General features: G+C 42.4%; 1 protein-coding gene across 3 annotated transcripts; it reads left to right on the plus strand.

Annotated features, from left to right (window-relative positions):
• The first annotated feature begins 14,467 nt into the window (after positions 1 to 14,467).
• Positions 14,468 to 29,091, plus strand: LOC111969760 (RNA-binding protein 5). 3 transcript variants are annotated; one of them, XM_023996006.2, is made up of 25 exons: positions 14,468 to 14,558; positions 14,792 to 14,825; positions 18,671 to 18,842; positions 18,961 to 19,116; positions 19,288 to 19,357; positions 19,785 to 19,858; positions 20,700 to 20,783; positions 21,102 to 21,162; positions 21,667 to 21,732; positions 21,843 to 22,003; positions 22,220 to 22,317; positions 23,433 to 23,520; positions 23,613 to 23,684; positions 23,784 to 23,847; positions 23,947 to 24,029; positions 24,145 to 24,265; positions 24,403 to 24,494; positions 24,616 to 24,795; positions 24,980 to 25,120; positions 25,421 to 25,498; positions 25,621 to 25,815; positions 25,967 to 26,041; positions 26,159 to 26,262; positions 26,494 to 26,623; positions 28,448 to 29,091. In XM_023996006.2, exons 2-25 carry the CDS (start codon positions 14,809 to 14,811, stop codon positions 28,571 to 28,573), a joined length of 2,508 nt encoding a protein of 835 aa, XP_023851774.1. In that variant the 5' UTR covers positions 14,468 to 14,558; positions 14,792 to 14,808; the 3' UTR covers positions 28,574 to 29,091. The 3 variants fall into 3 exon arrangements, with proteins under 3 accessions (XP_023851774.1, XP_023851775.1, XP_070301629.1); XM_023996007.2 differs by having other exon boundaries at positions 25,424 to 25,498; XM_070445528.1 differs by lacking the exons at positions 14,468 to 14,558; positions 14,792 to 14,825; positions 18,671 to 18,842; positions 18,961 to 19,116; positions 19,288 to 19,357 and having other exon boundaries at positions 19,677 to 19,858.
• The last annotated feature ends 23,850 nt before the right edge of the window (positions 29,092 to 52,941 follow it).

Below are 52,941 nucleotides of genomic sequence, written 5' to 3' on the forward strand. Positions count from 1 at the left end.
GGAGGAGCAGGGATCCTGGGCCAGGGAGAAAAGGGAGTGGAGGACATCATGGACATGGGAGGAGATTATGGCAGGGGACAAGACCCTGCCATGGAAGCAGGCGGAGGCAGCGAAGGAGGATCACCGACGACTCTGGGGTTCGCAACCACGACGGAAGCCCGAGAGGCAGCCCCAAAAACATTTGGGGGGGCACACGGAGTGGTCGGCGGAGCCGAGGGGTGAACCAGAGTCGGTCAGGAAGTCGAGTGAGGAACTCGACGAAAGATTCCGGAGAGAGGTATTGGCGTTGAGAGCGCTGCAGAGCAGGCATGCTGAGGAGCGTGACACCAGTCCGGTGTCATATGCACCAGTTTCATGCATCTCGCCTCCAGTGCGCCTCCCCAGTCCGGTACGTCCTGTGTCTCCTCCATGCACCTGCCCTGAGGTGTGTGTCACCGTTCCGGTACAATGTGTGCCGGTTCTACGCACCGTGTCTCCAGTGCGCCTTCACAGCCCAGTGCATCCTGTGCCAGCGCCCCGCACTTGCCGGGCTAAAGTGAGCATCCAGCCAGGACGGGTTGTGCCAGCTTACGCTCCAGACCTCCAGTGCGCTCCACGGCCAGTATATCCTGTGCCAGCTCCATGCACCCGGCCTCCAGTGCGTGTTTCGCCTGGTACGTCCTGTGCCTGCTCCACGCACGAAGCTCCAGTGATGATCCATGGCACGAAGCCTCCAGTGATGATCCATGGCCCGGAGCCTCCAGTGATGATCCATGGCCCGGAGCCTCCAGTGATGATCCATGACCCGGCTCCTGTGATGATCCAGTGGCCGCGGAGCTCCCAGTGATACACACAATAATATGGCGCGGGAAAAATACCGGTACCAAGAAAATAAACGGGCATAATCACAAAACCCGGCAACAATATACAGCCGTCAGATACAGCCGGGCGCGCGAAAAAGAGATGGCCGCCTCGCTTCGCGTTCCTTGGAAAATATGCAGTATTTTGTTTTTTTACGTGTTATTTCTTACATCGGTACCCAGTAATCTTAGGTTTCATTCATACAGTCGGGAGGAACTACTGAATATACGATTAACGTCACTCATCATCGTTCCTACCAGGAATATGACTTGTCCGAACGGATCCAGTGTTTTGCCTTCCACCCATACAATGGATTCTGATCCCCAGCGCGGCGACCCTGTGCGCGCGCCGAAAAAGGGGAAAACGAGGCGGTCGGTGGTCAGGCTTCGGAGACGGGCACACTCGCGCTCCACTCCCTAGCATACTACTCGCCAATGTCCAGTCTCTTGACAATAAGTTTGATGAAATCCGAGCACGGGTAGCATTCCAGAGAGACATCAGGGATTGCAACGTGCTCTGCTTCACGGAAATCGGCGCTAACTCAAGGGACGCTAACGGAGTCGGTGCAGCCAGCTGGTCTTCATGCATCGCGCCGACAGAAACAAACATCTTTCCGGTAGAAGAGGGGCGGGGGGTATGCCTTATGATTAACGAGAGTGGTGTGATCATCATACACACACCAGAACTCAAATCATTCTGTTCACCTGATCTAGAACTCCTCACAATCAATGTCGCACGCATTTCTACCAAGGGAATTCTTCTTAAATCATAATCACAGCCGTATATACCTTCCCAAAGCAGACACATCGATGGCCCTGAACGAACTTTATTCTGACTCTTTGTAAACTGGAAACCACACGCACACCGAGGCTGCATTCATCGTAGCTGGGGATTTTAACAAGGCTAATCTAAAAACAAAACTCCCTAAATTCTATCAGCATATCGATTGTGCTACCAGGGCTGGAAAAACCCTAGACCATTGTTATACTAATTTCCGCGAGCTTATAAGGCCCTCCCCCGCCCCCCTTTCGGAAAAGCTGACCACGACTCCATTTTGTTGATTCCAGCCTACAAACAGAAACTCAAACAACAAGCTCCCGCGCTCAGGTCTGTTCAACGCTGGTCCGACCAATCTGAATCCAGGCTTCAAGACTGCTTCGATCACGCGGATTGGAATATGTTCCGCATCGCGTCCAACAACAATATTGACGAATATGCTGATTCGGTGAGCGCAGTTCATTAGGAAGTGCATTGACGATGTCGTACCCACAGCAACGATAAAAACACTTCCCAACAAGAAACCGTGGGATTGACGGCAGCATTCGCGTGAAACTGAAAGCGCGAACACTGCTTTTAACCAGGGCAAGGTGACCGGAAGCATGACCGAATACAAGTGTAGCTATTCTCTCCGCAAGGCAATCAAACAGGCTAAGTCTCAGTACAGAGACAAAATCGAGTCGCAATTCAACAGCTCAGACACAAGAGGTATGTGGCAGGGTCTACAGTCAATCAGCGACTACAAAAAGAAAACCAGCCCCGTCGCGGACCAGGATGTTTGCTCCCAGACAGGCTAAACAACTTTTTTGCCCGCTTTGAGGACAATACAGTGCCACTGACACGGCCCCTACCAAAACCTGCGGTCTCTCTTCACTGCAGCCGAGGTGAGTAAAACATTTAAACGTGTTAACCCTCGCAAGGCTGCAGGCCCAGACGGCATTCCCAGCCGGTCCTCAGAGCATGCGCGACCAGCTGGCTGGTGTGTTTTACGGACATATTCAATCAATCCTTATCCCAGTCTGCTGTTCCCACATGCTTCAAGAGGCCACCATTGTTCCTGTTCCCAAGAAAGCTAAGGTAACTGAGCTAAACGACTCCGCCCGTAGCACTCACTTCCGTCATCTGAAGTGCTTTGAGGACTAGTCAAGGCCATATCACTCACCACCGAGACACCTAGACCCACTCCAATTTGCTTCGACCCATAGGTCCACAGACGACGCATCGCAACCACACTGCACACTGCCCTAACCCATCTGGACAAGAGGATACCCATGTGAGAATGCTGTTCTCGATTACAGCTCAGCATTTACACCATAAGTACCCTCCAAACTCGTCATCAAGCTCGAGACCCTGGGTCTCGACCCCGCCCTGTGCAACTGGGTCCTGGACTTCCTGACGGCGCCCCCAGGTGGTGAGGGTAGGTAACAACTCTCCACCCGCTGATCCTCAACACTGGGGCCCACAAGGGTGCGTTCTGAGCCCTCTCCTGTACTCCCTGTTCACCCACGACTGCGTGGCCATGCACGCCTCCAACTCAATCATCAAGTTTGCGGATGACACTACAGTGGTAGGCTTGATTACCAACAACGACGAGACGGCCTACAGGGAGGAGGTGAGGGCCTCGAGTGTGGTGTCAGGAAAATAACCTCACACTCACGTCAACAAAACAAAGGAGATGATTGTGGACTTCAGGAAACAGCAGAGGGAGCACCCCCTATCCACATCGACGGGTCATTAGTGGAGAAGGTGGAAGTTTTAAGTTCCTCGGTGTACCATCACACGGACAAACTGAATTGGTCCACCCACACAGACAGCGTTGTGAAGAAGGCGCAGCAGCGCCTCTTCAACCTCAGGAGGCTGAAGAAATTCGGCTTGTCACCAAAAGCACTCACAAACTTCTACAGATGCACAATCGAGAGCATCCTGTCGGGCTGTATCACCTGGTACGGCAACTGCTCCGCCCACAACCGTAAGGCTCTCCAGAGGGTAGTGAGGTCTGCAGAACGCATCACCAGGGCAAACTACCTGCCCTCCAGGACCACCTAACACCACCGATGTCACAGGAAGGCATAAAGATCATCAAGGACAACAACCACCCAAGCCACTGCCTGTTCACCCGCTATCATCCAGAAGGCGAGGTCAGTACAGGTGCATCAAAGCAGGGACCGAGAGCTGAAAAACAGCTTCTATCTCAAGGCCATCAGACTGTTAAACAGCCACAACTAACATTTAGCGGCCGCTGCCAACATACTGACTCAACTCCAGCCACTTTAAAAATGGGAATTGATGGAAATTATGTAAAAATGTACCACTAGCCACTTTAAAAATGCCACTTAATACAATGTTTACATACCCTACATTACCATCTCATATGTATATACTGTACTCTATATCATCTACTGCATTTGCATCTTTATGTATACATGTACCACTAGCCACTTTAAATATGCCACTTTATGTTTACATACCATCAGTACTCATCTCATATGTATATACTCGATCTACTCTATACCATCTACTGCATCTGCCATGCGTTCTGTACCCACCAGACCATTCATTATAATCTTTATGTACATATTCTTTATCCCTTTACACTTGTGTGTGTGTGTAAGGTAGTAGTTGTGGAATTGTTAGGTTAGATTACTGTTGGTTATTACTGCATTGTCGGAACTAGAAGCACAAGCATTTCGCTACACTCGCATTAACATCTGCTAACCATGTGTATGTGACTAATAAAATTTGATTTGATTTGATTTGAACACGCACACAAACATGGGGGAAACCAGAGGGTTAAAATAATGAACATGTAATGAGGGAATTGAAAGCAGGTGTGTAGAAAACAAAGACAAAACAAATGGAAAATGAAAAGTGGATTGGTGATGGCTAGAAGGCCGGTGATGTCGACCGCTGAACGCCGCTCGAACAAGGAGAGGGACCGACTCCGGCGGAAGTCGTGAGACTTACACTCTGATCTGTCCCCTATATACATTAACTTGTAATGGCACAACTACCACATATCAGTTACATTGGTACAGCATTCTCAGTAATGGGTGCAACAAGTATAGCCACTTACAAGGCACACATCGAAACATGTTAATGAGCCAGCGATTCTTTCCCCTCAAACTCAATTTTTCCACAATGCACCTGAATTTACAGAATGCCGCAGTAAATAAACAGCAAAACAGTACTTTAACATTAAATTGTATTTTAATTTTCAAAGAAAATTATAACAGTGAATACGTAATTATAATTTACAGCATACCAATTAATATTTGGCGTTTTATATCACTAGCACTTGTAGAGGCCTTAACAAAGTCTTCTAAACTGGCAGTGACTGCAGGGAGAAACAGATCAAAAGGACATTGCTAAACACTGAACCATTAAAAGTTTAAGAGCTGCTGCTACTCTGATCTGTCCCCTATATACATGTAACTGTTAGGGAACTACTACAATATATCAGTTAAATTCATACAGCATTCTTACTAACGGGTGCAACAAATATAGCCTCTTACAACGCATTCTTCAATTTGTTAATAAGCCACAACAATACCAAGCACCCAGAAAAATTACAGTATGGTACTGTATTCTGTGGGGTGGTATTGAATTACAGTAAATTACTGGCAGCATAATAGACAGAAAATTACTGCAGATTTACAGGAAAAGGTTTTTAGATCTAAAAATATAGTATGGTACTGTATTCTGGTACTGAATTACAGTACATTACAGGCAGCACAATAGACAGTAAATGACTGTAGATTTACAGGACAAATATATAAAAGAATACGGTATGGTACTCTATTATGTGGGGTACAGCATTCTCCCTAATGGGCGCAACAAATAGAGCCTCTTACAAAGCACGCCTTGAAATATGCTAATGCTGTACTGTAATATAGAGTTACAGTAGCTAACTAAAGGTTTTGCTGTAAGTGTACAGCAATGTGTTGCAGTGAGCAGAAAAATAACTATTATATTAAGGAATTGTTTATTGGTTTGCTTTTCTTTTCTTTTCATGTAACTCTACAGTAATGAGGTCATTTAGGAGTAATTAAGCTTGCCAGTTGACAGGTTGAATATTAATATACAATCAAAGATCCATTTTAGCAACAGAGCAAAGTTTTATAGTACAATCAAAAGAGTTTTAATATTAGTTATAAATTATATACAGGCACACTGAATTTTTGGTGCATACATGTCCCTCGACAAAGAAATATTATATTTTTTATTGCCTTGTTTTCAGTCACCAAACAATTCACTACAAGTGGCTTGTTTTATGTTCTGAGCCCAGTTTGAGTCTTTCCTGAGGAGTTATTCAGCTGTGACTGAATAATGGACTTCTCATTGAAGAAAGAAGTCATTGAAATTAACAGAAAGATCATACTCCCGCTACCGCTCTAACACAATCTCTAACATGCAGTTATCTTCTTATGAGCTGGACTCAACTATTATAGGTGCATGTATTATAGGGGCATGCCGCCACCTACTGTATTGACTGTGTATCAGTCTACTATTCTGTAGTATGAATTCATTACACTTTGTGAAAAATTGTCTTACCAACTAACACTGCAGCCATTAAAACCTCACCACTATTCTGGCCCTATCTGATCCTACTCCAGGCCAGCAGCCTGGGAGGACAAGACACTATTGTTCAAAACATATTGTAACTCTTCTGCAGTAAAATCTTGTACACCCAAGTACTTTCTTCGCAGCTGCCTCCACATCTATCCTTTGTCATTTACGTTCTATTTCTGCAGTACAATTGACAACCAATGGCCATGACCGCCAAAAAAACAACCTAACTGAAGTTCATGTTATTCCTATCACTCTCGATTGGCCTCGGCCTACTCACAGGGATACTCTTAAAGAACCCTCACCCTGGACCCATCTTCCTCCACTACTCTCATCACTGCCTCAGCATACGATACCTTCTGCATTACTCTGATCCTGGCAACCTGCATTTCTCTCACCGGAAACCAGCACCATGGATACCCCTACAGTTTACAAAAACGACTTTTCCCACTAATACTACACATTCCTTTGTCTCATGTCCTCCTGCACACTTCTCACATCTCGGAATCTCCCTCCTACACAATGCTGCCACATGACTATAAGCTTGACACCTAAAACACCGTAATGGATTCGGGACAAAAGCTATCACGGGATAACTGACAMATCCTAACTTCACTTCATCTGGTAAAGACTCTGCATCAAATATCAATAGTAGAGACAGTGCCTTCTCTGTTTCACCACGCTCTCCACCAGGTCTACGTCGCAACAAACGGCGGCCGTCACAGACACCGGGAATCTTCAACTATAGTTGATCCTCCTCAACATTTAACACCACTTCAGTTCACTCCTTTCAACGGCGCCCTGCTCCGGAGAGGAAAGCAAGTCACAGTTCTTCTCCTCAGTCACATTGTGTGGAACACATGCTCCCTATGGACGGCAGAAAAAAATTAAACGATGCGGTTTCACGTCGAGTCACTTTCACTGACTCAACATTCCACAACCTCTTCTCCACCCAACCTGACAGCACATTTGGATCTGCCAGAAGGCAAGGATCCATTCTCTCCAAAAATCTCACTCCAGAATCATCTTTGTCATCATCAGTACGAGGCTCAAACTCGGCGGTCTGCACCGTACCTGCCCCCACAGTAAATTCATCCTCACTCTCGTCACGTTCAGTTTCCTCTGTATTCATTCAAAACATGTTCCTCTTTTTTTCCCTGTCTGCCATCTTCTCCTTCATCAGATCTTCCAGAACGCTTGTGCATTCCCGCATTCCATATTTACTTATAATATGTTCCACTTTTCTCCTTTTTTCCCCCTTTCCACCATCTTACCCCCRCCTCATGTTCAAACCGGCAGCCGTACTGTCTGTGGTGATAGAGGCTCCACTTCTACGTCCTGATCACCACACATGGTTCAGCTCATTCTCAAACTCCAGTTTAGCCACCAGATCCTCCAGAGGCTGGATATCTGAAGTCCCTTTTCAGGGGACACAATGCAAGCTTTGAGTGGATGACTGGTTTCCTTTATATGTAATAGCTTTGTGTCTCTAAACTAGTACAAGTACTGACCTTAAACATACATTTTGTTTAATGTGGCGAAATGAAAAATAACCACCAGTGTGTGATCCTCACAAATGGTAATACTGATCTTTAGGGAATGGAACTTTGGATTTGCTTGACAGTGCAAATTCCTTTTTATGCCTTTTTACTCCTCTTGCCTTTTGAATGACAACGTTTCAAATTAACTCAACATAACATTGTTATAGGTTAGTAATTAAGTTTCCTTAATCTCTATACCTGAAATATTGTTCCTCAAATTGCAGCTTTGTTTGTGGGTGACTGAGTGAGTCCTTGCTGGACTGATCAAGAGAAGAGGGTGTAGAAATAACTAGTGCTGTAATATCCTCCAAGGCTTCAGTTAGACCTTGTCTCCTACAAGCCTGAAACAGTGTAGACGAGAACATTGTACGATTATTTAAAGATATACTCTTTGAAGAGGTAGGGTTCTTTTCGGAAGATGCAGGGACTCTGCTGTCCTAACTTCAGGGGGAAGCTGGTTCCACCACTGGGGTGCCAGGACAGAAAAGACCTTTGACTGGGCTGAGCGGGTGCTGCCCTCCTATAGGGGTGGGAGGGCCAAGAGACCAGAGGTGGCAGAACTGAGTACTCGGGTTGGGGTGTACAATTTGAGTGTAGCCTGAAGGTAGGGAGGGGCCGTTCCTCTTGCTGCTCCGTAGCCAAGTAGCATGGTCTTGTAGTCGATGCGAACTTCGACTGGAAGTCAGTGGAGTGTGCGGAGGAGCATGGTGACATGGAAAAACTTTGGATTAGGACCTTGCGCCTCTTCCTGTGTGAGGTAGGGCCRTACTCTACGGATGTTGTAGAGCATGAACCTGCAGGAGCGAGTCACTGCTTTGATGTTTGCAGAGAACGACAGGGTGTTGTCCAGCATCCCACCAAGGTTCTTTGCACTCTGGAAGGGGGAAACCGTGGAGTTGTCAACCGTGATGGAGAGGTCTTGGAGCGGGCAGGCCTTCCCTGGGTGGATAACCAGGGCCGTCTTCTCGAGGTTGAGCTTGAGGTGGTGGGCCGACAACCAAGCTGAGATATCGGCCAGGCACGCAGAGATGCAAGTCACCACCTGGGTGTCAGAAGAGGGGGAAGGAGAAAAGTAGTTGTGTGTCATCTGTATACAGTTGAAGTCGGAAGTTTACATACACTTAGGTTGGAACCATTAAAACTCGTTTTTAAACCATTCCACAAATTTCTTGTTAACAAACTATAGTTTTGGCAAGTCGGTTAGGACATCTACTTTGTGCATGGCACAAGTAGTTTTCCCAACAATTGTTTACAGACAGATTATTTCACTATCACAATTCCAGTGGGTCAGAAGTTTACATACACAAAGTTGTCTGTGCCTTTAAACAGCTTGGAAAATTCCAGAAAATGATGTAATGGCTTTAGAAGATTCTGTTAGGCTAATTGACATCATTTGAGTCAATTGGAGGTGTACCTGTGGATGTATTTCAAGGCCTACCTTCAAACTCAGTGCCTCTTTGCTTGACATCATTGGAAAATCAAAAGAAATCAGCCAAGACCTCAGAAAAATAATTGTAGACCTCCACAAGTCTGGTTCATCCTTGGGAGCAATTTCCAAACGCCTGAATGTACCACGTTCATCTGTACAAACAATAGTACGCAAGTATAAACACCATGGGACCACGCAGCCGTCATACCGCTCAGGAAGGAGACACGTTCTGTTTCCTAGAGATGAACGTACTTTGGTGCGAAAAGCGCRAATCAATCCCAGAACAACAGCAAAGGACCTTGTGAAGATGCAGGAGGAAACAGGTACAAAAGTATCTATATGTATGTAAACATTATTAAAGTGACCAGTGTTCAAGGACTATGTACTACGTGGCAGGGACTCCAGACAGACATGGATTATGAAGGTCAAGCCAGCGACGTCGACTAGAGCTCAGCCTTCAACACCATAGTGCCCTACAAGGTCATCACTAAGCTCAGGGGCCTGGGTCCGAATCAGTGAGTGATGRTCAGTGATGTGCACGCCGAGGAACTTTAAGCTAATGACCCTCTCCACTGCGGTCCTGTCAATGTGAATGCTGTCTCCTGTAGTCCACAATCAGCTCCTTCATTTTRTTGATGTTGAGRGAGAGGTTATTTTCCTCGCATCACTCTGCAGTGCACTCACCTCCTCCCTGTATTCTGTCTCATCGTCGTTGAGACAGCCTACCACTTGTGTCGACAGCAAACTTGATGATCGAGTTGGAGACGTGCGGTTACGCAGTCATGGGTGAACAAGGAGTACAGGAGGGGGCAGGAGCAGCATGGTGGAGATGTTGTTTCCTACCTTCACCACTTGGGATCGGCCGGTCAGGATTGTCCAGGACCCAGTTGCACAAGGGGGGTTCAGACCCAGGGCCCTGAGCTTAGTGATGACCTTGTAGGGCACTATGGTGTTGAAGGCTGAGCTCTAGTCGACGTCGCTGGCTTGACCTTCATAATCCATGTTTGTCTGGAGTCCCTGCCACATATGTACATCTTGTGTSTGAGCCATTGAAATGTGACTCCACTTTGTCCCTGTAGTGTCATTTTTCCTCTTTGATTGCCTTATGAAGGTTGCAGTGGGTCTGTTTGTACATGTCCATGTTCCCAGTCACCTTGCCATGGTTAAATGCGGTGGTTTGCCCTTTCAGTTTTGCACAAATGCTGCCATCTATTCACATTTTTTGTTTGGTTAAGTTATAATCTTCAGTGGGAACAACATCCTCTATGCATTTCCTGATGAGCCCGTCACCGAGTCAGTGTATACAGTCGTGGCCAAAAGTTTTGAGAATGAAACAAATATTAATTTTCACAAAGTCTGCTGCCTCAGTGTCTTTAGATATTTTTGTCAGATGTTGCTATGGAATACTTACAAGCATTTCATAAGTGTCAAAGGCTTTTATTGACAATTACATGAAGTTGATGCAAAGAGTCAATATTTGCAGTGTTGACCCTTCTTTTTCAAGACCTCTGCAATCCGCCCTGGCATGCTGGCAATTAACTTCTAGGCCACATCCTGACTGATGGCAGGCCATTCTTGCATAATCAATGCTTGGAGTTTGTCAGAATTTGTGGGTTTTTGTTTGTCCACCCGCCTCTTGAGGACTGACCACAAGTTCTCAATGGGATTAAGGTCTGGGGAGTTTCCTGGCCATGGACCCAAAATATCGATGTTTTGTTCCCCGAGCCACTTAGTTATCACTTTTGCCTTATGGCAAGGTGCTCCATCATGCTGGAAAAKGCATTGTTCATCACCAAACTGTTCCTGGATGTTTGGGAGAAGTTGCTCTCGGAGGATGTGTTGGTACCATTCTTTATTCATGGCTGTGTTCTTAGGCAAAATTGTGAGTGAGCCCACTCCCTTGGCTGAGAAGCAATCCCACACATGAATGGTCTCAGGATGCTTTACTGTTGGCATGACACAGGACTAATGGTAGTGCTCACCTTGTCTTCTCCGGACAAGCTTTTTTCCAGATGCCCCAAACAATCGGAAAGGGGAATCATCAGAGAAAATGACTTTACCCCAGTCCTCAGCAGTCCAATCCCTTCACCTTTTGCAGAATATCAGTCTGTCCCTGATGTTTTTCCTGGAGACAAGTGGCTTCTTTGTTGCCCTTCTTGACACCAGGCAATCCTCCAAAAGTCTTTGCCTCACTGTGCGTGCAGATGCACTCACACCTGCCTGCTGCCATTCCTGAGCAAGCTCTCTACTGGTGGTGCCCCGATCCCGCAGCTGAATCAACTTTAGGAGACGGTCCTGGCGCTTGCTGGACTTTCTTGGGCGCCCTGAAGCCTTCTTCACAACAATTGAACCGCTCTCCTTGACGTTCTTGATGATCCAATAAATGGTTGATTTAGGTGCAATCTTACTGGCAGCAATATCCTTGCCTGTGAAGCCCTTTTTGTGCAAAGCAATGATGACGGCACGTGTTTCCTTGCAGGTAACCGTGGTAGACAGAGGAAGAACAATGATTTCAAGCACCACCCTCCTTTTGAAGCTTCCAGTCTGTTATTCGAACTCAATCAGCATGACAGAGTGATCTCCAGCCTTGTCCTCGTCAACAATCACACCTGTGTTAACGAGAGAATCACTGACATGATGTCAGCTGGTCCTTTTGTGTCAGGGCTGAAATGCAGTGGAAATGTTTATTGGGGATTCAGCATCATTTGCATGGCAAAGAGGGACTTTGCAATTAATTGCAATTCATCTGATCACTCTTCATAACATTCTGGAGTATATGCAAATTGCCATTATACAAACTGAGGCAGCAGACTTTGTGAAAAAATAATATTTGTGTCATTCTCAAAACTTTTGGCCACGACTGTACATCAATACTATTCTCAGAGCGTTTCCCAGAACGTTTCCCAGTCTGTGTGATCAAAACAATCTTGAAGCATAGATTCTGTATGGTCAGACCAACACTGAACAGTACGTACCACGGGAGCTTCCTGTTTAAGTTTCTGCMTATAGTCGGGTAGGAGCAGAATGGAGGCATGGTCTGATTTGCCGAAGGGAGGGCGGGGGAGGGCCTAGAAGGCCAGCTCCCCGGAGTCACCTCTTCACTGTTGGCGTTGAAACTGGTGTTTTGCAGATACTATTTAATGAAGCTGCCAGTTGAGGACTTGTGAGGCGTCTGTTTCTCAAACTAGACACTCTGATGTACTTGTCCTCTTGCTCAGTTGTGCACAGGGGCCTCCCACTCCTCTTTCTATTCAGGTTAGAGCCAGTTTGCGCTGTTCTGTGAAGGGAGTAGTACACAGCGTTGTATGAGATCTTCAGTTTCTCGCATGGAATAGCCTTCATTTCTCAGAACAAGAATAGACTGACGAGTTTCAGAAAAAATGTATTTTTTTCTGGCCATTTTGAGCCTGTAATCGAACCCACAAATGCTGATGCTCCAGATACTCAACTAATCTAAAGAAAGCCAGTTTTATTGCTTCTTTAATCAGAACAGTTTTCAGCTGTGCTAACATAATTGCAAAAGGGTTTTCTAATGATCAATTAGYCTTTTAAAATGATAAACTTGGATTAGCTAACACAACGTGCCATTGGAACACAGGAGTGATGGTTGCTGATAATGGGCCTCATATATATAAAGTATACGACAAAACACACATCACGACGAGACAACACTACATAAAGCGAGACCTAGGCCACAAGGCAGCAACACATGACAACACAGCATGGTAGCAACACAACATGACAACAACATGGTAGCAACATATGGCAGCAGCACAACATGGTACAAACATTATTGGGCACAGACAACAGCACAAMGGGCAAGAAGGTAGAGACAACAATACATCACGCAAAGCAGCCACAACTGTCAGTAAGAGTGTCCATGATTGAGTCTTTGAATAAAGAGATGGAGATAAAACTGTCCAGTTTGAGTGTTTGTTGCAGCTCGTTCCAGTCGCTATCTGTAGCGAACTGAAAAGACGAGYGACCCAGGGATGTGTGCTCTTTAGGGACCTTTAACAGAATGTGACTGGCAGAACGGGTGTTATATGTGGAGGATGAAGGCTGCAGTAGATATCTCAGATAGGGAGTGAGTCCTAAGGCCTAAGAGGGTTTTATAAATAAGCATCAACCAGTGGGTCTTGTGATGGGTATACAGAGATGACCAGTTTACAGAGGAGTATAGAGTGCAGTGATGTGGCCTATAAGGAGCATTGGTGGCAAATCTGATGGCCGAATGGTAAAGAACATCTAGCCGCTAGAGAGCACCCTTACCTGCCGATCTATAAAGTACATCTCCGTAAACTAGCATGGGTAGGATGGTCATCTGAATTAGGGTTAGTTTGGCAGCTGGGTGAAAGAGGAGCGATTACGATAGAGCCAACCACGTCTAGATTTATGGATGACCCGCAGCCTGTTCAGAATGTCGCTCAACAGTTGAGGGATACTGATACATTGCTTGTAAATTACGTGGATTTTGTGGCGTTTATTGCGCTGCCCAAACAAACAAGAAGTTGAAGAGGGGACATCATTGTAGGTGCGGCTGAAAGGTTTTTGGGTCTGCAGGAATTAACAGCCAAAGCATTGCAGTGAAAACTGAATGAAGATGTTTCCCCCACATAAAAAACATCCCACTGTCAGTGTATATTTTTATTTATTTGTTCAACTTTGTTTGATTATCATTTACTACCCATACAGTAGGTGGCTTATTGCACATAAAATGTGTGTGAACGCCATTAAACTATAGAAGAAGAGAACATTGTCAAAGTATTTTTATTTTTTATAATCCAAGATAAACCACAACCTGTCATTTACAATGGGCGCAAATGAATCATACTGTGCAAAACAATCAAGGAGGTGGGCAGAGCCAAGCATCTTATTGGCGCGATCTATCATATATTTGCATATTTCCATCAGGGAACGTCTATTTTGAAGTGCGCGTGTGCAGTAACTCAACTTGCCCTTGCACTCCTAAACGACGCCATTTTTTTACAACTTCGGCAAAGGGTAAAGTCCACAAAACTTTTTCCACTTGTTCATAACATATTTTAGTTTTGGGAAGAGAAACTCTATTGAGCTCAAATGTGTCATCGATGAGAAAATGTGCAGAATTTTGSCCAAAATCCATCTCGATCCATCTTCTCCCACTGGGCTTCCTCTCATTCCCATATGTGGTTGTGAGTGGAAATTCCAACCGGATGCTTCAGATTTATACATCCGGTGAAACATCTGGCTCATTGTGTGGTGATTTTGTTTTCCACGTCCCCGCCGCTAAGCATCTTGGGAAGAAGAAGGTGCTGAAGACCAACAACCATTTTTCCTGTGAAATGTGCAAGTACTTGAATTGTTTGCAAAACCTATTTAGCAAACAGATCATCATCGGGAATCTCCTACAGCTTTTTTAAGTTGTGAGTTAATATGCTTCTGTACAGTTGTTACGTTACTGTTTGTTCTTGAGCTAGCTAGCTGGTTCGTTTTAAGGCGTAACGTTAGCTATAACGTAACTTTAGAAATGATAGAGTACTGTCTTATGAGTCACCATATAGCTTCTGCTTCTAGCAGACAAGCCAAATAGCTAGTTAAGTTAGCTGACGATCGTAATAATGTTGTTTTCTCCCCCCCCACTTCCAATCTTTGATAGTCGTGACAACCATTGAAATGGGAGCTGATAAGCGGTGAGTAACAAATTAACATAACAATATAACGTTATTGAACTGCACTGAGGTCGGAACACAATCGTTACATTAAAGGAAAAATCCACCCAAAACCACTCATTCCTATTTACRGTGATACATAACACTGAATATTTTTTGTTAAATGTTTCGTTTTGTCGTTTATAATAAGGTTGGTAACATGTGGTTGGGAGCTTTGGGACATTAATTGAAAGGTCGCTGGTTCGAATCCCTGGGCTAACTAGGTGAAAAGTCTAATACCCTTGAGTAAGGTACTTAACTCTAATTACTCCTGTAAGTCACTCTGGATAAGAACATCTTCTAAAAAAAAAAAAATGTAAATTGTTGTAGAAATGTTACAGCCCAAGTCAACTACAAAACCCGCAATGCTCTGTGGGCCGGTTAGTTAGSTACCTAGGGAGGTAGCTATGCACAGTAGTACCAAAGTCAATATCAGCATTTGAAATAACTAAAATAGCCTAAACAAACCGCAAGATCAATTTAGGYGTCTACAGTCTCACCATGTTCAACCTGSAGATTGATGTGCCTGAGTGGAGTCTGACATTCGCAAAGGCACCATGCAATGCACCCTGGACTGACGAGGCAGACAAATAGGAGAAATCTGTTAGACCCTCTTAAATTACACATTTCTGGAGGTAATATCGTAAAAATAGAATCAATGGTTTATTCGAGAGAAGACAACCTCCCGCGTTGACGTCGGCCACTATTGAAACCTGCCATGTATGTTAGATGTCGTATTCCTATTCGTATTCCTATTAACGTCCAGTGTCGTGATAGCGGCTTTATCGCAATGCTACGTCATACCGACAAAAATTCTGCCTGCTTAAACGGCAATAGCTCAGATGCCCAGGGAATCAATAGAACATCGMTCAGATGCACAAAAACAATAACATTCAAAACAGCTGTGTCTTTAAGACGATGTGGAGCCGGCACAAGAGATGGGTCACAAAACATACATCAATGGGATATGCCACTTTACTCAATTGTGCTTTTATCCACACTGCGCCGTTGAGAAGATTGAAATRTTGCTTGTTTTCCCAGAAAACACTCCTTTTTATGCTCTTTCAACCTACCAGTAGCCACTGCAGCCATTATGGGAAGGCATGTCGCGTTTCAAAATTTCAAAATGTCTGCAGTTAGTGCTAGTTAGCATGGGGATGAAAAAGACAGTTTTCCAGGACAATTTGCAGTATTTAAATCTTCGATATATCAGTGACATATCCCATCTGTGCATTGAGGTASATTTTCCCACCTATATCCAGCGTCATATTGTAACCATGATTGCGTTCTGACGTCAGTGCAGATCAGTGTAAACTAACCTCTGCCGAGTCCCCAAGGAAAATGGAAAGAGAGCCCTTCGGGGCGAGTTCAGCTTTTGGACCTTAACAAGGCGACACTCCATCTTAACCCCCTCCTCCACATTTAATGGTTTGGTTGAAYAGTGCAGAGGAGAATCTACCCTGACAGTTTCTTTTCTTCTCGTCAAGACCAATATGTAGGGRGATCTAGGTTCAGGTTTTCCTTTGACGCCTACTTTGTTTGGTTAGTGTAAACAAGCGTTTTGGTARGGTCTGTATCTTCTGGCAAGTAGCTTGCTAACTAGCTATAACATTTATAACACTATGTATTGCTTACATTACCATTCCAYGGTTTACTAGCACTACAGAGTAAACAACTCCCTCCTAAAAATGCAATGAAAGACATCTGGTAGGGATGTGTATCTTTCCCTTTCAACATGAATTGATACATAGCTAGATAGCTACATGGGCTCCGATACGCGATATGATTTTGTTTAAAAGGATTCAGTGCGATTGTTTGATTAGAGAAATGAATTGATGCAATTTGGTGCGATATGATTCGGTGCCCCAACATTTGTTGCATGAACACATTCATTTTCCATTCTAAATTAAAATCTGCTGCTGATGGAGTTCATGAGTTGGGCSTCTGAGCTGGATCTGTCTGAGCTGACTTCTGTGTGTGTAAATGATATGTCTATCAGTGGTGTAAAGTACTTCAGTAAAAATACTCTAAAGTACTACTTAATCTGTTTTTTGTGGTATCTGTACTATACTATTTATATTTGACAACTTTTACTTCACTACATTCCTAAAGAAAATAATTAACTTTTTTACTCCATACRTTTCCCTGACACCCAAAAGTACTTGTTACATTTTGAATGCTTAGCAGGACAGGAACATGCTCCTATTCACGCACTTGTCAAGAGAACATCCTTGCTCTCTCTAATGCCTTTAAACTGCCGGACTCACTAATCACACATGCTTCATTTGTAAATTATGTTGGAGTGTGCCCCAGGCTCTGTAAAAAAACAAAATGGTGGCATCTGGTTTGCTTAATATAAAAAATCTTCAATTATATATACTTTGACTTTTGATACTTATGTATCTTTAAAACCAAATACTTTTAGACATACTACCGTAGTAGTATTTTACTGGGTGACTTTCACTTGAGTTTTTTWWTTTTTATTAAGGTATCTTTTACTCAAGTATGACAACTGGGTCGTTTTTCCACCACTGACGTCTATGGTGTATGTAGGCACCTGAGCTGAGCGATAAGAGAAACTGGGCATCTACCCCCCCCACACACACACACACACACACACTTTTGATCTGAAATCACTGTCACCCACTCATACCTTTTTTTCAGATTAAAAGTGTTAGTAATGTATCAATATTTATCTTTAAAAAATAGCTATGGCACAACTTTGGATTTCACTCCGGTCTCATAATTGAATTGTTTCGACCGTTTGGAAGTGTTGCGCATAGCAAAAGTGATTTCAGTCCTCTTTTATGAAATKATCAACTTTACCCTATCTAAAAATGACCATTATATACTTATTGTTTAAAGCAAAACTAACAAAAGTATTGCTCATGGTGAACCTGAACAATTGGTAAAACACAATTTTCAGAGTGTTTTGATAAAAATAACCTAGCAAATTACATTGGTTGTCACTCAACTAATAAACCCGAACATTGTGCAAGCAGCCATTTGACAAACATTTGAATGCAAGAATAGGCCTACCTCTCTTTGKCTAGTGCGCACAGCGGCGCGTGCAGTTTGACTAGGCTACTGATATAGCCTGGGTTTGTTTGGCATCCAAAATGACTTGTAGATCAATGATTGTCAACATAATGACATGCTCAGTTCGACACTGAAGATGAGGTATTTTCGGAAGGTAGAAAGTAAGTCATTTTTGGAGAAGAAAAAAATTCTAGTGAACTGGCGATTCGTAACATTTCAATTGATTTTCTCACCAATGCGTGCTACATTTTGATCTGTTTTGGGTCCTGTGGACTGATGCACTCATTTCTTAATCATTTGAACCGGGGACCGATGCGTATCGGTGACTCTTTACATCCCTAGCATCTGGCAGAAGTAAATTCATCCATAAAACACAAATATCATTTTTTATTTATCTTATGATCGGGTTTTCATGAATTTGATGTAATCGTCAAGCCCATTCAAAACACCAGGGACATGAACACTGAAGTATGGTGTAGGAATGTGTCACTTGCACAGGATATAAACTGGTTAGGTTAGGCCGTCAGGCAGAGTTTCAGTGGCATTCACAGTATAAGGAAGCAGAGTGGTTTGCAAGATACCCGACTAAATCCCACACAACAATGCAATAGTAGATTTGTTTCTGCTTGAAAAAACATAATTGTAAGGGTTATGTTGTTAAAAATGTAAATAATAGTACTTGGAGGTTATCTTGAGCCATATAATTACATTGGAACCCATTTTGTTATTCCTTGAGTGTGTCAAAATTAGATCTGCGTTTGACTGTGTCTATGCCTGTGTGCGCACAGGGTGAGTCGCACAGAGCGTAGCGGCAGATACGGCGGCAACAATCAGGGCCGGGGTGAGAGGCGAGAGCGAGGAGACCAGGAACGAGAGCACGTCATGCGCCGCTGGGGTGAAGAGAGACGCATCGAACGCTACGATGGAGGGGAACACCGGGGGAACCGAGCCAGTCCAGAGGTATGCCTTCCGAGTCAGACGCCCAGTGACATGACTTGGCAAGGGAGTGCAGCCAAAACCAATCTTGTTGACGACTAGGAGAATACACTGATCCACGCTGTTTTATCCGCGCCAACAGAGAGACAGGAAGCAGCGGAACAACGATAGATCTGAAGAAGGCTACCACTCTGATGGAGATTACCCGGAGCAGGACTACAGGGGGGAGCCAGGGGAAGAGAAGGAGAGTAAGACCATCATGCTCCGGGGCCTGTCCCTTCACGTCACAGAGGGAGACGTAAGTTCTTCGCTCTCTGCTTTAGACCCACCAACGGTCAGTAATGTGGTTCGTGCAAAGAAGAGTAGATTATACAGTGAAACTAAAGGAGACGTTAGCAATTGTATAATGTCAACTGAAATGTGTTGCGGAACTGAGGGCTACGGATTTAAATGTTCTTGTGCCTTCCAGATCCGAGCTGCCCTGGACCAGCTGGAGGGACCCCAGCCAATAGATGTCCGGCTGATGAAGAAGAGGACAGGTGAGACCCAGGCGTTCCATGGAGTCCCTCCTTTCCCCCGCGATCTTTGACCACAGGGCCAATCTGCTTCAATTGGCTTCAGTTTTGCCATAGCAACAYAAAAAATCAGATGAAATCGTTATGAATTAATGTCAAAAGCAAAGAAACAATATTTTACATTCTGTTAAGTTGTGGAGCGAAAAGGTAAGTAAGAGCATCAGCCAGTCAAGCGCTGTTTCAAATGAAATAATAAAATAATGCATATAGGCACACTGAGGATGTATGGTCCAGTGTCATCCTGCAGGATTTCTTGCTATGGCAAAACCCAAAATGAAGGGCCCACTGTTTGCCATATTGGGTCCTGAAGCAGTTTGTGACAGAGTTTGAATGTTGTGCCCATGGACTCTGACTAACACTCCTCCCGTCTATATTTGAATGCTGTCTCTAGGTATAAGCAGAGGTTTCGCCTTCGTGGAGTTTTATCACTTGCAAGATGCTACCCGATGGATGGAGACCAATCAGGTTGCTTCACAATCGCCAAGTCTAGTTTTTACCTTGGAGATCTGGGAAAAAAAAGAGAACCAAATGGCAACCAAAGTGAACTGAATAAGAACAAAAAATGATTTGAAGGAAATGTGGATTTAAGTTGGATTTTAGTTGGAGAATACTATATTGGAATCTTAATATGGTATCCATAAAGACTGCATGGTTTTAGAGGTTTATTTAACCTTTCACTGATAATTCTTTAATCTCACTGCCCCCCATATTTTCAGGGTGTAATACTAAGGTTTTAAGACGTTCGATGTCAATAGAATTGAGCCATGTAGCCTAATTTAACGGAAACTTACCTTAAACCACTTTGAGATTATAGTACCCTACAATCTGACTGGTAAGATAACTCAGGAAGACATTTTTCTGATAAAAGATAGTCAAAGGCCATCGGGGAAAATAAGGAATTCTGTCTCCTAGCCTAGTGTCCTCTCCAAATTTGAGCACTTACTTGTCAGTTGATGTTTTTTTTTCTTTTTAGTGATTGATTCATGCTGTACTTCTTAGCAAATTAATTTGTCTGTTGGAAGCATATCCCTGGTTCTAGGGAAGCCGATCAAAGTATCTCTATCATGTTAACATACACTCTGCTCCGGCTCAGTCTGGACACTCGGGTCCCAAACACATTAAGAACCCTCTGTACACAAGCTCACATACACATCCTTCCGTCTTTCTTTGACACAAGCGCCAACCGGGGGTCCCTTTCCCCCTTCCCTCCTTGCCAACACTGCTTGTATTTTGGGTGCAGCTAGAGTGAGACGTGCGCCAGCCAGGAAAGCTTGAAATGACCAACATTTTGCCCCCCCTCTTACAGAAACTCCTGGTCATCCAAGGCAAGAGTGTGGCCATGCACTACAGCAACCCCCGGCACAAGTTTGAAGACTGGCTCTGCAGCACTGTAAGTTTCTGCTGTGGCTTGACTCCATATCCCACCCTGCCTACACTGTTTTCCCCTTCCACTCCTATCTGAAATGCTGTAGTGACAATGTTAGGCAATCAATTGTTACCTTATAGTCCAGAATGAGCTCCTGCCAAATGACTTTGAGCACATTGTTAGGTGTAGGAATGCCTGATTGCATTAGTTGCCAGTGTGAGCGTTTGGCTCAGGTAAGCACCCAATGCTGCACTGCTTTTAGTTTGCTATTCATCTGAGGCAGCGGTGTCCTGGACCTAAGTAGCTGTATTTTCAATAAAAAGTGTGACCGGTTGCTTGCAGTGCGGCCTGTACAATTTCCGGAGGAGGCTGAAGTGCTTCAGGTGCGGAGCATCCAAAGCTGGTAAGTAGTTCCTGAATCAGGAAGCCACTGCTTGCACCCATCTGGATGGTCTGACACAATACCATGGGGCTACGCACAGGTGCAGGCGCAATAGAGAATACAGATACAGGGCTCTACAGTGCGACCATTCTACTCTCATATGTGCCAAAATATTTTGCTGTGCGACCTGGAATTAAAAAAATATATATATATATATTTGTCATTGTGCTACTAAATTTCTTTGTGTGGGCCTACATTTTTCAACTTAGCGCACATGTGCTCCTGGTAATAAAAAATGTATTAAAAAAGGTCCGYGTAGAGCCCTGACTAATCATATTTCTTAGTATTGTGAACAAACCAGATTTAGCTGAAAGCGTACTTGAGAATTGACAGGTGGAATAGCGAGGATGTCAAATCCCTGTGGAGCAGGAACATTTTCTAACTCATGTCCTGGGCTCTGTCATGGGTACTGAGGGCGAGGTGACGCTAATGCCCTGCTCTCATTCTTCCTGCTTTTCCCAACAGAGTGTGAAACCAACAGCACCACTGGAGTCCGAGAGACCCAGCAGAGCGGAGACTACTACGGCGACAGTGAGTACCTCTCCGCCGTCATGAAACTAAGTCCTGTCAGATGACCTGAGGGGGGTCTGAGAGCCAATGGGATCATTTATACTGAATATTTGTGTGTGTGTCCTCTCCAGCCATCATCCTTAGGAACATAGCCCCTCTTACCACTGTGGAGGCCATCATGACGGCCCTGGCCCCCTACGCCAACCTGTCAACCAGCAACATCCGTCTCATCAAGGACAAACAGACGGGCCAGAACAGAGGCTTCACCTTCGTACAGCTTTCCTCCCCTCTGGTATGCCAGCCTTTCAGCAGAGCTCTCAACATTTTATTTGGTTTGAGTTTCTTTACAGAGCGACCTCTGTATCTTCAGTGATGTTCCCCTTTTTTGATTGTTAATGGTCAACTGGTGTTTCTCATCTTTGGCTTGATTTCGTGGAGTCTATATACACTTTTCTCTAAGTTAAATGAGTATGTTTATTCTTAGTGCTTTGTTGTTTCTGCATCACAGGAGGCTTCTCAGCTCCTAACCATCTTACAAGGACTGCAGCCCCCTCTCAAGCTGGATGGGAAGACCATCGGTGTGGACTATGCCAAGAGTGCAAGGAAGTGAGTGTCCCGTCACAGCGATGTCCGTGGTTAGGTTTAACTTATTTCGGATCATTGGGACGCTAGCGTCCCACCTCGACAACATCTGGTGAAATTGCAGATTGCGAAGTGTTATACACCATTCTTTAGTTTAGAATCTTGGTAATCGAACCGCTTTGTCCGATTTACAATAGACTTTACGGCGAAAGCATAGCATTTGATYGTCTGAGGACAGCGCCTCACCCACGTCCTGCATTAACATGAATTCATAACCTGCACAGGTGTCACACAACTCAAAAATAGCGATAAATATATCACTTACCTTTGAAGATCTTCATCTTTTTGCAATCCAAAGGGTCCCAGTTACACAATTAATGGTTTTGCTCGATAAAGTCCTTTATATCCCAAAAATGTCTGTTTTTATTTGGCATGTTTGATTCAGAAATCCACCTGTTCCAACTCGCCCAACATGCCTACAAAGGCATCYAAAAAGTTACCTGTAAACTTCGTCCAAACAATTCAAACAACGTTTCTAATCCAACCCTAATATGTAAATAATCGATCAAATTTAAGATGGAGTATCCTGTGTTCAATACCGGAGAAAAAGAATGAGGAGCACGCACTCATTCACGCGCACCAAAAGACCTAGAKTCCTTCTGAGGGACACTTCGATAGAATACGAATACTTTTTTAAATACTTTTTAAAAAGACTGTTGACATCTAGTGGAAGCTATATGAACTGCAATCTGGGTCCTAATTATTAGACATTCCCATAGAAAAGCATTGAAAAGTCCAATGACCTCAACAACAACAAAATTCCTGGATGGATTGTTCTCGGTGTTTCGCCTGCCAAATCAGTTCTGTTATACTCAGACATTATTTTAACAGTTTTAGAAACTTTAGTGTTTAATATCCAATACTACCATGCTTATCCTAGCTTATGGGCCTGAGTAACAGGCAGTTTACTTTGGGCACCTCAATCATCCAAACTTATGAATACTGCCCCCTAGCCTTAAAGTTGAGATGTCAATGGTTAGGGTTATAGTGTTCTCAGCATAATTCCAGTGAAGGATGTTCTCAAGAGGGCATAGGGATGGAGATGTCTCCCTAATCTCTATTCTCCTTGGTCTCTTCAGGGATCTCTTGCTCCCAGACTGTAACCGGATCAGTGCCTTCTCTGCGGCCAGCACAGCCATCGCTGCTGCCCAGTGGTCCTCCAGCCAGGTAAACGCGCACAAACCCACATCTCCTCACGTTCACCGGTGACGTTTTGTTTTCCCGATGCACATGCTAACAGTCAGTGTGTTCCTTCCTAGCCACAGCAGGGTGTTGAAGGACAGCTGTCGGAGTACAGCTATCTAGAGGAGGGCTACGTTCCCTACACACAGGTACGGTGATGGTTACCCCAGTCTGTAAATACCTGGGATGCATTGTAGACGCTGCTGCTTCAATGTGTGACTTGACTGTGTGCCTTGCTGTGTCGATAGGACTACCAGGCCTACTACCAGCAGGCAGCAGGAGACCTCTCCCAGGGGAACGGAATACTAGGAGGTGAGAGGCAACATTTGCATTCAGTGTCCATGCCTTTTTAATAGCCTTCTGATTTGAGGAGAACGTGTGTAATAAAGCCTGKGTGTCTTTTATTCACAGCGGCCCCAGCTGCTACAGGAGTGGTGATCTCACAGGTTGCACAAGTCTACCAACCCCGCCTTATCAGTCACACTGCCACACAGGTGAGTCTCTGTCTTTAATCTATGGGGCTGGCAATACACACACCGTTGCCTTTACTGCACCACGGACAGTATGCTTGCCCTAAAGATTCCCCACAATGGCCAATTGTCTCTGCAGGCACTGCAATTGGCCCAGCAACTGGAAGCAAAACAGACCGGCGTTCACTCRGCAGCTGCAACCATTACAGCGCCGGTTTCCACAGCAACAGCGACACTCTCTGGACTGGCCACAGACACTGGTAAGAGCCTCCCTCTCCTGACAAGTTCCAGTGCAGAATGAAACTTAGTGGAATGCTTTCCGATTTAAAATGATCTACTCTATTCAAGCCAGGATTTGATTGTTTGTAATCTTCCATACTCTTGTCTTCGTCCCCAGCTGTTCCCGACACCTCCACCTACCAGTATGACGAATCCTCGGGCTACTACTTCGACCCTGAAACTGGCCTCTACTACGACCCAAATACCCATGTAAGTACCCACACACCGGTCAATGTTTTCTGTTGCCATTTTGAATGGTTCCACCATGCCTCATGAGTTGACTGAAGAAGGGGTATGTATGTGTTTTTGAAAGTTATCTTCTCTCCTCCAGTACTACTATAATTCCCAAACACAGCAGTACCTGTACTGGGACAGTGAGAAGCAGACGTACGTCCCTGCCTCAGCCGCCGACCAAACTGAGCAGACGGCAAACGCAGCAGCAGCTAGCAAAGAGGCTAAGGAATCCAAGGAGAGGAAACAAGAGAAGCCCAAGAGCAAGACGGCTCAGCAGGTACGCAGAGGAGACCGGGATCGCTTCAGATGTCAAGGCGGTACAGATGTATATGAGAAAACGGGGAGGACGTTGCCGTCTACATTCTGTTGGTATCGGGACAATGTCATGAAACCCTTGTTGCTGTCAAGGGGTGTTGTATTAAAGTGTGTGTAGTTTGACTGAGTTGTCATGCTCTTTCCAGATTGCTAAGGACATGGAGCGCTGGGCRAAGAGTCTGAACAAGCAGAAGGAGAACTTCAAGAGCAGCTTCCAGCCCGTCAGCCAGGAGGAGAGGAAAGAGGCCGCGGCCGCCGACGCAGGCTTCACACTCTTCGAGAAGAAGGTAGCCATTTTAGGTCTATCCATGACGATTAGAATCCTTTAGAGCGGCGTTTCCCCGAACTCAGTCCTCGGAACCCCAAGGGGTGCACGTTTTTGCCCTAGCACTACACAGCTGATTCACATAATCAACTAATCATCAAGCTGTGTAGTGATAGGGCAAAAAACGTGCACCCCGTGGGGTCCCGAGGACTGAGTTCGGGGAAACGCTGCTTTAGAGGACTCATGCAGTGACACTTTTGACTTGATGGCGTCAGATTGAAGAGGTGACTTGATGGCAGTGACTAGTGTTGTGACTTTGCAGCAGGCTGGAAGCTTGGAAATGCTCATGTCAGAAGCAGTGCAGCGCCCAGAGGAGCAGGCCCCAACCAACTCAGCCAAGGTAAGATATTGATACTAGACTCAAATGTAAGCTCAGAAATGACAGATCATACATTTTATCTTCCAGTCTTGTATGGTACCTACTTGGTTGTATGGTAACTATCTGGTTGTGTCTTTCCCCAGGTTGGTCTGGTGGCAGCCTACAGTGGGGACAGTGACCCAGAGGAGGGGGGTGCAGCAGAGCCGGAGCGCGATAGTGGTGAGCAGGGCCAGGATCAGCTGACCGACTGGAAGAAGATGGCCTGCCTGCTGTGTAGGAGACAGTTCCCCAATAAGGACGGCCTGGTGCGCCACCAGCAGCTTTCTGACCTTCACAAGGTGCTGATCACTGACGCCCAGGAAGAACCCCACTTTAGTCTACTCGCTAAACTGTTATGAAAATGAACATCTATTATGTGAAAGAAGGAGCTTGTTTATGTATGAATTTAGTGTGAAGGGGTCTTAATCTTTATTTGTCTTCAAATCCCAGCAAAACCTGGAGGTCCACCGCAGATCTAAGCTGAGTGAGGCTGAGCTGGAAGAGCTGGAGAGGAAAGAGACAGAGGTGAGCCTCCGACATGAAGACTGTTGGTCTAATGTTACTGGTTGACTTTTGGTTAATAGAAACCCTGTTGTCAGGTTTGTTTCTACATTCATTTTCTATTTCCCTCCCTGTGAACAGATGAAGTACAGAGACCGGGCTGCAGAGAGGAGAGAGAAATACGGCATCCCTGAACCCCCAGCACCCAAAAAGAAGAAATTCACAGCACAGCCAGCACCAGTCGTGTAAGCTGCTACTGTGCTATAATCATGCTTATTCTTATCATTGTTACCCAATCATTTGTATACATTTTGTGTAAGAATTTTAAGATGGGCACGTTCTTTCCCCACCCCACCCCCTTTTTGCTGTGGCAATAGTATTTTGTCGGCATGTTATAAATGTACACTGTGATGTTCTGTGAAGTGAGATTGGGTAACAATGATTGTGTTGTGTCATTTCCCCCTTCTCCTCTGCAGTAACTATGAACAACCCACCAAAGACGGTCTGAACAGTGACAACATTGGGAACAAGATGCTRCAGGCCATGGGATGGCAGGAAGGCAGAGGTCTGGGCCGCAACCAGCAGGGCATCACTGCACCTATTGAGGTGAATCTTGTCCAGTTTAAACCAGTAATAGTGCTGCTTCAACCCAAAAGCAAACCCTGTGAAGATATCTTTCATATACAACAAAGTCTGTTAAATTTGCTCTTAACTTCTCTAGGGTATGTGGGACGGTAGCGTCCCACCTCGTCAACAGCCAGTGAAACTGCAGGGCGCCAAATTCAAAACAACAGAAATCCCATAATTTAAATTCCTCAAACATACAAGTATTTTACACCATTTTAAAGCTACACTTGTTGTCCGATTTCAAAAAGGTTTTACGACGAAAGCACACCAAACGATTGTGTTAGGTATGAACCAAGTCACAGAAAAAGACAGCCATTTTTCCAGCCAAAGAGAGCAGTAATAAAAAGCAGAAATAGATAGAAAATTAATCACTAACCTTTCATGATCTTCATCAGATGACACTCATAGGACTTCATGTTACACAATACATGTATGTTTTGTTCGGTAAAGTTCATATTTATATCCAAAAATCTGAGTTTAGGCGGGACGCTACTGTCCCACTTGGCAAAAAGCCTGAGAAAATGCAGAGCGCCATATTCAAATTAATTACTATGAAAATTACTATAAAATCAGACTTTCATTAAATCACACATGAAAGATACCAAATTAAAGCTACACTGGTTGTGAATCCAGCCAACATGTCAGAATTCAAATAGGCTTTTCGGCAAAAGCATACGATGCTATTTTCTGGGGATAGCACCATTGTAAACAAAGAGATGTGCATGCAGGGTTGGAATATGCTCGACACAACGCAGAAATAAAAATATAATTCATGCCTTACCTTTGACGAGCTTCTGTTGTTGGCACTCCAATATGTCCCATAAACATCACAAATGGTTCTTTTGTTTGATTAATTCCGTCGATATATATCCAAAATGTCCATTTATTTGGCGCGTTTGATCCAGAAAAACACAGGTTCCAACTTGCTCAAACGTGACAACAAAATATCTCAAAGGTTACCTGTAAACTTTGCCCAAAAATTTCAAACTACTTTTCTAATACAACTTTAGGTATTTTTTTAACGTTAATAATCGATAAAATTGAAGACTGGGTGATCTGTGTTTTAATACAGGATTAAAACCAACCGTAGCATGCCTTCTGGTCATGCGCTTCAATCAAACAGGACACCTAGAGTGACTCGACTTCAAGATGGCCGTATTTCTTCATTACACAAAGGAATAACCTCAACCAATTTCTCTAGACAGTTGACATCCAGTGGAAGCCGTAGGAACTGCAAGCAGGTCGCTTAGAAATCAGGTCGCAATGAAAACTCATTGAAAAGACAGTGACCTCAAAACAAAATCTGAATGGTTTGTCCTCGGGGTTTCGCTTGCTAAATAAGTTCTGTTATTCTCACAGATATGATTCAAACAGTTTTATAAACTTCAGAGTTTTCTATCCAAATCTACTAATAATATGCATATCTTATCTTCTGTGGATGAGTACCTTGCAGTTTACTTTGGGTATGCTTTTCATCCAAACGTGAAAATGCTGCCCCYTACCCTAGAGAAGTTAAGTGTAGAACCGCGTTGTAGTGGTAACACTCTCCTTCACATATGCACCGGAGACCAGGGTTAAATTTTTGGGTACACTCTAACCACTTTCTCCCTCTTGCCTGTCTCCCCACCTAATTATTTATTCATATTTATTTACATATAATATTTATTTATATAATATGTATTTATATAATATATTTATTTATAACATATCTTTTATTTATATTTATTTATAATATATATTTTTTTAAATACGCCAGTGTTGAACGCCTTTACTTATCTCAGACATGCTGTTATCTCCCTACAGGCCCAGCTGAGGGCGAAGGGAGCTGGTCTGGGAACCAAAGGCAGCAGCTACGGCCTGTCTGCCTCAGACACCTACAAAGACGCTGTCCGCAAAGCCATGTTTGCCCGCTTCACTGAAATGGAGTGATTTGCCAAATATACCTGCCTTCCAAGAACAGCCATATCCTACTGACCTGGTGCTATGTTCCCTGTGTTTCTGTGTGGGGCAATCACCATACCTGGGCATCTTAACATCTCTCCCTACATTCATCCATAAACAGACGCCTTGAGATAAAGGGATTGTAATGGCAGCATGGGGAAGTTGCAGAGATTACATGCTTTATTAGGGGATTGGATGGAGGGCCTTCCTTTGCTAAAAGATGTGCGTTTCTTTGGATTAATTTCTGAGTGCAGTCACATTGTGTCATCAGTCTGCTAGGGAATAGGAAAACGGAGAAAGGACTTGTCTATTGGAGAAATGTAAAATTATGTAGTTTATGATTTGTATATATTTGATTGTGTAAGAATTTTAAGATAGGCACGTTCTTTCCCCACCCCCCTTTTTGCTGTGGCAATAGTATTTTGTCGGCATGTTATAAATGTACAGTTTGTATGGTATGCGTTCTCATTTTGTACAGAAAATATTAAATGAGATTGATCAACCAATTCATGTGGACTTCATTGTGGATGCTGAACATAATTCTATGACTTTTGCAAACAGATGTGCAATCTCTAGGTAAACGAGCTGTTCAATTGCAGACTTTGCTTTAGCTCGCACTCAAATTACTACTTTTCACAAACTTGGTGAAAAATGAAATCTAGAAGCGCATTCCAAACTTGGGTGTCGGTCAGTAAAAAAAAAACATTGAGAAACTCAGGCATTTGTTTATAGTTTGTGGGCTCTTCAGTCTACAACCATCTTGGGTCGAACTTCTGAAGCAAGGCCCCTTCATTTGATTTCCACCTAAAGTGAATGTTTTGCAGATGCAGTCGACCCCTCCCCCTGTGTTTCCTCCCACATGCATGGCCATTCTACCAGAATTGAGATGTAGAGTACTGCAGACTACCGGCTACCCCTTTGCCATTAGGACCTCCCTGGTGTCTCACTACGAGGTAAGCAACCCGGTGGAGCTAATTTACTACGTTTAGCATTGTTGAAAGGATGTGTTTTATTACAGCTCCCTTTTACTCTTCTGGATCTGACTAGATAGTTGTCTTTGCTTGATATCAATTGCTGTCCAATAGACTGGCTAGTGTTGCGCTGTAGTTTGTAGTCTGGTTCCAAAGACTCTAGAGGTCCCATTCTTCACACAGCTGGAACAAGAGCAGTGACAAGTGGTAATCGTTTCGAGCGAAGGCAACATTGAATTAATTGTGCTCTATTGTAAACCTTTTTCTGACCGTCGGAATCGTCTTCTAAATAAGAGAACCATGTCTCCTTGTATGCAAAATTAATATAAAAATTTTGGAGAAGTTGTCTGAACTGTCTGCAGTAGTGGTCTGTAGCGTTCTATAGCGGTCTCATGTTTACTAATACAGTTTGTAGGTTTGCTTAATGAACTTATGTCATTAGTTGAAGCACATAGAACTGGTTCAGTTACTGATAAACTAAAGCCAAGTCACAAATGCACTATTAGAAACATGTAAGGAGCTGCTGGGGATACTATTTAATATTCAAAATGTAATATCCCCCCCCCCCCAAAATGGTAGGCATGTAATACCATTGACAGCCGTTACAAATAACCATCCCACAATAAGGAAGTGGGAGCTTAAGGTTCAGGGTCCCCCAGACTATCTCTTCCTCTTCAGCCCACTACTTTGGTGTGCTGGACACACAAAAGCAAACTAACATAAATTGCCCTAAAAAACTACAAGAAGACAAACAGGAATTACGTWAAAAAAAATATACATGCATACATACTAAAAACAACTAGATTTGTCATATGGCTGGCGATCAGGAGCACATTTCCTTTGTATATGAAAATCTGGCCCATACCTCTTGACGAGTTATTTGGTCCCACTTATCAGTAAAATGTTGAGACCTCTTACTTTCTTTTGCAGTCAATTCTTCTAGTGTATAATAGTGTTTGACAGTTATTTTGAAAGAATCCAGTACTAACATTTGTTTTCTGAGTTAAAAAAAAATCTACCCTTCCCCAGCAGAATCGAGAGATTGTATATCGAATTGTTGCAAGTAACGGATTGTAATTATGATTTGTACGTAGTGTACAAAACATTAGGAATACCTGCTCTTTCCATGACAGACTAACCAGGTGAAAGCTATGATCCCTTATTGATGTCACTTTTAATAACCTCTCAAATCAGTGTAGATGAAGGGGAAGAGACTGGTTAAAGAAGGATTTTTAATTGAGACATGGATTGTGTGTGCCATTCATAGGGGGAATGGGCAAGACGAAAGATTGAAATGCCTTTGAATGGGGTGTGGTAGTCGGTGCCAGATGCACCGGTTTGAGTGTGTCAAACTGCAACGCTGCTGGGTTTTTCACGCTCAACAGTTTCCTGTGTGTATCAAGAATGTCCATCACCCAAAGGACATCCAGCCAACTTGACACAACTGTAGGAAGCATTGGAGTTAACATGGGCCTGAATCCCTGTGGAACGCTTTTGACACCTTGTAGAGTCCACGCCCTGACGAATTGAGTCTGTTCTGAGAGCAAAAGGGGTGCAACTCAATATTAGGAAGGTGTTCCTAATGTGTTGTACACTGTGTAATATCCCCATACATTGTACACAGTGTTTTAAATCAAATAAAATTCCCATTACTATCAATGATAAAAAGAAAAAAAAAGAAATAAGAACCCCTTTTCCAGAAACACTTTAATCCGTATATTTGAATTCAACCACATGATTAGACTCTGAATTTGTTATTCTTTCTGGGGGATGGCTGTGGTTTTGGACAGGTCTTCCCAGGTGTGTTATTAGGGAGAGAGATGGTGGGGGTCAAGATGGACCAAGCTTGAAGGAGGAGTTTACAGGTCAGATGCTGCACCTATCCCTCAGCAGACTGGAGCTACACTCCACAATTTTCTCTTATATCAAAGTAACCCAGTAAATAATCTGATCTGTCTCAAATCATTGGCTCTCAATGTAGGTAGGATTTCAACTTTGTTTGAGCACACAAATGCAGTGGTTGGTGATTTAATTTTAAGGACGAGACTGCATATCCGACTTTTCTGGACCTTCTCGACAGCTATATGTCCCAAAGCTGCTGTGCATGTGTGGGATTCTCTACTTTACTCAGGCTCTGCTCTACTTGTAGAGAACCTCCCTTGTGCATTTCGCACTGTCAAATGTGTTTTTTTTTTTTTTTTTGTGAGTTTTACCGGTGAAATGTCCGTCTGCATACCAACCATTTGATCTCAATCAGTTTCATGGGGATATGCTTTTAGATCTCCTTGAGTTATAGGCTACAGAAATGCAACCATTTGATCTCAATCATCCTAAAATCTCATAAGAAATTAGGGTGTTTTTTTTCTTCTTCTAAACGTTATGCTATTATATTTGGTTCTGTTATGTAGCATACTATCATTATCTGATCCTGCAGACATTGATGAAGCTTTGATCTAACTTTATTTAAAGGCCAGTGTAGCCTGTTCTCAACAAGTATAGCAGATACTGCGTAAAGTGGAGAATCTCACACATATGCAGAAGCTTCGGGACTTTTAGCTGCARCCTGGTCTCATAGACTAGACGTAACATAGTAAATGTAAATCCGAGACATTAAAATTAGTATGATAATTAGGACAGGAGGGTGCTGAGGGCCAAGCTGGCGGCAGGGCCCAGGTGGCAGCGGTTAGTGCTCTGTAGAGAGGTCCGGTGGTGGGGAGCAGCAGGGGGCAGGGTTGCCTCTCAGACTGGATCATCCTGCTTGCATCCTGCCGCCTCAGTCTTTGGACCTGTCGGGTAAAACCAGAGGAGATTAAGAACCACGATCTCCTCTGGTCTTGACCACATGCAGCTCCCAGACAGTTACTGCATGAGGCTCACAGCCATGGTAGTTCCAGAATCCTGGTGACTGMAGTTAAGTTGCTGCCCCTTGTCATTATCGCTCAACGTTTTCTTAAGTGTCTTAATATCTGAATGTCTCATTAGTTATTTAATTTGCAACAGTTTTGCATGTATTCGCAAGAAGCCATGGCTTACTCACTAGTACAATTATTAAACACTTGTAATAACAACCTGTCTATTGCATTATTCATTGTTGATTACAAACTACCAATAGATGTTTCTTAGGGCATATGATTACCATGACTCTTTTTGTGTGAAGATTACCCAATTTGTACAACAGGGAAGCAATGGTATTCCTTAACACTTTTCCGGGATCGGTGTCCCTTACACGGGACAGTTGAGCTAACGTAGGCTAATGCGATTAGCATGAGGTTGTAAGTAGCAAGAACAATTCCCAGGACATAGACATATCTTATATTGGCAGAAAGATTAACAAGAATTTAAACTAACTGCACTGTCCAATTTACAGTAGCTATTACAGTGAAAGAATACCATGCTATTGGATAGTGTGCAGTTTTTAACAAAGTTATTAATTAACAAATCTGGCATATTTGGGCAGTCTTGATACAAAATTTTGAACAGAAATGCAATGGGTCATTTGATTTAAAACTTTGTATATACACTGCTGCCATCTAGTGGCCAAAATCTAAATTGTACCTGAGCTGAAATAATACATTATGGCCTTTTTCTAGCACTTCAAAGATGATGGTACCAAAAAAATACAAAATAATGTTTTTTTCTACTTTGTATTATCTTTTACCATATCTATTGTGTTATATTCTCCTACATTCCTTTCATATTTCCACAAACCTCAGTGTTTCCTTTCAAATGGTACCAAGAATATGCATATCCTTGCTTCAGGGCCTGAGTTACAGGCAGTTAGATTTGGGTGTCATTTTAGACGAAAATTGAAAAAAGGTGCGAATCCCACTAATTTGTATAGTAATTGCCCATTTCAAGGAGGAGTGCAGTGCCAGACAATCTTTGTGATTTTGGTGTGTGTCATCGTGACACAGACAGTCACGGTTTGTCTTTTCACAGGTCATCCGGAGTGTGTGTATGTCGTGAAGACAAACTGAGAGCGAGAATTGAATAAGCTACTGAAGGTTCTCTATCAGTCAATGATGGTGTAGAGAAGGACGCACAAACAAAGACACAAGTAACTTTGCCWTTTTCTTTCTCTATAATACCTCAATTGTTTTCTTTCTCCATCCCTATTCCAATAGTTACATCAGCAGTTCAGCGAAGGGGATCAAGGCTGCTTGTTTGAGTCACTGTTGTTTTTGGCATCACTCTGTGAATTTGAGAGCTTTCAGTTAATACGTGATAGGGCATTTTGATAAGGCATTTACTATTCACATAGGGCCCGATTCTGACTTAGAAAATGTACGCATTTCTCAGTAGTTGGTATTCAGACTTAGCTTATCAAGGTGTGTAACATGCTTTGCAGGCGCGTGGTTCCCTTGTGTACTCTGAATATATTTTAATTAAACCGCTGAAAGCCCTCCCACTTGCTGGCCAACTGATTTTTATCAGACTCACTAGAATACATAGAGAACTGTTTCAGAATATAGAGATCAATGAAAGCAAGCCATATGCATATTGGTCTCGGTTTCAGCACCAAAGGGGTAGATTTAAAAATAATGATTTATTATTATTTAGGCCCATTTTGGGGTTAGGAAATATGTTTGAATCATTACAGAAACAGGTTTGGCGAGCCTTTACACACAAAATACATTGATGAATCCAAAATGTATGTTTGATTCATCCTGAAAGTTGKCATAGTCAAGTTCATCCATGAAATATTGGAGGTGGAAAAGGTACACTATAACCCAGGTGATTCAGCAGTGCATTGTACACTACACTATAATTCTAAATGGTAGCACRTAGTGACTCTTTCCCACTTAATCCTATTGAAGCACACTGGCTGATGGAGAATGATGTGGTATTTACAGCCACATCCATATATGATTTGGATTTACCTTCCAACATAAATTGATGTCAAATTGATACATTTATGAGATGAAAATATAGAAATGTACAGTTTTCAGCAGTTATCAAACTATATATGACCTATGTCATTTTGGTTCAGTAGTTACTAGTTTTGAGCAGTTTGGTTAAGTGTATTGTTAACACATTGCAATCAAAAGTAGTTCAGTTTGCTTTTTGAGAAACATTTTACATCGAAGTATCTATACAAATTGAAAGAGTATTTTGGTGCACTGAACAAGTGGCCTAAACATCAATCAATTCTATGTGAACTCAGATTTTGAGGTTATCAACAGGGGCGAGATTTGGTTTGGAGACCCCCCCCCCCCCCATCTACATTTGACATTTGAGTCATTTAGCAGACGCTCGTATCTAGAGCGACATACAGGAGCAGTTAGGGTTTTGTGCCTTGCTCAGGACACATTGACAGATTATTCATTGGAGGTCAGGGCTCTCACATACAGCATGTGCCCAGTTGTTTTTTGATCATGATATCTGGCTAGACCAACCCCCCCCCCCCCAAAAAAATGGGTTGACATGGCTAATTGAGTRACTGTTAGTGAAAGACATCTACTATTCTTTTTTAAACTGTTTTTTAATCAACCCCCCCTTTGGATGACAAATCTTTTTTCCTTTTTTTCACAACTTTTCTGTTACATATACATAAAGATGAAAACCTTTCCTACGAGTATTATTTATTGACTATGGCATCGCCCAACACTGCTATTTGTAAGGTTAATTTTAAGTGTATGTTGTGATTTTTATTTTTTTATTTTTTACAATTCCTGAACTTGTCACCAGAAACAAGCTACATAGGGGCAATACCAGAATAAATGATCTATTGATTCTGTCTCTTCGCAGTAAAATCTACAGAGCTGAGATTTTTGTATGCCCTATATATACACAATTTYTTTTGAGCAAAGGGAACACTAAAATAACACATCCTAGATCTGAATGAATGAAATATTCTTATTAAATACTTTTTTCTTTACATAGTTGAATGTGCTGACAACAAAATCACACATTATCAATGGAAATCAAATTTATCAACCCATGGAGGTCTGGATTTGGAGTCACACAAAATTAAAGTGGAAAACCACACTACAGGCTGATCCAACTTTGATGTAATGTCCTTAAAACAAGTCAAAATGAGGCTCAGTAGTGTGTGTGGCCTCCACATGCCTGTATGACCTCCCTACAACGCCTGGGCATGCTCCTGATGAGGTGGCGGATGGTCTCCTGAGGGATCTCCTCCCAGACCTGGATTAAAGCATCCAGGTCTGACATGATGTCCCAGATGTGCTCAATTGGATTCAGGTCTGGGGAACGGGCGGGCCAGTCCATAGCATCCAGCCAGAGTTGGGTCCTTCAACAGTTGGAATTTTTATTCACCCGTAACCTGCATTCAGAATGACTGACAGGGTTAGGAACATTGCTCTTCTTCTTATGTGGCGTTTTAGGGCGGACTACACCAGAAACATGTATTGCCGTCCTCTACTGGATGCTGAAAAAAGTGGAAAATCCAAAACGGAAAAGGGAATTAAACAAAAACGTTTAATCAACTCAAACATCCGAATAACAAAACAAAAACAAAAAAACATAAATCCTTCAGATCCGGTAACCTGAGAGGACAGAACTGCTGCTCCAATCAATACGCCATGGAGCTCCTCACCCGTTACATCCTTCATTCCCAAGAAGCGTTCAGATACAGTGATATCGATCTTTGAGTTCTCATCCACTCCTACAGTGCAGTTTATCAACATAGCAATAAATGTACTTTACAACGGTATATGGATCCTGCACCTTGCGAATAGCACCCACAGCACTGGTCTGCTGTGACTCCACGGCAACCGAACCCTTACAGCACAATCAGGGATCTCATGCTTCCCACCACCACATCATAATCTTCCGCAGCCAAATAATCACTCAGGCCATACTCTCTCCAAACACTTGACACCTGCCCAAACGCCTTGCAGTTGGAACACTCGAGTAACCTGAGGACAAATGCCCTCACAGAGTAACTCACCCATCTTGACATGTGTAGGGAGCGACTCATCAAAAAACAGCAACACAGATGTACACTCTTCTCTCCATTGAACATAAGCATCAATTGTCGACCCCCAATAACTCTGGGAATTTTCATCTTGATATTCTCAGCACCAACTTCCAAAGAGACTCCAGAAATCACACCCTTTATTGTTGCCCTGCTCCTAAAATCCAAGACAGTAACCGCTTTCTCCTTGATTCTGTTGAGGCACAATGCGTGCTCCTTATGTTCTGCCGACACAAAAAAAACTGCAAAATTCCACTTCTGGTCACCCTCCAGATTCCACAGTACCCAAAACGCTCTTCACCATCTTGCCAATATCAAACGGATCTCCCAGGTACATCTTCTTATCCTCAARCCRCACTCCTACTACAAATTGTGAAGTAGTTGAGCCATGAGTAGTAGGCTTACTAGACAGCATTCTAATTTGCGATTCTAGCTCTCTGTAGTCCATCCAGTGTTCTCACCATTTTCAAGCTCATCTTTGCTAGAGCCGTCAGTCATACTCAGTATCAGCTTGCACCATTCTCATGCCACCTTCATGCTCCCATGTCACCGTCTTGAATTCCTCACAGCCATTGGCCTCTGCATGCAGTTAGAAACATAGTGTGGACACTACCTAAACTATTTTACCTGGAACAACCATTTCAGGAATGGGTGCAATATATCTAACTAACTGATTGGATTAATTTACAAATTGTATTTTATTTATCTTTGTATAGTATAATGTGCGTGCAGAAACACAGATATTAAAACGAATCCTAAAATCTACCTGCAGTAGAGCATGCTGGGAAATCTGATAATGATAGGCATGGTTTTGATGGGAATGTTTTAAACCAGAGAAGAAGAGGCAAAGCGAGATGGATAACTTTGCCCAAAATCTGTCTTCTCCAACAGGTGGTGTTTTTTTGTCTTTTCTTTTTACTCACCAAGCGAGGACTTTTTGTATGGAGAGTCAAATTTGCTTAACCAAAAATTGCTTATTTTCTCGAATATAAGTTTTGTAATGCTTAGGTTGTTACGAGTGTACTGATATAAGTAGGACACGTAAGATCCCAGCAACTTTGAGAAAATGAACTTTATATCGGAGTTGGGCCTGTTATCACGGTTGTATCTGCCCTCATTGGCTAGAATGATTCCACCTGCTCTTGCCTCCTTCCATCATGCTCTTGCCTCCTCTGCCTTCCATGTTTGAAGACATGTATTTTCATTGTTAGAGTAGCCAATGGAGCATCTGGTCAATATAATGGATAATCTGTGGTAAAACAATCACACTCAACACTGGTTATTAATGTTACACTGAAAAATAAGCACGAGGTAACACTGGCCAATTTTGCTGTGCACAAATGTTTGTGTAATTTGTTTACAACCCTTCTGGACATGCAATAACATTGTCATATGTTAGATAACTCGGTCTGCAATGACTTGTTGTGTTACGACTACACTACACATGGCAGTGAGATTAGAAGTCTTGCTATTGAAATAAACAAGACAAGTGCTGTGGAAATGAAATAAGCTTGACTAACTGTACACACTATCTAAACCCCTCAAACTCAACCCTGGACCTCAAAGCCAGTTCCTCTGTGTTTTTTCATTGTTCCTCTCTAATCAGGGACTGATTTAGACTTGATAACAGGTGGGTGTAAATAAGTATCAGGTAGAACAAAAAAACAGCAGGCTCTGGACCTCACAGGGTAAGAGTTGAATACCCTTGCTCTAGACGGAACATCTGCTTCTGATGATTCACATGGTATTAAAGGATGTTGTGTGAATTCAGATCATCTGGGATCCACAGAGACAACATTGTAGGCTTTGAGAAACAGTTATTAAATACATGACGGGTGGTCTGAGACAATACCTAGTCTGTTGGCATTCTAATGCTCTTGACTTTCTTTTGTGTATGCAATTTTGAAATGGACAGTAAAGTTAGTTGCCTTTTACACAAGTTGCAGAAGATGTTATGTACAGTACAATACAATTTGCCAGGAAGTAGGACACTGTGCATTTATGAAATAAGAGAGTTTGATGAGGATTTGGTAACTTTTTTTTAACCYCACTGAGCTGCGCATGTGCCTTTAATTCTAACTATTGCATGACATGTAAACATTTTATGATTGCACATGCTTTATATTTTAGTCATCTGATCATCTTGAGGCCTTTATTGTCTGAAGCCAACATTATCCTACAGTGCCGTACGTGAATATGTTAAAGCAGAGCTCTCCAACCCGGTTCCTGGAGAGCTACTGTCCTGTAGATTTTCACTCCAACCCTAATCTAGAACACCCGATTCCAATAATTAGCTGTTTGCTTAGCTGAATCAGGTTAGTGACAACTGGGGTTAGAGCGTAAACCTACAAGACAGTAGCTCTCCGGGAACAGGGTGGGAGAGCCCTGGACTAAAGGAATTGACCAAGGGGATTTAGAGACTTAACTTCATAACGAGACATTATCGTATCCTCCTCTCTATTTACTCCAGTCCACATTCCCATTATATTGTAATAGGCTCTCCTGCGTGGCTTCATTCTACCCAGAGGTCTCAGCGAGCTGTCATTGCTGTGGTACAAGCCGGTTTACTCTGAAGCCTGGGTGTGGTGAAGCAAGGTCACGAGGGTTCTGTGAAAACGCTCTCTTATACTCAGTCTTGGGAAACATAATAAACATATTGACTATGGAATGCACCATCCTGGGTTTCATAAAAGGGTTCAGAGGTGTAGCACTTGAGTTAGCAAGTTGATTGAGAGCATATTCACGTTTATAGTGCTCTATATTGTATTGACCCACACAAATGAGCCACGTTACAATTCCCACCAACTGGGTTATCCCTATTGGCATGTTATCCTAGCCTTTCATGCCAATGACCAGGGTATGCATCCCTGTCTCACCATTCACTGCATTCGTTTCAGAAGTGAGATGGCGGCAGTGAGGCCATCGGAATGCACAGCCGGATATGTGAGGAGGCTGAAGTGGTCATAGCACGTGCCTTTCGGTCGCAGGGGGCAGTGTAGCGATCCTCACTAATGAGCCATGTTACAATTCCCACCAAATGGGTTAACCCTATTGACACGATGCATAGAGCGTTTGCCTTTCACGCCAGCTACCTGGGTGCGCATCCCTAAGGAAATCTGCTGCATTTCCCAGAATTCAATACCCAGGCCTCAAAAATGCCTGATAAGAGCCATGTAGAAACCTGTCCCCTCTTTCACAGGAAGAGGAATAACAAGGTTTAAATATTCTCCCAGTATTGTCCCATACAATTGTTAACCAATCAATAATCAACCCCTTCAATAAAGACATGAATAGAAAGAGTTATTATTAGCGAAGTACCAAGCAATTTGTTTGCGCACTACCCAATTGAATTGATGTCATCCTACCAAACTCTAGACATAAGCAGCTCTGTGACACCACAGTTGCTTACTAAATGTGAATATATCTATATATACAGTACCAGTCAAAADTKTGGACACCTACTTATTCAAGGGGTTTTCTTTATTTTTTACTATTTTCTACATTGTAGAATAATAGYGAAGACATAAACTATGAAATAACACACATGGAATCATGTAGTAACCAGGTATATTTTATATTTGAGATTCTTCAAAGTAGCCACCCTTTGCACACACTTGGCATTCTCTCAACCAGCTTCACGAGGAATGCTTTTCCAACAGTCTTGAAGGAGTTCCCACATATGCTGAGCACTGGTTGGCTGCTTTTCCTTCACTCTTTGGTCCAACTCATCCCAAACCATCTCAATTGGGTTGAGGCCAGGTGATTTGTGGAGGCCAGGTCATCTGATGCAGCACTCCGTCACTCTACTTGGTCAAATATCCCTTACACAGCCTGGAGGTGTGTTTTGGGTCATTGTCCTGTTAAAAAGCAGCAGGTAGCCTAGTGGTTAGAGCATTGGGCCAGTAACCGAAAGGTTACTAGATTGAATCCCTGAGCTGACAAGGTAAAAACCTGTCGTTCTGCCCCAGAACAAGGTAGTTAACCCACTGTTCCTAGGCTGTCATTGTAAATAAGAATTTGTTCTTAACTGACTTGCCTAGTTAAATAAAATGCTGTGTGATTGCAGAATGCTGTAGTAGCCATGCTGGTTAAGTGTGCCCTGAATTCTAAATAAATCACAGTGTCACCAGCAAAGCACCATCACACCACCTCCTCCATACTTCACGGTGGAAACCACACATGCGGAGATAATCTGTTCACCTATTCTGTCTCACAAAGACACGGCGGTTGGAACCAAAAATCTCAAATTTGGACCAAAGGACAGATTTCCGCTGGTCCAATGTCCATTGCTTGTGTTTCTTGGCCCAAGAAAGTCTCTTCTTATTATTAGTGTCCTTTAGTAGTGGTTTCTTTGCAGCAATTTGACCATGAAGGCCTGATTCACGCAGTCTCCTCTGAACAGTTGATGTTGACGTGTCTGTTACTTAAACTCTGTGAATTTATAACTCTGGGTCTGCCTTTCCTGTGGCGGTCCTCATGAGAACCAGTTTCATCATAGCGCTTGATGGTTTTTGCGACTGCACTTGAAGAAACTTTCGAAGTTCTTGACATTTTCGGGATTGCCTGACCTTCATGTCTTAAAGTAATTATGGAATGTTGTTTCTCTTTGCTTATTTGAGCTGTTCTTGTCATAATATGGACTTGGTATTTTACCAAATAGGGCTATCTTCTGTATACCACCCCTACCTTGTCACAACACAACGGCTCAAACGCATTAAGAAGGAAAGAAATGCCACAAATTAACTTTTAACAAGGCACACCTGTTAATTGAAWTTCCAGGTGACTATCTCATGAAGCTGGTTGAGAGAATGCCAAGTGTGTGCAAAGCTGTCATCAAAGCAAAGRGTGGCTACTTTAAAGAATCTCAAATATAAACTATGTTTTGATTTTTTTAACACTTTTGTGGTTACTCCATGATTCCATATGTTATTTCATAGTTTTGATGTCTTCACTATTATTCTACAATGTAGAAAATAGTAAAAATAAAGAAAAACCCTTGAATGAGTAGGTGTGTCCAAACTTTTGACTGGTACTGTGTGTGTGCTGTCTCTTATACACATCTAGATGTGTATAAGAGACAGGTACTGGCCTGTCTCCTGGTAGCTCCTCCATGCTCTGGACACTACGCTGACAGACACAGCAAACCTTTTTGCCACAGCTCGCATTGATGTGCCATCCTGGATGAACTGCACTACCTGAGCCACTTGTGTGGGTTGTAGACTCCGTCTCATGCTACCACTAGAGTGAGAGCACCGCCAGCATTCAAAAGTGACCAAAACATCAGCCAGGAAGCATAGGAACTGAGAAGTGGTCTGTGGTCACCACCTGCAGAATCACTCCTTTTTTGGGGGTGTCTTGCTAATTGCCTATAATTTCCACCTTTTGTCTATTCCATTTGCACAACAGCATGTGAAATTTATTGTCAATCAGTGTTGCTTCCTAAGTGGACAGTTTGATTTCACAGAAGTGTGATTGACTTGGAGTTACATTGTGTTGTTTAAGTGTTCCCTTTATTTTTTTGAGCAGTGTATATATATATATATATATATGTATGTATGTATATATATATATATATATATATATATATATATATTTTTTTTTTAACAGTTAACTTTTATTAAAGTTTTGCAATCACTTTTATTTGGTCAAACCCTGGAACACGTGACTCATGTGACAAGTCACGGTCCATGTTTGGGGAGCCCCTTGTTTGTAAGTTGAATTGGAAGTTGGGAGAGAACTACTGTTGACTTTACTCTTCTATCATTGCTCTCTGGGTTTCTGAGATCAAGGTCTGTGTTTGTGCGTCTGTTTGTGTGTTAGAGATGGGGAGAAAAAGGAAAAACGGACAGATGGACAGAAAAGGAGGCAGGGACAAGATTCGACATGGGCTCTCGTAATTCTTGAGTTTGCATTGACAAAATGTAACTCTTGGACGGCTATTTAAAAATATTTGAGAAGAATGACAGTTCACACGTGACACGTAGGTGGTCTTGGAAGTCCCGATGGGCTGCAGATATCCTTCTAAAATTACTACTTCTCAGGCACAAATGTGCTGACTTGCTAGCCCACCCTGGGGTTTGCCATATCTCTTTATAATCAGTGGTCTGTTATTCTTTCTCCCTCCTTCTCTCCCTCCACATTCCCAATTCCAGGAAATATTACAAGAGGACGGTGAGCCATAGAACCTTTTCCCATCTGCCTATTAAAAATGTTTGAAGATACTCTACACTGCCTTATTTCTCCAAACAAACAGAGTGAGATTGAATGGCATGGACTCTGGTCCAACTCTGGTCCAGGTTTGAAGCAGCAGGACCTGGCCAGGGTGTGGGGGACACATGGCCCATGTGAGGGAACAGCAGGTAGGCGCATCCCGGAGAGACCTGGACAAAGAGCCTCTCTGTTCACCATGTTGGTTTGCACAGGGGACGAGGAGCCACGTCGGGTAGGACGAGGGGTGTGTCTGTTTTCCTAAGGATCTAGATAGAAGAATCGAGAATGTTTGGGTTCCTACGATGCATCTCCCATAGCTTTCAAAGTTGWCTTGTTTATTCTGCTTCTATACTGTTTCCTGTACTACTGTAGTATGACAGAGATGAACCCAAAGCCGTCAGTGAACTCAACACCACAGTGCATGGCCACATGATGATTAAGCAATAGGCTTTCCAATTTAGCAMATTTTCTATACAGTCCTCACCATACAGGATGTAAAAATGTTTCTACTTCATGTTCATCCTCTCCAGCACCACCCCAACAGCAACATATGTATATTGTGAGTGTCTATGTTTTGTAGTAAAGAAGATAGAGGAAAATAAGTGTTTCCAATGACATCATTGGTCTGCAGCGTGTGATTTTGACCAATTGTGAGTCGGCATGGCCTACTATTTGTCTACTAATTGGTTGACGATGTCATTGGAAACGCTTATCTTTATCTTTTTTTCCTACAAAACATAGAAACGCGCCATTTTCCTATATGTTGATGCTGGGGTTGTGCTGGAGATGATGAAGTTGAAATATTTTGGCATGTCCCTTCAAGCTAGGCGAGACAACATATCACAGTAAAATATACAGGATGTAAACATTCCATTGGAGTATACCAAACTTTAGGGACACCTTAAAAAGAGTCATATTTTACACACACATCAGCAATCCTTTCTGATGAAAAAACACAAACATGAAAATTGGTGTATGTATAATTTTGGAAATAAACTCATCAAGCACTAACCTGAAAGAGTGATTGCCTCTAAAAGGCAACTTCTTGTTTGAAAACAGCCTACGTGGCATCGATATAAGTCCGAAACATTTATTATTGGGTCCTAAATTGACTATAAAGTATAAATAGGATATTTTTTTATCATAAAGTCAGTCTAGTCCAAAACGGAGATTTGAGAGATGATAGGAAAACATGGTATGTCACGGAATGAAGGGTACCGTAACAGTTTTCCTCGGGTTGGGCTTGTTTCAATCCTGCCTACATGCCCACAGCTGGCAGGACCCAAGTAATCATCAATTTGGCGAGTGCAGCTGCATGCGAACTGATATGGATAAGTATATCGAATGTCAAACTAAATTGACCATGAACATTTGATATTTTTATCCTTATCTACAATGTATATAGGACAATATTTGAAATGGTCAATAGCTCCAAATTTCAATGACTTAAAAACCTCAAACCAATTATAAATTGTAGAAATTCATATACAAATATTGAACACATTTTGTAAGACAAATAAAAGATGTGAACATTAAAATATTGTTCCATTTACATTGTGTAGTTTATTGACGGTCCCTAACGAGCCTCAGAGATAGCCTATCCAAAGACAAACCAACTTYGCCATGATTCCACACCAGCCAGTTGAAGCTAATTGGCGAAAGAAGTTTGGCTCGTTTGAGTGGTAAGACGAAAGCAACCGACTGTAGATGAAAGTCGAGGAGTGAAGTCGGGGGAGGTGCATCTGCGACAGCTGAAAGTCGGACGTTGATGTGGTTTTTCAACCTCAAGGCTGTTTCTAAAAGTAGTTCTTTATAATGTTGAAATAAACATGTCTCCAACCCCATATCACACACAAACTGAAAATATCTGTGTAAATTCAATTGGTGAGGTAGCCTAGCGGTTAGAGCGTTGGGCCATTAACCAAAATGTTGCTGGTTTGAATCCCCAAGCTGACTAGGTAAAAAAATCTGCTGATGTGCACTTAAGCAAGGTACTTAACCCTAATYGCTCCCGTAAGTCGCTCTGGATAAGAGTTGCTGCTAAATTTCTCAAATGTGAGAGAGAGACTCACATACATTTGTACATATCCACTGTATACATGAATTGTGGCAAAGTTGTTTCAGTCGCATTTTCATTTGCGTGGGTCAAACAAAACACCCTAATGATTGGTTGACAATAGAGCCTCCCACAATGAAGGCGATGGATGCAGGATGAGATGCGGTCTAAGGCACTGCATCTCAGTGCTAGAGGCGTCACTACAGACCCTGGTTCGATTCCAGGCTGTATCACAACCGGCCCTGATTGGGAGTCCCATAGGGCGGCCCAGCGGCGTCCGGGTTTGGCCGGGGTAGGCCGTCATTGTAAATAAGAATTTGTTCTTAACTGACTTGCCTAGTTAAATAAAGRTTAAATAAAATGTKAAAAAATGACAAATTCAGCAYGATCACTCAGTGGGCACGTTTGAGTGGTAAGGCGAAAGTAGACTGTAGACGGAAGCCGAGGAGTAATGTTGGGAGAGGTCAGACTTGCTGTCGCTGCATATGTACAACTTCTGCTGTTTCTAGGAAACGCGACAATGGCATTCACCTTTATTATTGCCGATGAAGTAGATGATATGTAAATTCCACTTCACCTACAATATATATTCAATTGTATTCACAATTAATAGAAAATCAACCAATTGGAATTTGTTTGGTGAAAATATTACAGATAAGACAAACTGTAACATAGGCTAACGTTGTAGGCTGTAACATCAGACACAACGTTACAGTAACATCTAGATAAATACATTAGCTATATTATTCGCAAGTAGGATATTTCATTGATTTATGTTAGAACTGTGGATCACATGTAGCCTATGTAATTAGATTGGAAGGATGTAAGGATGAAGATGTATTTAAGCTCTAAATAGTCATCCACCCCAAAAAATATACATGCATTGATAACCAATGATAGCTGGCGACATCAATCATTTATGAGCATGTAGTGCCCTTTGCTTCCCCAAAAAACAGGTTGTCTCCCACAATGCTTTGTAATCCATAGGTTATTACATTAAAAAAGACCCAGCAGCTGGGTCAACCCAGCATGAAAGTGAATAAAAACCCAAATACCCAAACCCATGTTTGGGTAATCCAAAGGTGTGGCCTACTGGGGCGTGGCTTTCATATAGCTCTTTTTGGCCACCCCATGAAAGTACATGTCATTACTGGTCATCATGTTAATGACATCAACAACACAACCTGGTGCTTTTTTAAAGAAAACAGCCCAACTAAGTGACCCAACAACTGGGTCAAAATAACAATGTGTATTCTGTCCAATATTTACCCTAATTGTGTTGTTTTCAACCGATCATTTTTGTGCAGGCTTGGCTCCATCGCTTAGAGGCAGAGGAAATTGTTTCTTTGCCTGGATAGACCAGAAAATGTGACACATCACTCCCTGACACTTCAAGTCAGCTCCACCGACAGAGTGGTAGCAGAGAGCAGACAGATGGGGCTTTCTGGCACTATAAGGCACTGGACCCTGCGACTTTCACAGAGCGCTCTTTACACCAAAATGTCCGTCGGAACCGGTCCAGAAACGCTCAAAATCTTAAGTTCTGGAGCTTTATATCCAGGCAAGGCATGCTTTTTTAAGGCTTCACTGATTGGCTCCATCCAGAGTGGCATGGCTGGTGCTTGGCATTCCATGGAAGATCATTCCCCTCTTTGTGTGATGGTTCCTTCCCCTGCTGGCACCACAAGGCTTTGTGTAAGCCCCTGTGAGATTGGTCCAACACTAAGACAGAGCGGAGATCAGGGAGGTCATCGGGTACACAGAGTGAGGATGTAATTAAGTCCCTTCGTACAATCATATTACTACAATTAAAGTTTCCATGATGATTTGTCAACTCTCAATTAAGACATCAGTATGGTGATGCCGCATGGTTACACATCTAGGACTTACGTTGGAGTCTGAGATTTATTTAATCTGGCAGCAGGTCAAGAAGTCAACTGTCAAATTCAATCAACACTTTACGTCAAGGTTTATTTTAAAAACATTCATAAAGAGGTTTATAAGTAGTTTATAAATGGTTAATTATTAGTTTATAGATAGTTCATGAATATGCAATAAACTGTTAAATACATTGACTGAAATTGTTACCTCAATCAGGCTATTTGCATTGCTGACAAACTAAAACATACAAAGATACAAAGTACAGTGAAATACTACATAAGTAAATTACTGTACTTGATAGGGAGTTAATTACTGTATTCACAATAGGGACGGACTGGCCATAGTGCAATTCTGGCAAATCCCAAATTGGCTGTTCCCTCTTTAGCCCAGTGGGCCTGTCAATTGGGCGTTTTGCACAAAATTATCATTATTTGGCTAATTAGGGATTTGATAGGAAAAAATGTGGCCAATTTGGTGCCTCACATCTCTGACTAATTTTCCACATTCCTTCAGCAGCCACTTTCAACACTTTCATCTTGTTTACAGTAGTCGGGATTGGTCAAATCTTGGTGCCTAGCTGACCCAGTTAGTTAGTAATGCATGTATGTACAGTAGCCTTCAGTTCAGCTTTCCAGGTACCGAACAAACATGGCGTAGTGAGCAAATAAAACCAGTCATTATGAGATAAAAGAACGAATTGACAATGTATGGTGACGTAGGGAGAGGGACTTACGTTACAGCTCTACACTTTAAAAAATGCTGCATTAAAAAAAAAAYWWTTKGGGTTATTTGGTAACCCAGCGCTGGGTACATGTTGGACAGAACACATGCTGGGTAATTTTGACCCAGCCTGTTGGGCTCTGTGAATAACCCAAAATGTTGGGTTGTTTGGATTACCCAAGCATATTAATTTAACCATCAGTTGGGTATTTTTTACTTTCATGCTGGGTTGGCCTAGCATCTGGGTCTTTTTGAACGTAATACTTGTTTTTTTTTCAGGCGATTTGGATTTTAGATAAATCTTAATGGCAACCCGTGAGAGTAAATGTAATTCCTGTTCATCATTCTAAGTTTACATACGACAAACGTATGTATTCCTTCATTTGTTTAGCATTTTACACATTCTTCTAGAATGTTATGATTATTAATTATAATAAGGTTTATCACCATATTGCATTCCAGCAATTGGCTTTACATAGGCTTTTAGGGAACTCACACAGTTCTCTAAGCCTTATTGAAGCTACAAAATTGTCAATGTTTGACCTTAACAGATGAACAGGAATGACATTTGCTCTCACCGGTGGCTAAAAAGAACTATCTGAAACCCACGGCCCTTACTAAACTACGCTTCCAGTCGTCTGATCTGACCCCATGGGTCATAGCTCAATAACCCAACAACAATAACCCAGCATCAACAACCAAACATTGCTCTTTTTAAAGAAAACAACCCAACTAAATGACCCAACGCCTGCAACCCAGCAGTTGGGTCAACCAAACAACCCAGCATTATTTCGAGTGTACGTACATTGGCTGAAGAAACTCAACGACTCTTCACAAGAACCAATTTGGGTGTTGAATCGATTTCAATATGTTAACTCTGTGTAAGGTCCTATTATGGATTTATTTAATACGAAACAACACAGAAGTGAGATTTTCCTCACCAATAGTCGAATGGAAGTAAAATGAAACAAGAGTTTGTCGATTTTTGTATTCATTTMAATTCAAATGCTTTAAAAAAAAAAAGTGCTCTTGAATGAAATATTTTACTGTTTTGAATCTGCAGTCACTGTTGAATCACTGTTTCAGACATTGACGTCCAGTCAGGGTAGGCAGGGTAGGCAATGCCTGCCCTGTGATAATCTAATAAACAAAGCCAAATATGAAAATCCCGCCCCCCCAAAAAAAGGGTAAAAGGTACACATTTGTTTGGGAAAAACATTTGACATTCTTTTGGTAAAAACAGTAGGATAAATACACATGTAGGTAGAGACATTTCATTCTAGTTCTTTTTGTTATCTGATGTTTTTTTCTCAATGGTTCTTGTTTTTTATGCTCAATAATGTGCCGTTTTGGAGGGTTCGAAGAGTGGAACGTCAACAATAATGAAAGTTAAGACCAGACAGAGGCAGCATACAGGAGCTCTACAAGACATGACATAACAGGCAAACACCATCTCCCTCACTGCTAGCTGTTGGGCAGGCGAGCAGTGAGTACTGGACGGTCCACCTGTCTGAAATTTCATTACCAATTAATACTTTTACTTGTACTTTACTTGACTATTTATATTTTTAACAACTTTTACTTTTACACTACTACATTCCTTAAGAAAATGTTTACTATTTACTCCCATACATTTTCCCTGACACCCAAAACTACTTGTTACATTTAGAAGGCTCAGGCAGGACAGCAATATGTTCCAATTCACACACCTATCAATATAACACGTTGTAATCCCTACTGCCTCCGATCTGGCGGACTCACTAAACACAAATACTGTGTTTGTAAATGACGTCTGAGTGTTGGAGGGTGCTCCTGTCTGTCCGTAAATAAAAATTAAATAAAAATCATGCCGTCTGGTTTGCTTAATATAAGGAATTTAATGCGTAGATTTTACTTTTACTCAAGTATGACAATTGAGTACTTTTTCCAAAACAGTACTTAAGTACACCTAAAACCAGATACGTTTAGACTTTTACTCAAGTAGTATTTTGCTGGATGACTTTCACTTTTACTTCATTTATTTTCTATTTAGGTATCTTTACTCTTTCTCAAGTATGACAATTGAGTACATTTTCACCACTGCCAATAGTATTTGCCTACACTGTAAACTCCAAGGCATTTTAAACTAAAACACTTATAGTAAGTTGAACTCAAAGTCAATGAAGAAGTCACATCAACTGAATTTTTAAAAGTTATGACAACAAATTTACTTTTTTCACAGCATGCCCTACTGCAGGTAGATTTTTGGGAATTATTTTTAATATCTGTATTTTCACATGTACATTTAGTGATTGATTAATTAATCTAATGCAACACAAATATAAAAAACATACTTTTTTCTAAACTAATCCAATCATTTAGTTAGATTCTTTGCACCCGTTACTGAAATGGTTGTTCGAGTTTAAATGGTGTAGGTAGTCTCCTCACAAGACTCCTAAGCCTGGCAGTCATTATGAACTCTGGATGGATTCCAATAGGAATTACAAATCACTTTGCAAGCCAGGAAAATGTGGTTTGCTGGTAGGGTTGCAAAAATCTGGCAGGTTTTCCAGAAATCCCAGCTGGAAGATTCCTGAACATCTTTCAACCATTTTGGGAAAGTTACTGGAATTTTGCAACCCTATGTGCAGGCCTGGTGTGGCCTGTAAACCATGAGTTTCAGACCACTGTGTTAGGGTAAAGCTAGGCCATAAAATAAGGCCTTATGAGATATGTGATAATGCATTGTCATAAACAGTTTAATTATAATGATAACATTAACCTAGGACTTCACTTGGTGATGTCCACAGGACTGAAAATGAACAAATTCAACAACCATGTCTTTGTCACTATCAAATACAGTCATGTGGTAACTCCACAATTCACTCGCAAAGGCAAGGCACGCAGGGAAATTATATTTGAGGTGTGGCTTAGTGGAGGGCGTTACACAATATTTTCAAGTTGATACAACTTGAATCTGGACCCCCTACAGGATCAAAGTGACTCTATTGGTTTGAGTAATGACTACAAAATCCCTTTAAGTAACTGTTCTTAAAAAAAAATGCGTAATGMCAACATATTGGGGTTTACAGTGTACAGTACAGTCAGCGTAATGGTGTCATCCATCATATGTAATCCATTACAGTTGTTGGATGGTTCCATGTTGAGAGGAGAAAATGTCTGATTTAACCAATTGTCCCTTGGTGGGGGATTGATTAATGGGCTAAAATTCACAGAATCACTTTGCTGTTTCCTTTTCTTATCCTATAATAGGCTCTGATCAGATTAAATTAAGATATTTCAATATCAAGTATTCTCACACCTTTCCTGAAGTGCAGTTGGCTAGACTGCTGGGAAAACAATATTCAACATTAAAATACGTTGTTTAATACAATTTTTCCCAGAAAAGTCAGAAGCATAACTCTAACTCTGCTGTGAGCTGGTTGGATGGCGGACCATTCTTGATACACACGGGAAACTGTTGAGCGTGAAAAACCCAGCAGCATTGCAGTTCTTGACACTCAAACCTACTACCGTACCCTGGTGTCATGACTTTACTTTCATTCATCTGATGACTGTTATTTACTGAATCAACTAACTATACTTAATTGTTACCCGATTAAATTAATCATGTAACAATTAACTCATTAGGAGTTTGGGTTACCACGGGAGCAGTTGTTTACCTATCACATCCATAAAACAGTCAACGTATTAATCATAACCTCGTATCATATCATCATTCTGAACAGTCGTAACCTCCTGCATCTACAAAAACCCTAGCCTTATTATTCAGTACTTGTAACGGCAGCCTTCCTCCTCTTCGTCTGAAGAGGAGGTGTAGCAGAGATCGGACCAAGACGCAGCGTAGTTTGTGCTCAACATATTTCATTAAGACGAATAAACGTGAACACTTACAAATACAAAATAACAAATGTGGCAAACCGATACAGCCCTATCTGGTGCAGAGAAAACACAAAGACAGGAAACAACCACCCACAAAATCCCAACACAAAACAAGCCACCTAAATATGATTCCCAATCAGAGACAACACAAAACACCTGCCTCTGATTGAGAACCATATTAGGCCAAACATAGAAACAGACAAACTAGACACACAACATAGAATGCCCACCCAGCTCACGTCCTGACCAACACTAAAACAAGTAAAACACACAAGAATTATGGTCAGAACGTGACAGTACTACACAAATTGGTTTAATTATTTATTTACGAGCTAACTAAATGATAATACAGAATAAACACACACAATTAATACATTAAAACAGGTCCCTAGCGGACTGACACATATGGCGGCTTTTTACAAAGGAGATGGGAGGGAGAGAGAGAGAAAGATACACTTATTGTTGATACAGTTTAGGAACTATTCTCACAGTATTTATATACTTTGCACACAAACCGCTGCCCATTTGGAGTAAGAAATCATGAATATATTTACGTTTAAATGCCTTTGTTCTCCGTGGATCTCTATTCGGAACCAGCCCGCCTTAGGAATGGTGTTGCGCCTTTCAAAGGCACGCTTATAAGGCTCTGATTGTCCTCAGGCCTCCCCATGTTCTACTGTTGTTCACTCTGGAAGATGCTCCTTGGAAGATAGGCCAGCCAGCCAGCCGTGTCGACGGTTCCCATTGCTGATGAGAGTAGTAGAATATGGTGATTTGAGAAGAGTAGTAGAATAGGATGGTCTGAATAGTATAATGGTCTCACTTAAATTCCCTTTCAAAGAGATTTCACTTAGGACAGCTAATCACCCGTACCAGTGATTTTCCGGGAGGTGAGCTTCTCGCCTCTTCCTCGGGTTGATAATCAGAGTTCAAACCATTTTAGACATGGGCTGCAGCTCCCTGTCTTTCCTGGTCTAAATGTTAATTTCTTTACCAATCCTTTTATATACTCTGGTCGAAAGGGACGGTTACGTCAGGCTGACGCTCTCTAACCTCCCTCGGGACGTGGCTACTTACTGTGCAAAGTTTATAGGAGACAATTATCTCTTATGGCTCCTAAATCGCATTCCTATCTTAACAAAAATACTTTCATAACTGTTAATATTTCATGCACAACGTAAAGGATGGAGACTTCGTACATGCAGTGTATATACTTTCAAGTTATAGTATTTCCTTTATAATGACATCACAAAATAACAACCCATATGACATTATTATTCTTTAGATCACCTCTGACCATTCCCCACATTCTTATGTTAGAAATAATGTTCCAGTATTCGCTTTTGAACGTGGGAAAGTTTCTTGAGACAAAGCACATTCCTTTGTGGATTTTGGAGAGGGAGACCCAAGATCTCCTCTCCTTTAATTTACGACAGGGTGTGAGCTGTCAACCCCCCACCAGCTCCCTCCTCGCCCCCTCTGTGGGTGAGAGAGGGTCTGGTTACTGTCAACCGTTGCCAAGCTGATCTGACCCATTTGGATCCTCACAGGACAGTCAAGACACTGGTCAAAGACACTTAAAACTTTTGTCTTGCCCATTAGCCAATCCATGTCTCAATTGTCTCAAGGCTTAAAAATCATTCTTTAACCTGTCTCCTCCCCTTCATCTACAGTAATTGAAGTGGATTTAACAGGT

The sequence above is a fragment of the Salvelinus sp. IW2-2015 genome, linkage group LG11, assembly GCF_002910315.2.
Source record: "Salvelinus sp. IW2-2015 linkage group LG11, ASM291031v2, whole genome shotgun sequence".
NCBI lineage: Eukaryota > Metazoa > Chordata > Actinopteri > Salmoniformes > Salmonidae > Salvelinus > Salvelinus sp. IW2-2015.